At 37.8% G+C, this 72089-nt stretch overlaps 1 protein-coding gene and 1 non-coding gene across 2 annotated transcripts; one reads left to right on the forward strand and one right to left on the reverse strand.

Annotated features, from left to right (window-relative positions):
• Nucleotides 1–13450: 13450 nt before the first annotated feature.
• On the reverse strand, nt 13451–14014 carry LOC141618882 (uncharacterized). The gene is made up of 2 exons (XM_074435945.1): nt 13600–14014; nt 13451–13491 (listed from the first exon to the last, which is right to left on the reverse strand). Exons 1-2 carry the CDS (start codon nt 14012–14014, stop codon nt 13451–13453), a joined length of 456 nt encoding a protein of 151 aa, XP_074292046.1.
• Nucleotides 14015–23738: 9724 nt separating this feature from the next.
• LOC141624679 (small nucleolar RNA R71) lies at nt 23739–23845 on the forward strand. Its single transcript, XR_012534485.1, has one exon. It is a non-coding gene; the product is annotated as a small nucleolar RNA R71 (small nucleolar RNA).
• The last annotated feature ends 48244 nt before the right edge of the window (nt 23846–72089 follow it).

The raw sequence follows: 72089 nt of genomic DNA on the forward strand, positions 1-72089 counted from the left end.
GGATGATGGATACCTCAACTTCGGTTGGGATGGTGGATACTTCAACTTCGGTTGGAATGATGTAAAGTGAGCACGTTGTTAAGGGAGGTGCGCTAAGAAAACAGATGGGCACGTTGTCAGGGGGTTGTGCAAAGTTTTTGTTGTTAGTATTTATTCCTACTCAACCTCGCGGTTGACTGTGTATTCGTGAACATCTGCGGTGAACCGTTTTATGGGGAGCAGATTTGACAGGTACCAAAGATTAGCTGACTTGGGAGCATTGGGATGAGAGCCAAACTTGGAACCGTAGATGAAGTCTAGATCACATATATAGTTATATCACTTATTTATTTTCCGCTGCGAGTTGTATTTATTTTTATATGAAGTTTTAGTTGATTACAATTGTAAAACTTAGGTAATCATTAAAGTTTTTATTTAAAGTACTTTGGTGAGGTTGACTTTGTTATCTACTACCTCGAGAAACCGAGATGGTAACAGTCCTATTTATTTGGGAATGTCTAGCAAAAGGCTCCCGAATAAATGGGGGTGTTACAAGTAGTCTTAGGATGGGTGACCTCCTGGGAAGGTTTCCGGGATGCGCATTAGTGAGGACAAAATGCGCTGTAAAGGACCCGTGTTGATCTGTGGGCCATGTACACAACCTGGTGAGCTATCATAAGTAACCGCTTCCGACCCGGTTAGGGCCGGGGTGTTACAAGCGGTATCAGAGCAACCCTGCGACCGTGTGGTGATCGGAGGCAGTTGTTATACGCTCATAGAGGCAGTGGTTATACGCTCCATTATGATCACACACCTAGCGGGGGAGGATTCTGGGTTAGCGGTTATGCTCCCAGGCGCAACGAGGACGTTGCGTTCTTCAAGTGGGGGTGAATGTAACTGTAGATACCCAGTATCTGCTGAGACTCCAACAAACACCCGATGATTATCGGACTACAACATGATTTGGAATCGCGGCGTTTGATCGACAGTTTGTGTACAACTTTACGTCGGAAAACTTAAAACGATTTCGAAAATAAAACATTTCAAAACATTTCAAAAATACCTGGAGTGTTTAATGCACGACGACGGGGTCGCAATGACACTAACTAGAGTTAAAACCGACACCGGACCAAAAACCGACTCGAAAATTCAAATCCCGACTCCAACAACGAGTCAAACCGAGTCAACCACCAAAACCAAAACTTTCCAAACCTTCTACCTTAAGTTTTCCCGGATTCATGTTGGTCAAGTACCAAACATGTGACTACAAAACCTAGGATAGAACAAATCATGAATGCGTTTGTTGTGAAAGTGACAACACAACTCGAAGAACCGCGACGTGGCTCGCGCCTCTTTGAGCAGCCCAGGTGGCCACGTCGCTCAAAACTCACACAACCACTCATTCTCCTATAAATACCCCTCAAATGCCACCCATTTGAGACTTACGCGAGTGACCGCCCCCTCTTTTCTCCCTTAAAATTCTTGACTCGACTTCTTAAGTCACAATCCGACGCGTATTTACGACCTACCGATCGTAAACACGAGCCTTACACATTGTTTGGTACCGTCATCGTGCATTAAATCACTTGACCGACCATTTCGACCACTACACCATCACTAAACTTTTAAAACACTCTTTTTTACTTACCAAAACGGTTTTAAACCGAGTTTTTTCCGATCAAACGAGTTGTTACACTTACGTCGGTCACTCGCCATAACCAAACATGTAAGTATGAGGGTGTAAAGATCCTCTTTTATTATGTTTTCATTTGTTTCATGACTCTAACATGCTAAAACATGCATAACATGAACCAAAACATGGAATAAACGAGCCAAAACTGATTTTTGGTCTGAGGCAGAAGCCCCTTAGGTCGCCAACTAGCCCGCGCCTAAATGGGGTTTTCAGACCAGAGATCAATTGTGTTTATTCTCGCCATTTCCCTTAATCCATTTTTCATATTTGTAATCGGTTTTCACCATTTCAAATATTTTTGAACCATTGTTATTTTATTTCACTTGTTTTGACCATAAAGCATTTTTCACCCTTGGTTCCTCATACCATGACGGTTAAATCCGTGTTTCGGTGATAATATTTGGTTAATGACATTTAAAAGGTATTTTAAAGCCTTTTATTTCATTTCTTTACATTTTCAAACAAACATATTAGTCACCAACACAAAGTCATCCTTGGTTCTACATACCATGCCGGATTTTTAACGCAGTGCGATGATGAGTATCGACTAATAACATTCAAATGGACTTAAAACAATTATTCCATAATCATTTTCAAAACTATTCATGTCAAGTTTGTCAAATCGAACCCGACACCGAATATTATCAAAATAATGATGATTATTCGAGTCGAGTTCTTCAAATCAACAAATGCGGTCTAAACGACCCTTTCAAATCAAACGGGGTTCAAATACCCATTTTCAACACGTTTTATAACGTTTTCTAAAAGGTCAGAACACGGCACATAAACCGTGGGCTAACCCACGCCTAAACAGGCTCCCCATTTCTCATTTTCAAAACCAGAGGGAGGCCCCTTGTATCGCCTGCTGGCTCGCGCCTCATATGGCCGTCAGGTACAGGGCCTTTTCCCTTCCAGCATTAGTCTAGGACGATCCCGACTCCGGTTAACTCGGATATAGGACAGATCAGATGACTTTTCAAAACCACACTTGCAAAATGCCTTACTAAGACAAATGGATCATGTTATGCACCCTAAACCTAATACGGTAAATGGATGTTTAATTTCCGTCTTGCATGCAAATCAATCATTAATCCAACTCGACATCTTATACTTGATACTTGGATTAAATAAACTGACTTAGAAAGCTCTCACATGTTAGGTTTAAATCATTAGATGCGCATTCATGCATTTAAACCGTTTTATCAACTTTTGCATTCAACCAACCAAGATCGATCAGTAGAGGCCGCTAAACGCGGGCGGGATTGGGTGTCTGATTAAAGGGCTTCCCAATACGTACCTTCACCTCTTACTCAGAAACTTTGGATAGTGGACGACCTTATCAGGGCGTACGAGAGTCATTCTAGAGATAGGATGCTAAATAGGGACGATTTCCTTATCTTTAGTACCTATGTCAAACGTTGCTTTGTGCTTCGATTTGACCGAGGTATAAAGTGGATTTTGAATGGCTTCCAGGCATCCCACAAATTCTTGGTGGCGACTCCGAACATCTCTAATCGTTTCAGACCCTTACCGAGACGAAACCGACCGATCTAAAAACGATCCGGTCGAAGGCATTTTTACGCCGCCGAGCGTGGCTTTCAAAAGACCGCTGCCATTGTCCACAGATCGGCTGGGCATACGCAGGTGGGCCATGTACATAGTAACACCCCACGGTAATTGAAGAGGTATAGTGATAGGCTTAAATGACTAGTGCTTAAAGGGATTGGAAGTACTACTCATATCAACAAAGTGCACTTTCTTTTATGGTCATCCATGCGAAAGAACTCCAAAGTTTAGAGTGCTTGACTGGAAATAGTCTTAGGATGGGTGACCTCCTGGGAAGGTTTCCGGGATGTGCATGAGTGAGGACAAAATGCGCTGTAAAGGACCCGTGTTGATCTGTGGGCCATGTACATAGCTTGGTGAGCTATCATAAGTAACCGCTCCCGACCCGGTTTGGGCCGAGGTGTTACAGGTTATGAGAAAGTTGTCTCACATTGGGAAAATATGGAGTTTGTGATATATTTATAAGAGGTTCTACCCACTACTCTAGTAATAAGGCCTTGTGCTTTTAGGTTTAAGTGAGAACAAATAATGGGCCCAAAGGTACATATCCCATCTTATTGGGGTTGTGTTACGACGGTGGTGGGTCGGGTTGTTATATGAATCCTGAGTGGGAGCAGGTTTTGGATGCTGTCCCCTGTGTTCGAAGTCGGTAGGGGGATGCCTCTAACCCATTAAGTAAGGCATTCTGAGATCTTCTCTTTGGAGATCGGAGGTCGGTCGTTGTTGTCACACCTCCATTTATTTAAGAGCTTTAAGCAAGACATTCCTAAATAAATAAAGGTGTTAGCATCTCAGTTGCCTGAGGTAGTAAGTATAAAAGACAAATAATTACCAAAGTACTTTAAGACGATATAAATTTAAGTGCCTCAAAAGATTTTATTACAAAATTCCAACGAGATAAATAAATAATACAAATTACTTTTAAAACAACTGCAGCGGAAAATTAAACTATATAGTGTCTGAATAATTTAAGGTGATCTCTAGACTCAAGTGATGATCAACGTCCCAAGCTCCCCTTCAAGTATCCGGCACTTCATACAAGCTAACCTGAAATCAATGTGCTTCCCAATATTTGGTTCATCACAGATGTTCAGGAATACACAGTCAACCACGAGGTCGAGTAGGATAATTAAACAACAATAATAATACGATAACCTGTAATAAGATATAATCAAGAAACACAAGACAAAGACTGTCTCATACACACGGCCAAACCGTGTGCCACAGCACGCCAACTCCGAACCATAACACAACTGACACAATATGTGTACTGCTCAGGTCCATGCCAAACCCTAAACGCCACCGTGCCTGGCTGACCAAAACCGCGTAGGACCACGACTCTTCCACATCCCCGTGCCTGGCCGACTAAATAATCTCAATAGCAATGCCAAACCTCTTTCACAATAACAACCAACAACAGAGAACTAACCAACAATAATAATATGATTATAAGATACTCAAGACAATAATTAGAACAATATGCCCAAGACGATAAATTTATCATGTGACAAAGCAACAAACAACTTATCTCATGCCAACAATACATTAACAATCCAACCTAAAGATAATTCACCAATTACCAATTAGTCATAGTTGAGTAGTTAACCTACCTTTAGCAATTCTTCACAAATCAACAAGTAAATTAAAAAGCTTCTTACAAACCTTGAAACTTGCAGAAATGCAGGAGTTGAGAAGTCCCGTGTTCGACCACCAGCTGGGGCGATGATCACTTGGCCACTGCAGCCCCCGAAGGGGGTGGATTACATGGTCCATGTGGTGGTGCGGGAATGCATGGGCCCAGGGGGATTCAACCCCCTCGTCATCAAAAAAAAAAAAAAAAGCTTCTTCCACAAATCCACCACCTAATCAATCAATTAAATTACATATGATTATAAACTAATCTTTATTAATGAATTTAAGATGTAAGCTACCCAAAATAATCCCGCAAAAACCGTCACAACGCATCCCCATAACACGGTTGACCTGACGGTGGTCAAACCCGTCGGTCAACGCCTCCCCACGGCCACGATCAATCAAGGGTCAAGGGTACGGGTCAAGGTCAAACGTAAATAATTGATGTGAGGCGATAAAACAACTTACCACAATTAATTTGCGCGAGTTGAAAAGTCCGTCTTAAGGTTATCTCATAAAAGCTCTTCCTCACAATTATATATATTGAGTTTTTGAAGTGGAATAATTATGATGGTGAGGCATAGGTTATGTATTTATATAAATTGGTAGGTGAAGGTGGAAGTTTCTAGGAAGTTGCCTTTATTAATAAACTAATGAAAATATCTTAGTAACATAGATAACACCCAAACCACATATCACCCCCCCTCACTCGGTCCAAGCCGTGACCATACACCGTCCAACACGGACCTTGCACCCGGTTCATATTTTTGTTTTCTTTTTCTTTTTACGACAACAACTATTATTTATTCATATCTTATAAATTATAAATTATAAATCATTAATTAAAAATGCGAGGTATTACAGTCTTCCCTCCTTAAAAAGAACTAGGTTTAAACCCGTGAAAATTCACGGGTTTGCTATAAAAAAACTCTCAATTAACAGTTACATGTAATTATGTAAAACATACAAATAACTAAAAAACATAATTCATTTCTTTGTGATGAAGATAAGTCAGGTTTAAATATGTTTGTAACCGATATAAAATTTGATATTTTGTAAATGTATCATTATTTTAACTTATTTGATTAATTTTTAGTAATTATATTCTATTTGAACGTTAGGAGTAATCATTGCATATAATAGCACCAATTTTATTTTTGATCAAATACTTTATAATAAATATTTTATAAGAAAAATTAAGTATTTATATATTATTATATATTCAAGATTGATAAAATTAGTTATATAGATGTATTGAGCCATACTCTATTAACACCTTTAATACATTTATATGTTCATTTAAAATGAATGATTTCCATTTTCCACTAATTACTCGTAGTTGATAAGTTCAGCCAACTTTATTCTGTATATGCTTTTGGAAATTATTACACCCGTGTAATTTGGAAAAAAAGTACTTGAAAAATGATTTTCAAAAAAGCTCCTATAAAATTTATATTTGGATTACTATTATAGTTGTTCATAAGTTAACAATAAAATCAACTAAAATATTTTTAAAGAAGATAGGGAATACATCATATTTTATTTTAAATTCATTTTTATTATAGGAAGCTTTAAATTTGTTGCCATATTTGTGTTTTGAACTTAGTTGTTTCATTAATTGACATGTCATCTTGAAATCAAATTTTGTGATGCCATGTCAGCGGCTTTGGCTTTTGCATTAGATAAATATATGACTATAAATCATTAATTAAAAATGCGAGGTATTACAGTCTTCTCTCCTTAAAAAGAATTTCCTCCCGAAGTTCACCACACCTCACTACCCAAACTAAACAATCAAATGATAAACAACACTTACTTTAATAAAATTACTATTAATTAAGACCAAAATTAAACGCGGTGTTATATCCTACCCCCGTAAAAGAAAAGGTTACGTCCTCGTAACCAACATACCTAAGCAAATAAATGAGGATACTTCTCTTTTATCTCAGCTTTAGCTTCCCAAGTAGCTTCCTCTACATTATGATTAGACCATAGAACTTTCACCAATGCAATCTCACTATTTCTAGTCTTCCTCACCTTTTGGTCCAAAATCTCCTTAGCCACCTCCACATAAGACAAATTGTAACACCCCGTAATTTCGGACTGTTATTATATTGCGGAAGTAATTTATTAATCAAGTTGAATTTAATATTAATGTATTTGAAGTAAAAATAATTCAATGAAGTATAATTCTATTATATTTTGAAGTAAAGTATTTATTTTGATAGTTTCGAAATGTTTAAAAATAGTTTAAACCATGTAAAAACCTTTTATTTCGAAATAAGGGTATATCGGGGAAAATGGCAATTCTTGCGAAAATTGGGCAAACGATTTTGGAAATGGGTCATATGAGTACTCAATCTTCTTGTAAGCTCGTGTTTAAGCACTTTGGCATTGTCGGAATTTGCATTTGACAAACGGTTCTAATTATCGTCGTAACGAGCCAAAACCGACTAATGAAATTTCGCCAAATTCCCGCTCCTTTCCCCCTTTCCACGGCACACCTCCTCTTCCTCCTTCCTATTTCTTCCTAGGACTTCCTTTGTTCTTCTTTTGTTCCTTTTGACCGAAATCCACAAAAAAAAAACAAATAATCTTACAATCGTAATTTCATCATAACTTCTTCGTTTCTAGTCCGATTTTCGCAAAATTTATATTTTTGGAATCCTCTCTTCAAGATCTACATCCTAGTATGTTTTAATTCCAGTTTTCATTATGTCGATTTAAGATGATTTTGGGCATAATTTCGGTTTTAGTGATTATTGTTGTGTTTTTGTTGTTTTTAATAGGTGAAGATTATGAGGATGATATAGGAGACTCTTATATAGTAGAGGATGATGGGTAGCTACTATTTTTAGGGTTTTCTCAAGGGTTATTTGCCTTTTTCTAGCTTAAGGTAACATATTTCGAGTTACTCGACGAATTAATGTCACATTCTTTGCTTTTTGTATGATTTTGTGATTGTTATTTGAGTGATTTATTTCACATGAAAATATGGGTTAAATTCATGTCTTTTGCATGTTTAAGTTCACATATTAGTATGGAAATGAAATGGGAATGTTTAATTGATGCTTAAAACGGTGTTAAAATGAACAAAAACGGAGGTATTGGGGGTGGCGGCCAAAGCGGGCCCGAGCCCGTGCGCAGCCCACGGCACCACAGGTTGGCCCGGGTCGGCCCGTTGCGTGTTTTCGCGATTTTGCATGCGTTGTTCGTCGTTTCGGGTTTATTAATGTTATATTTAGTATAAGTAACATATGGGTAATCTTTTGAAATAAATTATGTTAGTAGTAAATATAGTGTTGATGGTAAAATTATGTTTATATTGGTAGTTTGCACATGTTAGGATAGTTTATGATATGAAATTGTAACGAATTGGCTTAAAATGAATTTTATAGCGATAATTGCAATGTTTGGATGATTATGCCGAAAACTGAGCCCTTAGTCCCTTTGACTGAATCGATGTCAGTCAATTGTGTGATTGGTCAGCCGCGATTTAACCCGTACCTGTCGCAGGGCTGGGGTTGCGGGTAAAAATTCGGTTGGATGACATTTTTGTGTGAAATGGATAATTGGCCTTATTCTTGTTTTAGGCCATTCATTATGTTTTTATCTCACATGTGTTGTTGGTTGATTTGAATGGTTTCTTATATTGTAAAAACGGACCTAGATTCCCTGAAACCTTTAAAATTGTTAATATTGCTGGAAATGGAACTAGTATTGAATACTTCTTGCAGGTTGGTTTCTCATTCTTACAGTTTGGGTAATTGAATATATAAAGGTTATGAGTACCATTAATATTGAGGATTTTGTTATTGGCCAGTTGCTTATACGTAGGGTATTGTTGTGTTTGTCATAGATAGGTCTTTATAATCTTTGACGAGTGTATGTTCACTGCTCAATAGCCTTTGTGTTCCTGACTTGGTGGGTTTATATCCAAGTTGGGGCATGACCTCGTTACTTATTTTGAGAGTAAGGGGTCAGCTTAAGTACTAGCCAACCCTTTGGTGGACTCCTTAGGGTACTCACTTTGTTTTTAAAAAAATTGTGGGTCTTGGGTGCGGTGGTGTGTATCCGCATGTCTAGGTCTGCGCAGATTTAGGACTAGGGTTGTGTTGTGTCTTGGCCATGTTTTGATAGAACCTCTGAGCCAAGATACCGGTTCGATTACCTTCCCTACCTCGTGGTATAGACTCGAGTTACAGAGTGACTATTGACGGTGCTAAGAACTTATGCCTGTCTTTGATATATTGCCCTTTCTTGTATGGTGATTTTATGAATTGTAATAGGTGAGATGCAAGCCGGTTACAATTGATAAAGTTTGGATTACTGCTTGTTATATGTTTCACATGATAGTTAATTTGGTCAGTTTAGTGTTCATATGTTGAATATTCGATAATTAGTTTATTTATGATGTTTACATGTTATATTACATGTTACATTAAATATGACATTTCGTGGCTGGGAGGACTCGAAGTTACTCCCCACTGAATTGTGGCTTTCGTGTTTGTATAAAATGCGATTGACAGGTTGATGATGATTAGATGGGGTACACGGACGAGCTAGTGAGCAAAAGAACCTTGGACTTAGTTTGGTTATATTTTGTAGTAAACCTTTAAACATTTGGTTGTGTTTATATTTTGAAGGGACATATGTCTCCCTCTCTGACTTTGGTTTGTATCACGTTATTCTCGTGACTTTAGCTATGTTATGTAAATTAGTTTGTTAGTATTTGCAGGTTTTGGCACTCTTCATTTGGAAATGTTTGTGAATGGTTTAGAAAAGTTTTTAAAATTACAGGTTTTATCTAGTTGAACCAATTACAAACATATCCTGTCAGTTTTTCTGTAGAATTTACGTGTTTATTTAACGCTAAAAATGAGGGTGTCACAGTTGGTATCAGAGCTTGTTGCTCCCGACGCACGTTTGTGCACCCCAATATAAATAACTTGACCTTAAAATAATAAACTTGAGAGATGGGTAAGATGGGTAGACTTAGGACCTTATGTTGTAGTCTCTTTGTGTTTGCTCTTTGTTAGGTACTAACCTGTTTGTTGATTGTCATTTAATATTTGTTGCGTTCTTGGATCAATAACCGTGAACTTACCAACGTGAAGATCAAGACATGGTGCATATTGCCAGAAATTGAAGATTTGTTCAACTTTGAAGAATGTTTCTACTTCCTCGAAGATGTTTCTCATTCTTTGTGTACCTTGCCCTGTTCTTTACTTCTTATTGCTTATTCCTTCTTCTAAATCCTCTTTTCTTTCTCCTTGTGAGTCACTCTTGTATTTCCTAACTTGTCCTTTGTTCCTTGCTTATCCTTACTTAACGCCTTTTTTATAGTACTCTTTCTTTTGAGGAATGTTGACCTTGGTTGGAAAGTTCGACTTTTGAGGAGATTGTTTATGTCTAACCCTTAACCCTGGCTTTGAGAAGTCGTGATGTTAGAAAGACTTAGGTAAGGTGATGAGACATACTTAAGGATTTTTATACCTAGTTCCTTGACAAAGTGAGTATAATCGATTGGTGAATTCTTTGTGTTAGGAATGAGTTGCCTATGTGATTAAAGTTATAGAACTTGGCTTTGTTGTTTATGTCTGGGATACTAGTGCTTAGTACTTGACTAGGAATGGATGAAATTGAATGGTGGATTTGGGGATGTGGGATTGACTAAGTAAGTCGAGTTGTGATTGGCTTCCATAATCACTTTGGACATGAGTGTTTGATAATGTATATGTTACCGTGTGAGAAATGTTAAATGTGGGATTATTAGTTGGTTTTAGTGAGTGATATTGATTACTACTTGAGGTATGGTATGAGAGTGAGGGTAAGCTACATTATTGGGAAGTTTTAGCACTTGTTTTAATAACTATAAAGGGTAAAGGTATGGTTGACACCCATTGTTAGGTTAAAGAACATAGTTTCAATTTATGGTTTTAGGAACTTTGAGGTGATAAAGGGTTGTTACAATTAAGACCTTGTTACTTGGGAATTTGATGGTAAATAAGTTTTAGGATGTCAAATTTGAAAGTATACTCCTTGGGATGTTGATGACCATAATGGATTGGTGATGTGATTTGGTATTAGTTGGCTCTTGAGAGTTCTTGAGTTGAGGGAGACTTAGTATTGAGAAAAATCTGTTAACCCTATAGTTTTATAGACCTTGAGGTCGCATTGAGTACTTGAGATGATGGGATGATGTTGTAGCTGAGTGTAGTTCCGCTTTTGGGAATCCTTAATAAGTAAAAGGATAGAGAAACTTGAGATCCTATTGATTTTTCAGATTTTGGGGTTGGTATGTTACTACCTTGTTTTGAAATGAGAACCTTGTGGAATATTTGAGGAACCTTCTCTTGGAGTTTAGAGCTTGGTATTGGGATTTTTGATTGAAGGTTTACTTTTTATGAGGAATCCATAGTTGACACTAGTTGGATACGAATATAGCTTTGTTGGAAGCCCTGACCTTAGGTTTGTGAAAGTTGTTTCTGGATGTTTGAGGATTTGGAGCGATGAGATCACACTTATGGTGGAGTACCTTGTTTCAGGGAATAGATTAGGATGAGGTAACATAAGCGATTGAGGAAACCCTTGGGAGTGATGTGGTTATGAGTTTTGTTGTTAGGAAGTTTTCGGAACCATTTTGAGTGATGTTGTTGTTTGAGATAGGAGTGTCTGGCGTTTCCTTGTTGTCTAATTTCCCTTCTTCCTTGATCATGAGCGTTACCGCTCATACCTCTTTTCCTTACTTCATCATACTCCTCTCATAAGTTTGATGTTGGTAACCTATGAAACTCCATCTTTGACACCCTTTTAGGTTCGACTTCAATTCTTACCCCATGAAATTCATCATAGCTCTTTTGTTTAGTTAAGCTTGAATCCTTTTAACATACTTTGTTTATATGCTATCTAAGTTACTTTCCTTTTTGTACAACTTCTAAATTTTCAAGCTACCAGTTTCGATTCATTCTTAAACGTTTATGTCACTTCTGCAAACCTAACCTATTTTTGAAGACTTGAAAAAGAAAATTTGATTTAGTTCCCTATTCCTTCCTTGAATATAAACTCATTTATCGTAATTTTAATTACTAAACCCGAGATTTCGTCAAGTTTTGTCCAATTTCTATTAACCTTGATCTATTTACGATTTCTTTGTCAAAGTTTAAGATTACATTTTCAGAAATTTGATTCCCTTTCGAGTTTAAAAGTGAAACCTTCATTTCTATTTCGGCTTTTACAAAAGAAAATTTGAAGTAGATTACCTTTTCTTTTGATTTTAACGTTGATTGGATGTTAGAACTCGTTATTAGAAACGTTTAATAACTTGTTCTACGCTTGTCGGCGAATGATTTTTGTTTTAAATTTGTCTCTGACTTGGAAAGTTAGCGTTCTTGTGTGCACGACAAGAGCAATTCCGTTCCATGAATGAGACTTATATTTTTGAAAACTCTTCATTAATGTTTTTGAAGGTATTTTGATTTTTGAATTATATAAATGATTTGCCTTTTGACCTTATCTTTGATTTGGAATGTGATGTTCTTGAATACGTAACGAGAACACTTCCGTTCCTATGATGAGAGTTTGGTTATGTCGCAAAATTTTAGTTGAAGCTCTTGAAAGAATTTTGATTCTTACGATAAGTGACCTTTTAAATGTTTTAGTTACCGATTTCAATTCCAGATTTAGAGCCTAACTTGGCGGTTGAAGAAAGGCCAATCCGGATTATCGAAAAAGCCAACAAGCAACTTAGGAGCAAAGTTGTGCCCCTAGTTCGTGTTCTTTGGCGTTGTGGAAATGTCGAAGAAGAAACTTGGGAACCTGAAGCTTCTATGTTAGCTAAATATCCCGAACTTTTCTCGTGAGGTTATTCCTTTTTCTTACTCTTTTTCCGCGTTACTAGGCCGTATTTAATCATAATTAGTAAATATATTATTCTTATTATAGAATTTTGAACTAAAATTTTTAAAATGCTTTTATGATTTTTAATGATTTTAACATTAATGAGTGTTAAATCTCGTTATTGGAGACGTCCCAATAATGGGTTTTCTCATTTATTGGTGTAGAAATATTTTTATATTTTGATATGAAATGTGGATGTTCTTGTCTGATCAACAAGAGTATCACCGTTTCATTGAAAAGATACCTAAATTTTTCTTATGATTATATTATTAAGATGTTGTTTACTATAATCTCTCCTTCTAAGTTTCGAGGACGAAACTTTTTAAAAGGAGGGGTGATTGTAACACCCCGTAATTTCGGACCGTTATTATATTGCGGAAGTAATTTATTAATCAAGTTGAATTTAATATTAATGTATTTGAAGTAATAATAATTCAATGAAGTATAATTCTATTATATTTTGAAGTAAAGTATTTATTTTGATAGTTTCGAAATGTTTAAAAATAGTTTAAACCACGTAAAAACCTTTTATTTCGAAATAAGGGTATATCGGGGAAAATGGCAATTCTTGTGAAAATTGGGCAAACGATTTTGGAAATGGGTCATATGAGTACTCAATCTTCTTGTAAGCTCGTGTTTAAGAACTTTGGCATTGTCGGAATTTGCATTTGACAAACGGTTCTAATTATCGTCGTAACGAGCCACCTCAACTGTCTCAGCTGCTAAGACATAAGTAGGATCACTCACATACTTCCTCAGCTGTGAAACATGAAAAACATTATGAACTTTTGCTAAGGCTCGTGGTAGTGCAAGACGGTATGCCAATTCACCAACTCTATCTAAAATCTCATATGGCCCAATGTACTTCTGACTCAGCTTTCCTCTCTTGCCAAAACGCATCACTCCCTTCATTGGTGACACTTTCAACAATACTTTGTCCCTCACAGCAAACTCAATCTCACTTCTCTTCAAATCTCCATAACTCTTATATCGATCTTGTGCAACTCTCATCTTCTGTCTAATTACATGTACCTGCTCAACCATCTGCTGGATCAAATCCGGCCTTAGTGTCATGGCATCAGTGACATTGTCCCAACAAACTGGACTCCTACACCTCCTTCCATACAAAGTTTCAAAAGGTGCCATACCAATGCTAGCATGATAACTGTTATTATAAGAAAACTCTATCAAGTCTAACCTTTCTTCCCATAAACCTCCAAACTCCAAGACACAGGCTCTCAACATATCCTTTAAGGTCTGAATAGTCCTCTCAGTCTGTCCGTCTGTAGCTGGATGGAATGCAGTGCTCATCTTCAAAGTTGTACCCATACACTCTTGCAACTCTTACTAAAACTTAGAAATAAACCTTGAGTCACGATTAGAAACAATATCTTTTGGAATCCCATGTAACTTCACAATATTTTTCACATAAGCTTTAGCCAACTCAGCCTTACTCCAAGTATCTTTCATAGGAATAAAGTGTGCTGTCTAAAGACTGTACCTTACCCTGTCTAAAGTGTGCTGTCTAAAGACAAATTCTCATCCACCTTAACTATCTTAGTCAGACGATCTACTATCACCCAAATCATATTATTGCCCTTCTGAGTACGAGGCAAACCAACAATAAAATCCATAGAAATGCTCTCCCACTTTAACTTATGCACATCTAAAGACTGTACCTTACCCCGTGGTCTCTTATGCTCACCTTTCACCCTTTGCCAAATTAGACATCTAGAAACAAATGCAGCAACCTCCCTCTTCATCTCAGGCCACCAGAACGTTTTCTTCAAATCTTTATATAATTTATCTTCTCCAGGATGCACCGAATACGGTGTAGAATGTGCTTCAGTCAAAATCTTTCTTTTCAGTTCCTCATCATCAGGTACACACCATCTCCTATCGAACCTGAAACCACTATCTACTCCTACGGCAAAGCGTGATGTCACGCCCTCCACCACGGCCGTGCGCCACTTCTCTACTCTCGGGTCCCCTTTCTGCTTTTCTCTAATCTCAGCATACAACTCTAGCTCAACAGTCAAATCCCCAATTGACTCCCCTTTTCTTATCACACAAATTCCCATTTTCTCCAACTCATCTTGCAACTTCACCCGTGACATAGCTAAACACAAAGCATGAACAAACTTCCTACTTAAAGCATGAACAAACTTCCTACTTAAAGCATCTGCCACCACATTAGCCTTCCCTTCATGGTAAACTATCTCCATATCATAATCTCCAATCAACTTTATCCATCTCCTCTGCCTCATATTAAGCTCTTTCTGAGTATACATATATTTAAGACTCTTATGATAAGAAAATTGTGGACGCGGGCCCACGGGGGCGAAAAGCGAGCAAGCTTTTCTTGTGCATTTGTGGAGTCGCCACCAATTTATTGTGGAAAATTGGAAACCGTTCGAATATCTCGTGCCATGTCAAGACACAAAGTAGTGACATGAACACCAAGAACTCGTTACCCTTAGCATTCTATGTCTAGAATGACTCTCGTGGATGCCAATGAACACGGATGTTCACAGAGATCTGGAGTAAGGGGTGAGGGTACGTATTAGGAAGCTCTTTTGATCGAACACCTAATCCCGCCCGCCTCGATAGCGGCCTCTACTAATGATTAGGGAAATTGCCTATACTCGATATGTTGTCGATTATATGCATGCTATGCAACATTCATTAGATTAATCCTAGCATGTGAATTAATGCTAAGTCGGTTATCACGTAATTTAACACGCAATTGAGTCGAAGTAGGAATTTAAGATCGATTACATGTGAGAGCATACAAGCAATACGATAAAAGAAATACAATAAAAATAAAATAAAGAAAATTACAATAATTAAATTGGATTAATTGATTTATGTCGAAAATACATCTAAAACGGATAATTTTAGAAAAGAAAGAATAAATAAATAAACAAACAGAAATTAGGTGATAATACGATTAATAGTAAATTAAATACGTAAACTAATAAACTAGGTCAAAGCAACAACGGAAGTTCAGAGACAGAACTCAACCAGGAAAAGCGCGCAGAGTGCGTCCTTTGGAAGAAGCGCAATGAGGCCGCGTCATTCTCGAGCTCGATTTCGCCGTGAAGCGGAATTGCAAAGCGTTAATATTCATTGGTGATTTTAATGCTTGATTATATTATTTGACTCGGATGGAAGTGGTTTAACAGATTATTTACATGTGATTGAGGTCATAAAAACGATAAAACATGGATAAAAACTAATTAGAACGAATTATTTACAAGATTAAAAGAGATTAATAATTTACAAATTAAACAAACTAAACAAATTAATTAGTTTAAACAGGTTATTAATGACGAACTAATGATGGCAACGATAAATAACGAATGAAAATATGTCAAAGATGAGTTCCAAAGACTCAATATGGATGAATCGAACCTCTAAAAACCCGAATTGATTTGAATGACGAAAGCCTGCAAATATGGATTATAAGGGATTTAAGTCGGGATGTTAATGATGATAAGTTATTAATGAATTACATGTTAAAATTATCATATTAGAATTATTGTGTTGAAATAAACATGAACAATTGAAAGACAAAACAAAACAAACAGACGAACAAAAGACGAAGGAAGGAGAAAGGAAACAGGAACTGCGGCAGCCTCAGGAAGAGGCGCAGCAGGTGCCGCGTCCCTTTGAAGAGGCGCAGCAGTTGCTGCGTCCTTTCTCGACGTTTGTCTCCTGATAATCCGTAAAAAGGGTTTGAAATAAGGTTTTATAAATCGGTTTTAAACATATTTTCGACATAAATCTTACAATAATGATTACAAAAATAAAGAACAATAATTAAAAGAAGGATTTACACCCTCAGACTTACATGTTTGACGAAACGAGATTGACTAAGTTAACGTTTAGTGATGCTCGACTCGAATGTACGACGAAAGTGCCCTCTAGGAAGAAATTAAACAGATTGATTAAGTTGATTGATTGTGGAGTTGGTCAAATTGGTCGGTCATGTAAAACGAGGCTGGTACTCAGAAGGATCCGAGCTTACGTGATCGAAAGTTCAAGCACGTAGACGCCAAAAAGTAAGAACGTGGTCTAAAATGCAAAGGGAGAAGAGAAGGGCGGACACTCGCGTGAGAAATATGTGAGACCGAAGGTCTCTATTTATACTAATCACACGATGGAAATTAGGGTTTTCGGAGAAACTTTGGAAGTGAATCTCGAAAAGATACGAAAAATACGCAGAAAAGGACTGAGAAAGAGGCGCAACAAGTACTGCGTCTCTTGGAAGAGGCGCATCACCTGCTGCGTCTTTTCCTCAGTGGTTTCCTCCCGCGGAAGAAAGATTTCCGTGTTTCTATTATGGAATAGCGGATTAATCTTATTTCCTTAATATTTTATATGATAATTTCGGGATATATTTTACCAAAGATTAAGAGATTGGAAAAAATATGGAATAGAAATATCTGGAACATTACAGAACATTCTGACTCGGCATTTTAAACGGTTATTAGAAAATGAAGACGGTTTTTTACCCGGACTCCAAATGTACTCTAATTACTGCCAAAACGACCGTATCGGCGCGTAGATGACGTCTATGAGGTAGACACAAGTGTTTGAGCGATCACTTGACGATAAACTTACGAACTGTCACAAATAGTTCCGCGTACCAAACATGCGGCCTAATCATCACCGGGTGGTTTGCGGGAGGTGCAGAAATGAGGTATCTACAAATATACCTTGAAAGTAGCTTCATACAAATAATGCCTCCACAATTTAAGAGCAAACACGACCGCCCCTAGCTCCAGATCATGCGTCGGATAATTTTCTTCATATGGTTTCAACTGTCTCGAAGCATAAGCTATCACTTTTCCTCTCTGCATTAACACACATCGTAACCCATTTTTCGAAGCATCAATATATATCTCAAAATTCTCACTCCCTTTAGGTAAAGCCAAGATAAGAGCTGTGGTCAAGCGCTCCTTCAAAGTTAGAAAAGCTGTCTCACAACTCTCATCCCACTTAAACCTGTTCTCAGTCAAAGGCTTAGCTATCTTAAAGAAATCTTTCACAAATCTCCTGTAATAACCAGCCAACCCCAGAAAACTCCTCACATCCGCCACGTTTTTCGGCCTCTCCCAGTTAGACACCGCCTCAATCTTACCTAGATCAACTGACACTCCCTCCTTTGACATCACATGTCCCAAAAAGGCTACCTTATCGAACCAAAACTCACATTTACTCAATATAGCATATAAATCATTCTCCCTCAAGATCTGCAACACAATTCTCAAATGCTTCTCATGCTCCTCTTTATTCTTAGAGTACACCAATATATCATCAATAAAGACAACCACAAATCGATCTAGGTAGGGACTAAATGATAGGCTTATCGCGTACCTATGCAAAGATAAAATTCCCTAAACACAAATTAATGTAGTAATAGGGGTCGAACCACAAGGAAACGGGAATTACTTCGTGAATTGCTATGGGTAGATTCTTATCAAGGTCGATTTCGATTTGGGTTGGTTTAGTTGTTTGATGATTAAAACAATAATGATGTAAGCTATATAATAAAAGAGAGTCTAAGGGGTTCGGGTCACGCATGCAAAGGTAAACATATAATCATGATAAACTTGGTACTAATAACATTGTCAATTGCTTAGGCTTAAAGATACCCATCTTACGATATTAGCATCAACCATAGACCGGGTCCTAGAGAAACTCTCGTCCATGACTAGGTCGTCCTACTATATATGCTTAGTCTAATTCAATTCCGTGCCTCTCGACTTATAGAACGAATAAACAAACTTAATCAAATGAATAGGGCCCTAAACAAAGATTAAACATTGTGGCACAAGCATGTGATAGAAGCAATATGATAAATATTATTATTAATCTATTTTATCATGTTTATATATTAAATTTATGCATGGCTCCCCTAGCCCTTAGACCAAGAGAATTAGCTACTCATACTAAAATGTAAATTGCAAACTAAATTATAAGAAATGCTAAACATGGTTGTATGATTTATATGGATTTGATAATATAACATGTAAAAGGAATAATGCTAATGTAAAATGAAGTACTTAATTGTAAACTATGTGGTAACTAAATTAGTAATGTAAATTGCAAACTAGAAATAGGAATACCTTAATAGAGAATAACTTGTATAGAAGAACAAATTGTAACCAAGTGCTTGAATGTATAAAATAACCAAATGTTTAAGAACCAAATGTTTAACAATATTGAAAACAAAATATGAAAACTAATGAGAGAATTATAAAGCTTGAGGCTATTCTAAGATGGAAATGGGACGTAAAATTGGATGATCAAAGCTTCGGAATACCTCTCCTATTTATAGGAGAGGAAAGCAAAACGTAAGCATTGAAGATGACTATGGCCCCGATCGGGGTTGCATGGCCCCGATCGGGGTCGTGTGTTTCTCGGTCAATTCCCTTAATTCTCATCTTAATTGCAAAGGGTATCCAATGTTGGTGATTAATTGTGCGATTAATCACCCGGTTAAGACCTTAATTCTTGGCATCCTAGGTAGCTTGGAATCCTATCTTTTCCACCTTGACTTGGACTTTGAAGTTGGGCTTGACTTTGATTGTTGGCAATATTTGCAATTCTCACTTCAATCCAACAAATCTTCATGCAAACACCCATCCAAACACTCTCATGCTAGTCCAATGTTAGGCCTTGTTTAGCTTAGTGAACTTGGTGAATAAAATGGTAGGAAAAAGCCTCTAAATGCTTAGATTCCTACAAAACCGTAACAAACACAACAATACACCTAGAACACAAGATTAGCTCAAATATATACTAATTAAAGTATGACGAACAATAGAAACCGAGCTAAAATGAGGGGTACAAGTATATAAAATATGCACTTATCAAACTCCCCCAAGCTAAACCCTTGCTTGTCCTCAAGCAAGAAACCAAATCCCATCAAATGCAATATCCTAAACAAGCTAAGCATAATGATTTAGAAACCCGAAACAACATGGGCAAGGAATAAAGCAAAGCATGGTATGACGGCGTAGCATAGGAAACTTTGAATGAACCTTTGAGCTCTTGCATGATCTTTTGACTTATGGACTCTCACGGGGCACTCAAAACTCTTTTTATGTGAAAGGACAATTTTGTGCAAAACACTCAACTATCCTCGACCTATAATAATGTGCCCGCAATCTAATATGGTAAACAATCAAAACTAGCAAGCCAAAACACTCAAATGTAAGCATGATAGAGAAGCCAAATGAGTAGGAAGAAGGCAAATAAACATGGGTAAGAAGGGGGAACAAACGAATTATGGTAATGTGGAGCTAAGTCAAGCTAGCAACTACCAAATTGTAAAGGTGCTCAATCCCAATTCCAACCCAATTTTGCAATTCAAACCATGAGAAAATCCTCCAAAATATAGGGATAATGCTTGAGAATTTCTCACATCTTTTCTTCTTCTCTTTTTTTTCAATGCATACTTCTTTTTTTTCATTTTCATGCTTTTTCTCATTTCTTCATTTTTTTCCATCTTCATTTTTTCATTTTTCTTTCATTTTCCAATTTCATCACTTCAACTTTTTCATTTCTCTTCTTTTTTTTCTTGAGCATTAAGACCAAGCTCACATGATATTCAAACTTTGAAACAAATCCCAATTGAGCACCCAAACAAAACCAAACAAAGCTACTAGCTCAACAAGGGTAGGCAAGTTATAATGTAGATAGGGAAAATGTTTATGAAAGGGGTCAAAAAGGCAATTATATTCATGTGAATGGCTCCAAAATGCTATAACAAATGAATGCATGCTTACCAAGAGATGACATGAAGACCATACTTGTGCGTTTTGATGTAACACACATCATAAGGAGATATGTACACTCACCTAAGAGAGACCGGATATGGATGCATCGGTCGAAAAGAGGCTCTTCCTTACCATTTTGTAGCTTGCCACAAGTCAAGATCAAGCCTATTCGGTTCATTCTCCATCTCCCACCTACTATGTCAAGACATCCCCATGTAGCTAATATCCCAACATGAAAGAATAAATCATTAGCAACAAGCCATTATTAGGACAAGCAAAGAGGAAAGTAGGCTACAAGCAAGCACAAAGCAAAAATTTCTCTCAAAAATTTTCAAATTTTCTACACTATATGCAAACTATGCTATATGAAAATGCAATATCTTCCCCCAAGCTAAACATCACATTGTCCTCAATGTGCCAACTATCAAATCACCCAATCAAACCCTAAAAATGGCTCAAAGCACAAAACAGGAAGGACTAGAGGTTATGTTTAATGGGATGCAAGATCTAAACTAAAATGCAAAGCAATTAAAACTTACTCGACTTGCTAATCTCCCCCAAGCTAGCATGAATTCGGGGGGATGTAAATGTTTCTTTGTGACTTTAGTAAAGGAATGTGAAGAAACGAGAGAGAAAGGAGGAAATGAGTACCGTCGGATATGTGTGAATGATAGAAAGAAATCTACCCTTTTTTTTACCCGTATAGAACAAAGGCCAAGAAGTCACAGAACCATGACCCCGATCGGGGCCACCCAACCCCGATCGGGGTTGACCTCCTCTTTGGGTTTTGACTCTTTTCCGCATTTGTTTTAACTCCTTCTCATTTTTTCGAAAACCACGTCCCCGAACGGGGTTCTGGCATGGGGCTGCGTGCCATATTCACTTCTAATTCTTCTTCCTTCATTTTCACCTAAAAATCACAAAAAGAAACATCATCAAGTCGAACATTTTATTACTAATCTACAAAAACAATAAATTGCAGAAAATTAAAAACAAAAATAAATAAAAACAATAAAAAGCTTGGGTTGCCTCTCAAGAAGCGCTGGTTTAACGTCCCGCACGACGTAAGAAGCTATTTCAGTCAAGTGTTGTCATTGAGCTTGCCACCAACCAAGCTCCATTTCATAGTTATCTTTGCATTTCTCAACCATTTGAAATTCTTCAAATAAAATTTCCCTTTCTTCTTTTTGACACTCTTAGCAATAGTGCCCTTAGCATCGTCACCTACAAAACAAACAACACCCATATCGTCCTCCAACGGATCCATTAGTGAGGACCCAAGCATAGTAGAGGCAAGAGAAGAGTCCACAGTGCTAAATAAATAACAAGACTCTTGTAACATTGGGCTTCTAATGGTGTTGTTTTTGCTAAAGGAAACCCGGTCATCACCCACTTCCAATGTCAACCTCCCATTTTTCACATCAATTAACGCACCCGCGGTGCGTAAAAATGGCCTACCCAATATAATTGGGGTTTGTGAATCCTCGGCCATGTCAAGTATGAGGAAGTCAACGGGTATGAAAAACTTGCCAACTTTGACGGGAACATCTTCTAAGACACCTAAAGGTCGCTTTAAAGAACGGTCCGCCATTTGCAATGTTGTACTTGTGCATTTTAAAGCACCCATATTAAGTTTTTCATAAAGAGAGTAAGGCATGACACTCACACTAGCACCTAGGTCGCAAAGGGCCTTATCAATGGTATATTTGCCTATAGTGCAAGGAATAGAATAGCTACCGGGGTCCTTAAGTTTCGGGGGAGACTTGTTTTGTAAGAGTGCACTACACTCTTCGGTGAAAGCAATGGTCTCAACCTCATTGAAGGATCGCTTCTTTGAGAGGATTTCCTTCATAAACTTTGCGTAGGAGGGGACTTGGGTAATCAATTCCATAAACGGGATGGTGACTTGCAAATTCTTACAAACTTCCAAAAATTTAGCAAACTTACCTTCCTCCTTGTGCTTTGCTAGAAGATGGGGAAATGGTACTTGAACAACTTCTTTGGGAGGAGCATCCTCCACATCTTTCACTATCTCTTTCTCATTCTCCTTAGGAGCATCCACTTCCTTTGAAACGGCATCACTCTCCTTAGCATTAGGAGAGATTTCTTCAACAACCACCTCATCACTTTCCTTTGGCATAGGAGACCCAACATCTTTGGCATCAAGCTTGCTCTTCCTCTTTAGCATCAACAATCGATGAGGAAATGGCACACGATCTTTAACAATAGGCTCTTCACTAGCCTTCTTCTTATCATCTCCCCCAAGCTTAGCCTTTTTAACAACCACCTCATCATCCAAAGTCATGGATGGCCCATCATAGCTTGAACCACTTCTCAAGGAAATAGAATTAACGGTTTCATGTGGTTGCTCACCTTGGGGAGGTAGTTGACCATTCTTTCTTTGAGAGCTAGAAGCGGCTAGTTGAGCCACTTGTTGTTCCAACATCTTGACCGCGACACTATGAGCTTGATCATTTTTTTGAATTTGAGCCAATAATTCCCTTTGCATTTGGATTATCATGCCCTCGAGTTTACCACCTCCTTGGTTGTTTTGTTGGCCATTTTGTGGTGGATTTTGTTGGAAATTGTTTTGTGGGGGCCTTTGTTGATTTTGATAACCCGGTGGAGGGATATAATTTTGTTGTTGAGGGACATAGGCATTTTGTTGTGGTGGGGGTTGAGGGTTAAGCACATTGTTGCTATTGTAAGACAAGTTCGGGTGAAATTTTGTATTTGGGTTATAAGTGTTGGAAAATGTACCCGGTGGATATAAACTTTGTCTTAAAGCTTGAAAAGCATTTACCTCTTCAACGGGGGCTCGGCAATGAGCGGCATAATGACCCGCACCTCCACAACCGTCACAAACAATGATTTGGCTTGTTGAAGATACAACATTGAGTTGTTGGATGGAATCTTTAGCATCTCTTTCCGCCAATTGTTGTTGAAGCAAGGCAATTTGAGCTAGCAAAACAGAGTTATTGGAGGATTCTTCTTTACCTTTAGGTGGCACAACTCGGGAATTGACATATTGGGCATCATGGACCGCCATAGATTCGATCGTGGCATGAGCAAGGTCGGTGTCAATTTGATCAAACCGCCCATTGTTGGCGGAATCAAGAATCCTTCGGGACTCGGCACAACATCCATTGTAGAATGTTATTGCAAGAAACCAATCATCTAGCCCATGATGTGGGCATTGTCTTTGAAGCTCTTTGTACCTCTCCCAAGCCTCATATAAGCTCTCAAGAGCTTGTTGACGGAATCCGGTGATTTGGCTCCTCAAAGTTTGAGTTTTCTCCGGTGGAAAAAACTTTTGATAAAAGGCAAGAGCCAATGTCTCCCAATTGGTGATTCCCATGGCGGTGCGGTCAAGGCTATTGATCCAAAGCTTGGCCTTGTCCTTCAAAGAGAAAGGGAAAAGTATTTCCCTTATTTGGGCTTGGGTGACGCCCGTTTGACGGATCATGGAGCAATAGTCACAAAAATTTTGCACATGCAAATTGGGATCCTCCAAAGGACTTCCTCCAAATTGCTTTCTCTCCACAAGGCTAATAAAAGCCGGTTTGATCTCAAATTCCGGCGCGGTGATTTGAGTGGTGGTGATTCCGGCCGGAAGCATGACCGCGGTGGGCTTTGAATGATCGGAAAGTTTCACCATCTTTTTGGTAGTAAATGGTGGAGGTGGTGGAGATGATGAACTTGAAAGCTCCTCCTCTTCAAGGGCCTCTAGATCGTCTAAGTAAGACTTTCTAGCACTTTCAACTTGTATAGGAGAAGTGGCTTCTTTCACTTCCTTCCAAAACCGTCGTCTTCTCCTAAAGGTTTTCTCGGGCTCGGAATCCGGTGAAAGCAATTCTCCACTACGAGAGGACCTGGGCATAAGACAACAATTTCTAGGAAAATGATAAGTAACGGTCTCAAGGAACAAGTGTTCCTCAAGACAAAATAAAACAAGATAAAAATCGACAATTCAAAAAGCAATAAAACCGTTTCCCCGGCAACGGCGCCAAAATTTGATAGGCTTATCGCGTACCTATGCAAAGATAAAATTCCCTAAACACAAATTAATGTAGTAATAGGGGTCGAACCACAAGGAAACGGGAATTACTTCGTGAATTGCTATGGGTAGATTCTTATCAAGGTCGATTTCGATTTGGGTTGGTTTAGTTGTTTGATGATTAAAACAATAATGATGTAAGTTATATAATAAAAGAGAGTCTAAGGGGTTCGGGTCACGCATGCAAAGGTAAACATATAATCATGATAAACTTGGTACTAATAACATTGTCAATTGCTTAGGCTTAAAGATACCCATCTTACGATATTAGCATCAACCATAGACCGGGTCCTAGAGAAACTCTCGTCCATGACTAGGTCGTCCTACTATACATGCTTAGTCTAATTCAATTCCGTGCCTCTCGACTTATAGAACGAATAAACAAACTTAATCAAATGAATAGGGCCCTAAACAAAGATTAAACATTGTGGCACAAGCATGTGATAGAAGCAATATGATAAATATTATTATTAATCTATTTTATCATGTTTATATATTAAATTTATGCATGGCTCCCCTAGCCCTTAGACCAAGAGAATTAGCTACTCATACTAAAATGTAAATTGCAAACTAAATTATAAGAAATGCTAAACATGGTTGTATGATTTATATGGATTTGATAATATAACATGTAAAAGGAATAATGCTAATGTAAAATGAAGTACTTAATTGTAAACTATGTGGTAACTAAATTAGTAATGTAAATTGCAAACTAGAAATAGGAATACCTTAATAGAGAATAACTTGTATAGAAGAACAAATTGTAACCAAGTGCTTGAATGTATAAAATAACCAAATGTTTAAGAACCAAATGTTTAACAATATTGAAAACAAAATATGAAAACTAATGAGAGAATTATAAAGCTTGAGGCTATTCTAAGATGGAAATGGGACGTAAAATTGGATGATCAAAGCTTCGGAATACCTCTCCTATTTATAGGACAGGAAAGCAAAACGTAAGCATTGAAGATGACTATGGCCCCGATAGGGGTTGCATGGCCCCGATCGGGGTTGTGTGTTTCTCGGTCAATTCCCTTAATTCTCATCTTAATTGCAAAGGGTATCCAATGTTGGTGATTAATTGTGCGATTAATCACTCGGTTAAGACCTTAATTCTTGGCATCCTAGGTAGCTTGGAATCCTATCTTTTCCACCTTGACTTGGACTTTGAAGTTGGGCTTGACTTTGATTGTTGGCAATATTTGCAATTCTCACTTCAATCCAACAAATCTTCATGCAAACACCCATCCAAACACTCTCATGCTAGTCCAATGTTAGGCCTTGTTTAGCTTAGTGAACTTGGTGAATAAAATGGTAGGAAAAAGCCTCTAAATGCTTAGATTCCTACAAAACCGTAACAAACACAACAATACACCTAGAACACAAGATTAGCTTAAATATATACTAATTAAAGTATGACGAACAATAGAAACCGAGCTAAAATGAGGGGTACAAGTATATAAAATATGCACTTATCACTAAACACTCTATTCATCAAATCCATAAATACTGCGGGTGCATTAGTCAAACCAAAAGGCATAACCACAAATTCATAATGTCCATACCTCGTCCTAAAGGCAGTCTTAGGAATATCCTCCTCTTTAACTCTCAACTGATGGTAACCCGACCTTAAGTTGATCTTAGAGAAACTCCAGCTTCACTCAGCTGATCAAATAAATCATCAATTCGAGGCAAAGGGTACCTATTCTTAATCGTCACATTAATCAACTCCATGTAATCTATACACAATCTCATGCTCCTATCCTTATTATTAACAAATAAAACCGGTGCGTCCCAGGGTGACACACTCGGTCTCACATAACCCTTATCTAGCAACTCCTCCAACTGCTTCTTCAACTCCTCCAACTTCTTAGGCCCCATTCTGTAAGGTACTTTAGAAATAGGTCCTGTCCCAGGTTTCAACTCAATGCTAAAATCTACATCTCTCTTTGGTGGCAAACCTTGAATCTCATCTGGAAACACATCCTGAAACTCACTCATCACTAGAATCTCTCCTGCGCCCTTCACTTTCTCACGCAGGTCCCTCACGTGATATAGGATCAACTCTCCTCCCTTCCCCAAACACGACTTCAGGGTAATTGTTGATATAAGCCTCACCTTTGGTTTCACCACAAATCCTCTATAAGACACTCTTATTCCCTTTGGTCCCTTCAAGGATACTTTCTTTTGATGACAATCAATAAAGGCTCTATTTTTACTCAACCAATCCATCCCCAAGATAATCTCAAAACCACCCAAAGGAAATTCTATTAAGCCCATGGAAAATAAAACCTCTCCGATAAGAATATTTATATTTTTATATACTTTAGTACAAAGATATCGACTCCCCAGAAGGTATTGTTAATTCATCTTTTATTATTATTGGTTCAACTAATCCCAACACTTTAACATGGTCACTTGATATAAATGTATGGGTTGCTCCCGAATCAAATAAAACATAAGATGGCTTATAATTGGTTAGAAAAGTACCTGAAACCACGTGTGCATCTCCCTCAGCTGCCTCTTTTCATATCATGAACAATTTTCCACTACTTTTCGCGCCGCCCTGCACCGTGGATGATGACGCCGTGCCCTGCTTCATGGTGCTATTCTGGTTCCCTCCATTTCTATTGCCTTGATTGTTGTTGAAGCGATTCTGAAAGTTATTGTTATTGTTGTAGCTCCTTTGATTATTCCAATACCCATTAAAACGGTTGCTTCCATAGCTAGGTGCTGGTGTCTTGAACCCATTAGAATTTCCACCACCAAATCCTCCACTCATACTATTCCTCCTCGTAGTAGTCCTACACTCAACAATCTTATGACCAAATCTACCACATCCATAGCACTGTGGCTTGTTCAAACCGCTCGCCCCACTCGTCACTACACTGCGGCCGAACCCGCCTCCACTCACGGCCCAACCGACAGAGAAACAACGGTACTGATTGTAATTCTATTTCTTGCTTCCTCCAGCTCCTTCACTAGTAGTCTCTGCCTTCCTCTTTTCTCCCTTGTCTTTCTTTTCCTCCTTCACCATGCCAGCAATTCTCTCAGCATGTCCCGCTCTTTGATACACTTTCTCTACAGTACTTGGCTCTCCAGCTGAAAGTCTCTTTTTGTTACGCGTAGTTAAACCCTTCTCAAACCTCAAAGCCAATACCTCCTCCCCATAGTTTAAGTCCGACACATACTCAGCTAGCTCCATGAATCTGTTATGATAGTCTTCTATTGTCATCTCTTCCGTCATCTTAAATGCATCAAACTCTGACCTCATCCTACTCCGAACATGCTCGGGTACAAATGTTCCCCTCATGGTATCCTTAAAGCCCTTCCATGAGACAAATGGTTCATCACTCTCTTTCCATGCCTCCCTGATTACTGCCTAGTTGCGATTACACCACAAACCAGCCTTTCCCTTCAAGTAGTGAGCAGCTTGATCTACTTGCATCTCCTTAGGGTAGTCTAACAGTTCAAAGAGGTTGTCAAACTCCCTGCACCAATCTCCTAGTAAGGACGGTTCACCAAGTCCATCGTACTTCATCGGATTATGACGAGCAATGGCAGCCCTCATCTTAGCAGGATCCATCGTTGCAGTCTTTGATTTCAAAGCATCAGTTAAAGCCTCATTGGTTGCAATAAGCCTATCAATCTCTTCCTGTGACATAACTGTGGATATAACTCTCTTTGGTGCCATTTTTGGTTTCTAATAAGAATAAAGAAGAAACATAAGTTTCCGTTTTAAGATAAGTTTTTGGCATAAGGTATAAGATAAAATTCCTGCATACAAAAGAATGTGTGATTGGTCGAGCTGGTCTTACCCGACCAACCACCGTGACATGCGACACCCGCGGCCCTCTCACGACCTTCCTCTTCTTTTGTCCAAATTAAGTACTCTTTATACATGTTTAGTCTTTAATTCATGCAATTCATAATTCCATGATTATAGGTTCAGGGCAACACATACCGCATATCTCTAGACATTAAATTTTCTAAACATGTAGTTCACGTATATACAACCAATTTATATAAAGATGTGTGGACAAGGCCCTCGGGAACTGCGTCCGCGGGATCCACACCTGGCATAATCGACTCGAGGTTCTTTCGAATCGAATTAAGACAAATTAGAGTCGCCACCAAGTTTTTTGGGAACTTGGAACCGTTCAAGTCAACTTTACACCTTTCATCGAAAAGCATAAAGCCCATCGACTACGAGTGATTAAAGATAAAGACTTGTACCCTATATCACTCGATTTGAATGACTCTCGTAATCCAATGGTATTTAGACGGATCCACAAACCATAGATCTTGAGTAAGGGGTGAGGGTACGTGTTGGGAAGCCCATAAGGACACCCAACCCCGCCCGTCAATAACGGCCTCTACTAAGTCAAGTGTCGGATTTCAAACAAGGTCATAGCTACTACGATGTATGATATACAAACGTTGTTTTAACCCTATCATGTGACAACAATTTCTATGTCGTTTTAGATGCAACTAAACTAACTTTGTCAAAGTTGTAATTTAGCATGTGGGTTGATTGATCTAACAACATGTAAAGCAAACAAACAAGGCTTAGGGGGAATGGGGGAGCCGTTGGGATCTACCTATTACAAACCAGGCATTTCATGCCGACACAACAACAAATTAAAGATACAACTCGATCTAAATACAAATGCTACATACAAAACAATACACGACGACACACACGGCCGTTTGGCCTAGAAAACCGTGCACATGAGGGTGGCCCACGGCTCACATGACCCACGGTCCTTGGGGCACTCCTCGTAATGCGTGCTCGCGCTTAATCTCATCGAATTAGACATAAGGCTACGCACCAAAGCATGCATTAGCATAAACCGGGCCACGTTGCTTTAAACAACATGCGGTTTACTACGCTCCTACAAGCATTGGGGAACAACCGTCTAACCAAACGAGACTAAGGTTTTTGAAAAGGTTTTGACTCAATAAAAGAAAGCTAACTTGAAACAAATACAACTCGATAACAAACGATAAATTACAAGCTAACAAACGACAAAGAACAAAAGGTAAGAAACAAGCGAGACAAAGAAAGGCGTGGCCAACCCCACGGCCTAAAGCCACGGCCCAAACCAACGGCCAAGATAAGGTCAACCTAGTTCCTAAGTTAAGTTCATTGGTTAGATCGAATGTTTGCGAAAAGGGATAGGAAACAAGTTAGAAAACGAGTTAGAAACAAAGTTGATTGATTGTCGCGCAAACTATGTTATTCTACACGGCCTAAAGGTCCAATTAGGTCAGATGTCATAAGATTAACGCTTACTCGTCGAGTGTTAATAGGAAGGTGCTAATCACGCACTCCTATGCTAGCGAGAAATCAAGTGATAAGAAAGATGCGTTCAATTATTTACAGAATTGTTAGTCGATTTTAAAAGCTATGTCGATGCACCCTAATGTGTCTAATTAGGTTATTAAATTAAATTAAAGTTATCTAAATATGTCATAGGTTAACAATCAGAGGTTAAACTAACATACAACGGGTCCTAGGGTATGTCGATTTGGCCGAAACAAAAGGGGGTCGAAAACGAAGAACAAAGTTAGATAATTGTTTTATTTATGCCCTACTTTGAACACGAGGATATGTAAATGAGACGGGGGTGTACGACCGACAGATGTAGCGGTTTCTTTTCCCATCTCAAGTCAACGCGGGTGTTCATAGTGGTACTTTAACTCATACTCGGACTAACTAGTTTTATAGTTAATTTAAAACAATCGATAAACAAGCGAAAAAACAAACAAAAAAAGACAATAAAAAAAGCATAAAAAACGAAATAAAAAGAGAAAAGAGAAGGGGATTTGATGCACCCTCAACCTACATGTATCGTTGACACCGTCTTGGGTCGTAATCGATGGTAGATTTTATCTCGAGAGGCCGTCGTCGACGAAGAACAAAGCAAACACGGGTTTTGGAAAGTTTCTGGACAGCGATTTTAAAACAGTGATATCTCCCTCGTTTCACGACGAAAATTCGATTCGAAAGATGTTTTGAAAACTAGAAAGAGAGGAGAACAAGGATCTTAAAGCAACCCCGGCTCGTTTTGGGTTATTGGGCACGAAAAACGAGCACAAACAGAACTGGACAGACAAGAAGAAACCGCGAAAACAGTGTTATTTCACTCTGTTTTTCGAGGATTTCGTGTACTCTCAAGGGCAATTTGGCTCGTAATTCTTTGTCTAATGTGTATATGGATGTTATGTGATTAATTAGGAACAAGAAACTCGAATTTTTATGGAGTTTTGATGGAGGAACGAATGGGTTTTCGAAGAGGACACACAAACAGTTTCAGTTTGTGTGTCGGTTTTGTTTAGGGTTTTTGAAGGATGTTTAGGGTTTGTTTCTGAGGTTTAAAGTTTGTATGTGATGCTTGGATGTATGGAGAACTTAGAGGAATGAATGTATGGTGAAGGGGTGGTATTTATAAGGAGTTAAAGTAGGTTTAAAGAGAGGGAGAGGCAATCGGGCTTGCTCACGCATAGCTGCTGTCCAGCAGCTTTTGTGAGGGTTTGAGGGGGGTTTTCTTGGTGATTAAGCTAGGATAATATGGGTAGGATACTAGGGTATGGGTTAGGGTTAATGGGTACGGGTCTTGGTAGTGTTTGGAGCGGGTTTTGGGCTCGAGATTGAGCTGCCAAAACAGGGGCTGCTCGGTTTAGTGCGGGCTGTTTGGGGCCTGTTTTGGACGAGAATTTGGGCCGTGGTTAGGGGGTTCGAACAAGGGTGGATGGGTAGAGGCTTGGGTTGGTTAGTGTACTCGAGATTCGTGCCAATTCGTAAAGGAAACGGGCTCAAAAACCGAGCTAAAACCGAGCTCAAAAACATGCTTAAAACGAGTTTTCTTCGCTTTTAAAATCGATTTTTCAAATCAATTAACAAATTAAAATAAATGACTTTTCAAATCAAATATACTCATAAAATGATTTTTCAAATCAAATATTTATTTTATTTTCAATAAAATAAACTTAAGAAAATAAATTCAAAATAAAGCTTTAATTTAAATATCATTTAAATTAATAAAATGAATTTACTTAAAAAACACGTTAATTTAAATATCATTTAAAATAATAAAATACTTCATCGACGACGCCCATTCTACCTCGTAAAACGAGCTCCAAATAATGACAATGACAACTAAAGAATACATGTGTCCTATCATCATCGGGTGTTTGTCGGGTTCTCTATAAATTCCAATATCGACGGATACGGGTATCTCTGAGCCCCACTTTGGCGAGGCTTGGACAAGGCGAAAGTCAAAGTATACCCCAGTCCCTTTCGACCGAGGATTTCGCGGGTCGTTTATAGTCCATTAGACTTGCGTATATAAGCTCTTGACCATAAGAAGAGATCATACGAAACTTCGTCGGGGATTAACTCTTCCTTCATTGCGTCGAGTTATCATCGTTGGTCGTCGACCCATAAAACTGCATATATGGTGGATTGAGCCTTATCCTTAGGCGCCTACGTATCCGTTTCAGACGGAATCAAACCCGCGTCGTAGTTCGCCACCCTTCGACACATGCCCAAAGTTTATCATCCTTTGGCGTATGTCCAAAATTCATCATCTTCGACATTTGCCCAAAATTTATCATCTGCTGGCGCTTGTCAAAATGGGACGGGACTTTCTGAGGAGGTTGCCGTCGCTTTCATCATTGCTTTGACTACGGAATTCTTCCATTTCATACTCTTGTATTGAATTGAATTCTTGGTGGATGTCATCCATTACATCTTGATAGTGGTCTCTCGAAGCCAACGGCAGCCCCGATTTTGCAATGGCTCTAAAGTCGAAGACTTTAGAGCCCCGATTGAAGCTTGTCTGCTACATTTGAAACACAAAAACGTACTAGCAATAATCATCACATAAGCACATTTGGATCATCGATCCTAAAATTAGATCATTTGAAAGATTGGGTCATCGACCCGAAAATTGAATTTGAAAATTTTGAATAATTGGGTCATCGACCCGAATTTTGAATTTGACATCACTTGGAATGTTGGGTCATCGACCCGAAATTTGAGTTTGAAAGACTGGGTCATCGACCCGAAATTTGAACATGTTGAAAATTTTGAATAATTGGGCTATCGACCCAAATTTTGAATTTGAAATGAATCACTTGGATGTTGGGTCGTCGACCCAAAATTTGATTTTGAACTTTGAGATTTGAACCTTGACTTGAAATGTACCACTACTTGGATCATCTATCCCATAATTCGTAAAAAGTTTTTGAAATTTCGGAATTCTGAAATCTTTGGCATTTTGAAATCGAACCTTGACGGGTGAGCAGGAAATACGACTCAGACACTCTGTATGACCCGTAAACAAACGTGGGCGTAGCCCGCTACCGTAAAACAAAAAAGGAAAATAAAACCGTAAGTGTGCACGAGTTTTAATTCAATTATTGACTTGTTGGGGGTAGAAATGTAAATTGGCCATTCTGGCGCCAAAAGATGGCAAATGGGAATCACAAGGCCATCGGACTTGGGACGAAGATTTCGTATGGCATGGGCGTGCTCCCGAGGGCACATGGGAATCAAGATCACTTGGCATTGACAAGGTGGATTAAACTCACGGAGCAACAACGTTAGCCTCGCCTAGACATTAAATACAGACGGATTTTATGAGAACAGTTGGACATCACACATCACTCTTGTTGGGAACATTCTGTCACTCTTCTCCTCGCCTCCTTTCTTTTCAGCGAGTATTCATCATTTCTTGCCACCGCCTTCTTTCTTTTCAGCGGGCTTTTACTATTTTTCTTCCACGCCTTCTTTCTTTTCAGCGGGTTTTTCATATTTTTTGTTCCCAACACAAACCCACATCTATGTGACTCAGCATCTTTGCCTAAACCATTAGATAAAGCTCTCATCGAGACTTGATACTATTCATCCGAACCTATATCCTTATCCTAGCCTACATCGAGTGCTAAGACCGACTCAAACAAAGGTGGCTTCATTTGGACTTGGTTAAGACCCGTAAGAAACCGAAAAGATGACAACTTGGTTGATGGGTGGATTGAATCCCTTATTCTGAAGGACTGCCTACGTATTCGCGTGGAGCGAAATCAAATCCGACGTAGTTCGATCATGGTGCATAAACATGGCATATTGATTGTGTGTACACACTCGAAGGTTTCACCTAAGGTATCATATTGTATCCCATTCTAGCCTGTAAGGTACCGTTAAATCCCGTGTCTAGGGTTAGGTGTAAAAGGCTTGGATCTTTTGGGATGTGGAGCTTGGTAATAAAAAGTTGGAATGGTTAACCATCATTACGAAAATTTGTTTTGTGGTGCTAAGGCCAAGGGCTATGGCTGTTGATGTGGTTGGAATGGGTGTCTCGGGTTTGATGAACCACGAGTGCAAATGGGTTGAAAAATGATGTGGGTTCAAATTTCCATGTCCGGACCCTAAAAAATGTAACAAAGACAAGCGGAATGATTCTCAAAATTTCCGACTATACCCTTGTAACTGTCTCAGGAAGGACTTAGGGGTAAAGAGGTTACTACTTAAGCTTTTGGGCTTCGCCCATTGAACTTCAACTATAGGTACTTGACTTGACTTCGGCTTCCAGTAACTTCGACATTCAACCAAAAGCATTCTGCAATGACTTCAACATCTTTTTTCTTTTTCCCTTTTTCTTTCATCTTTTTTCATTTTTCTTTTTTTCTCTTTTTTTTTTTTCATTTTTCCAATTTTTCTCATTTTTTCCTTCTTTTTAATCTTTTTTCTCTCTTTGAAAATGATCTTCAATTCATTCTCTTAGTCATAAATGAATACACCTTGAAAACTGGGCTTCGCCAACTAATTTGGGTAGGAACTAACAATTCCTTGTTAGAACGGGTTGATATCTTCTCTCTTCGAGATGGGATGATTTTGTGGGAAAAAGCTTGCCTTCCATCATCGATAGGGGAAGCAAGGAGCTAGTCCGGGTTCGTCATAGAATCATCTAAAAGCTTGTCACAAACATTGGTTCAGATGGAGGTTTTCTACCGCCAGACATGGAATAGGTAAAGGAAACAGAAACGGGATCCTATTTCTACCCCAGGGATTCCTTTGAGTGTGTTGTGCATTTTATCATGTTTCGGAATGATTGAGGATTGGAAACAAGACATATTTGGAAACGAAACTGCAACTTTTTATTGGAATGAGAAATGCTTGAGACTCGAAGAAACGACTCTAGGACACACCCTAGGTCATCGCGGAACAAACGACTCAACTTCGGGAAAAGAAAGTCCTAGACTCGACTCGACTAAGATAAGAAAACAGATCCCGACTCATAATTTCAAATCTGGTCGTGAGCTTTCTCTTGTTCGATTGTCAACTTAGATGCTCGGCTCTTGTCCTTGATCCCTTTGATGGTCCGCCTTCATCCCAAGGTAGTCCTCGAGGATCTACGCCAGTGATGAAGGTTGGTGAATCGAATTGTCTTTTATTAACTTCGTTAATGAGAGGAGAACATTCTAGAGCAAGACTCCCGACTTGAATTTCATTCTTCGGGTTTGGCAAGAATTCAAAGCAATCCACAAATATTTTCCCGATAAACACCCCTTTCAAGTGACATGGCCGGATAAGATGGGACTAATCGACATTGTCTTCGACAGAAACAAAGTTGGAGTGATCGCCAAATGGATTGGTGATGTTATTTGGTTTAACATTTGGGATCGGGAGTGTTCCATTCTCAATCATGTCTTGAATTTCGTGTTTTAGTCGATAACACCTTTCAGTATCGTGTCCCTTCCCTTGATGGAAAGCACAGTAGGCATTTGGTTTGTACCATTTGCCTTGTTGTTCAGCGGGAGGGTCCGAAGTTGGACCAATAGGCTTCAGCTTTCCTTGGGCTATGAGCCTTTGGAGAGCGTATGTATAAGTGCATCCGATATCGGTGAATGCCCTAGGTGTTTGGCGTTGCGACTTCTTCGATTGCCCTTCTAAGAGATTGATGGCTTCATCAATATGGGTCGTTTTTGGGGCCTTGCCCTTAGACGGTGAGGCCCCTTGGTACCCTTTCGGCACCGGCCTCACCGCCCTTATGACATCATCTTCTACCTTTATCCCGATTCTTATCAATTCTTTGAAAGAGCCAAAATTCTGGTATTTCAGAGCATTGCGGTAAATAGGTCGTAGATTCTTTACGAACTTATCTACCATTTCAACTTCATCAGGCTTCTTGGCTAATTTCACGCTTTCAGCGCGCCATCTTGCAAGGAATCCGGTAAAGCCTTCTTTGTCTTTCTGTGTCATCACCTCCAATGTTCTTATGTTGGTTTGAATCTCGACATTATCAACATAGTGCTTGCAGAACTCCTTTGTGATATCTTGAAAGTAGGGAAGTTCTTAAGGTCCAGTTGTAGAACCACGCCTTCGGGTGTTCATCCGGAGATTGAGCGAAAATTTCCGAGAGCATGTCGGCGGTACTCCCTTGGTGCTAAGTACCCCTTATAGGCCTTAACATGGTGGACTGGATCTTGTGCCCTTAAACTTTGGGATATCAGTGAGTACCATGTTTGTGGGCAACTTATCCGAATCTGGGGCATAGGCCCTAGCATTTTCGTAGTGGATGTTCTTCCTTGGGAGAGCTTGAGACGGTCTTCAATGAATTTGAACCGTTTCTCCGGATCGATCGAGAGGTGGGGTAGATGAAGAGGAATCTTCACCCAGCTTAGATTCGATTGCATCCATTCGGGTCATCATGAGGTTCACGGCCTCAGTGAGCTTGTTAACAGCATCTTCCATTGCTTGACGTCGGGTTTTGGGCGGCCTTTCTACAAGAAAACCCGTCTCGAGTCAATATTTAAAGTAAGAGCCCCCTGCACACTTAAGGACACGACCCTAACTTGACTGGAACAAAGACTCGACTTGAGATTGACTAACCAAAGGTTCAACTCACGGTTTGATTTAGACATCGGTTCATTTTAGACTCGACAAAACGACATGACTCAAACTGTCATAACTCGATTCTAAATTGGACTTGGTGTGACTAAACCCGTGATTGGGCTAACATAGCCCATGGGTTCGAGTGAAACGTCCATATGGCCTAGCTTGGACGTTTTTTGTGGACTATTCTAGACCAAAAGGTCGACCAACATGACTCAAAGCCCAAGAGGTGAGTTTGGGTGACCCAACAAGGTCGTGTTCTAGACTCTTGAAACAAACCCGGCCTAACACGGCCATGACCCGGACACGACTCGACGCATTTCATGCTTGGTTGAGGTTCGAGAAACATTTTGGATTGATTTTGAAAAACGAATGATCGATTTGAAAAAAAGAGATTTGAAATGGGCAAAACATGCCGGCTATAAAAGCTTGTTTTGGGCGAAATTCTAGTCCTATTTGGGCAGCATTCCGCGTTTTGAAAATCATGCTAGGTTTGAAAGTAAGTTGTTCAAAAGTTCGGTTTTGAAAAGGACTTGGAATTTTCGAAAAAAAAGACTCGGGAAAACACATTGCACATTGTCATTCTCATGTTATAAGGATGTATGCTCTTAGACATCTCTAAGTCTCGGCAAGTCTTCTATAAGAAGGTCTATGCCCTCCATCCTTTTGCGGTCTAATAGAGCGAGGTGTCTTAAGGTAAAGTACCTAGAAGATCGTCCCCACCCTCAAGAACCACGCGAGGCGAAGTGGAAGCGAGCAATGTGCAGCTTCTGGCATAGTGGGACGTCGCCCCCCACGCATCACGAAGAAACGCTCGGGACGGCCGGGCAAGTCATTAAGGGTTTATGCATGAATCGTAGTACTATGAGTAATGTTTTACTTTCCAACACTTTCTTTTCAAGTTTCACCTCGGAGGAAAAGACCCTAGAAACACAGTGTAACTAGTCCTCTTTTCCCCAGCGGAGTCGCCAAAGCGTGGACAAGGCCCTCGGGAGGCTGCGTCCGCGGGATCCACACTGGCATAATCGACTCGAGGTTCTTTCGAATCGAATTAAGACAAATTAGAGTCGCCACCAAGTTTTTTGGGAACTTGGAACCGTTCAAGTCAACTTTACACCTTTCATCGAAAAGCATAAAGCCCATCGACTACGAGTGATTAAAGATAAAGACTTGTACCCTATATCACTCGATTTGAATGACTCTCGTAATCCAATGGTATTTAGACGGATCCACAAACCATAGATCTTGAGTAAGGGGTGAGGGTACGTGTTGGGAAGCCCATAAGGACACCCAACCCCGCCCGTCAATAACGGCCTCTACTAAGTCAAGTGTCGGATTTCAAACAAGGTCATAGCTACTACGATGTATGATATGCAAACGTTGTTTTAACCCTATCATGTGACAACAATTTCTATGTCGTTTTAGATGCAACTAAACTAACTTTGTCAAAGTTGTAATTTAGCATATGGGTTGATTGATCTAACAACATGTAAAGCAAACAAACAAGGCTTAGGGGGAATGGGGGAGCCGTTGGGATCTACCTATTACAAACCAGGCATTTCATGCCGACACAACAACAAATTAAAGATACAACTCGATCTAAATACAAATGCTACATACAAAACAATACACGACGACACACACGGCCGTTTGGCCTAGAAAACCGTGCACATGAGGGTGGCCCACGGCTCACATGACCCACGGTCCTTGGGGCACTCCTCGTAATGCGTGCTCGCGCTTAATCTCATCGAATTAGACATAAGGCTACGCACCAAAGCATGCATTAGCATAAACCGGGCCACGTTGCTTTAAACAACATGCGGTTTACTACGCTCCTACAAGCATTGGGGAACAACCGTCTAACCAAACGAGACTAAGGTTTTTGAAAAGGTTTTGACTCAATAAAAGAAAGCTAACTTGAAACAAATACAACTCGATAACAAACGATAAATTACAAGCTAACAAACGACAAAGAACAAAAGGTAAGAAACAAGCGAGACAAAGAAAGGCGTGGCCAACCCCACGGCCTAAAGCCACGGCCCAAACCAACGGCCAAGATAAGGTCAACCTAGTTCCTAAGTTAAGTTCATTGGTTAGATCGAATGTTTGCGAAAAGGGATAGGAAACAAGTTAGAAAACGAGTTAGAAACAAAGTTGATTGATTGTCGCGCAAACTATGTTATTCTACACGGCCTAAAGGTCCAATTAGGTCAGATGTCATAAGATTAACGCTTACTCGTCGAGTGTTAATAGGAAGGTGCTAATCACGCACTCCTATGCTAGCGAGAAATCAAGTGATAAGAAAGATGCGTTCAATTATTTACAGAATTGTTAGTCGATTTTAAAAGCTATGTCGATGCACCCTAATGTGTCTAATTAGGTTATTAAATTAAATTAAAGTTATCTAAATATGTCATAGGTTAACAATCAGAGGTTAAACTAACATACAACGGGTCCTAGGGTATGTCGATTTGGCCGAAACAAAAGGGGGTCGAAAACGAAGAACAAAGTTAGATAATTGTTTTATTTATGCCCTACTTTGAACACGAGGATATGTAAATGAGACGGGGGGTACGACCGACAGATGTAGCGGTTTCTTTTCCCATCTCAAGTCAACGCGGGTGTTCATAGTGGTACTTTAACTCATACTCGGACTAACTAGTTTTATAGTTAATTTAAAACAATCGATAAACAAGCGAAAAAACAAACAAAAAAAGACAATAAAAAAAAGGCATAAAAAAAACGAAATAAAAAGAGAAAAGAGAAGGGGATTTGATGCACCCTCAACCTACATGTATCGTTGACACCGTCTTGGGTCGTAATCGATGGTAGATTTTATCTCGAGAGGCCGTCGTCGACGAAGAACAAAGCAAACACGGGTTTTGGAAAGTTTCTGGACAGCGATTTTAAAACAGTGATATCTCCCTCGTTTCACGACGAAAATTCGATTCGAAAGATGTTTTGAAAACTAGAAAGAGAGGAGAACAAGGATCTTAAAGCAACCCCGGCTCGTTTTGGGTTATTGGGCACGAAAAACGAGCACAAACAGAACTGGACAGACAAGAAGAAACCGCGAAAACAGAGTGTTATTTCACTCTGTTTTTCGAGGGATTTCGTGTACTCTCAAGGGCAATTTGGCTCGTAATTCTTTGTCTAATGTGTATATGGATGTTATGTGGTTAATTAGGAACAAGAAACTCGAATTTTTATGGAGTTTTGATGGAGGAACGAATGGGTTTTCGAAGAGGACACACAAACAGTTTCAGTTTGTGTGTCGGTTTTGTTTAGGGTTTTTGAAGGATGTTTAGGGTTTTTTTCTGAGGTTTAAAGCTTGTATGTGATGCTTGGATGTATGGAGAACTTAGAGGAATGAATGTATGGTGAAGGGGTGGTATTTATAAGGAGTTAAAGTAGGTTTAAAGAGAGGGAGAGGCAATCGGGCTTGCTCACGCATAGCTGCTGTCCAGCAGCTTTTGTGAGGGTTTGAGGGGGGTTTTCTTGGTGATTAAGCTAGGATAATATGGGTAGGATACTAGGGTATGGGTTAGGGTTAATGGGTACGGGTCTTGGTAGTGTTTGGAGCGGGTTTTGGGCTCGAGATTGAGCTGCCAAAACAGGGGGCTGCTCGGTTTAGTGCGGGCTGTTTGGGGCCTGTTTTGGACGAGAATTTGGGCCGTGGTTAGGGGGTTCGAACAAGGGTGGATGGGTAGAGGCTTGGGTTGGTTAGTGTACTCGAGATTCGTGCCAATTCGTAAAGGAAACGGGCTCAAAAACCGAGCTAAAACCGAGCTCAAAAACATGCTTAAAACGAGTTTTCTTCGCTTTTAAAATCGATTTTTCAAATCAATTAACAAATTAAAATAAATGACTTTTCAAATCAAATATACTCATAAAATGATTTTTCAAATCAAATATTTATTTTATTTTCAATAAAATAAACTTAAGAAAATAAATTCAAAATAAAGCTTTAATTTAAATATCATTTAAATTAATAAAATGAATTTACTTAAAAAACACGTTAATTTAAATATCATTTAAAATAATAAAATACTTCATCGACGACGCCCATTCTACCTCGTAAAACGAGCTCCAAATAATGACAATGACAACTAAAGAATACATGTGTCCTATCATCATCGGGTGTTTGTCGGGTTCTCTATAAATTCCAATATCGACGGATACGGGTATCTACAAGATGCATTAATTCATGATTCATATTTCTCCAATTTGTGCCATTCATGATATGCCAAGGAAATTTTCATGCGTAATTATGCCACGAATTAAAACAAGCTCAAAACAATTTCAATCCTCTGTGACTGCCGTCTCATAGGCCACACACGCCTATCACTTTTCATCTGTCTCAAAATTTCTTACCTTTTTGTTCTCATCCTGCAAATAAAGTTAGTACCTTTCGCAACTTCAGGACACAATTAGACCCTTAAGGTAAAGCATCCACGCTACCTACCCTTCTCTCTCTTTACCTTCCTCGAGGCGACCGACTCAAAACTGAAAAGGGCCAAATCAAGGATGTCTCCCTAACCTAAGAAAAGGGCTCCTAAACAGTTTCTACCCCGGGTTCATTTTATTAGACTCATGCTAAGCTCATTAAATTTATTTGTTTAGCCCTTAGGAACGTTCGCTCTGATACCACTTTGTAACACCCCCATTTATTTAAGAGCCTTAGCAAGACATTCCCAAATAAATAAAGGTGTTACCATCTCAGTTTCCCGAGGTAGTAAGTATAAAAGACAAATAATTACCAAAGTACATTAAGACGATATAAATTTAAGTGCCTCAAAAGGCTTTATTACAAAATTCCAACGAGATAAATAAATAATACAAATTACTTTTAAAACAACTGCTACGGAAAATTAAACTATATAGTGTCTGAATAATTTAAGGTGATCTTTAGACTCAAGTGATGATCAACGTCCCAAGCTCCCCTTCAAGCATCCAGCACTTCACGCAAGCTAACACGAAATCAATCTGCTCCCCAATATTTGGTTCATCACAGGTATTCACGAATACACAGTCAACCACGAAGTTGAGTAGGATAACTAAACAACAATAATAATACGATAACCTGCAATAAGATATAATCAAGAAACACAAGCCAAAGACCGTCTCATACACATGGCCAAACCGTGTGCCACAACACGCCAACACCGAACCACAACACAACTGACACAATATGTGTACTGCTCAGGTCCACGACCAAACCCTATACGCCACCGTACCTGGCCGACCAAAACCGCGCAGGACAATGACTCTTCCACATCCCAGTGCCTGGCCGACCAAATAATCTTAATTGAAATGCCAAACCTCTTTCACAATAACAACCAACAATAATAATAATATGATTATAAGATAGTCAAGACAATAATTAGAACAATATGCCCAAGACGATAAATTTATCATGTGACAAAGCAACCAATAACTTATCTCATGCCAACAATATATTAACAATCCATCTTAAAGATAATTCACCAATTACCAATTAGTCATAGTTGAGTAGTAAACCTACCTTTTAGCAATTCTTTACAAATCAACAAGTAAATTAAAAAGCTTCTTCCACAAATCCACCACCTAATCAATCAATTAAATTACATATTATTATAAACTAATCTTTATTAATGAATTTAAGATGTAAACTACCCAGAATAATATCGCAAAAACCGTCACAACGTATCCCCACAACACGGTTGACTCGACGGTGGTCAAACCCGTCGGTCAACGCCTCCCCACGACCACGGCCAGTCAACGGGTAAGGGTACGGGTCAAGGTCAAACGTAAATAATTGATATGAGGCGATAAAACAACTTACCACAATTAATTTGCGCGAGATGAAAAGTCCGTTTTAAGGTTGTCTCACAAAAGCTCTTCCTCACAATTATATGTATTGAGTTTTTGAAGTGGAATAATTATGATGGTGAGGCATAGGTTATGTATTTATATAAATTGATAGGTGAAGGTGGAAGAATCTAGGAAGTTGCCTTTATTAATAAACTAATGAAAATATCGTAGTAACATAGATAACACCCAAACCACATATAACCTCTCCCCCTCACTCGGTCCAAGCCGTGACCATACACGGTCCAACACGGTCCACCCGTGGACCTTGCACGCGGTTCATATTTTTGTTTTCTTTTTCTTTTTACGACAACAACTATTATTTATTCACATCTTATAAATTATAAATTATAAATCATTAATTAAAAATGCAGGGTATTACAGTTGTGCAGGCCGAGGCTATGCAGATCATTTCCGAGACTGCTAAGGATGAGGACTTCGATGTAGCAGAGCCGAGATTCGCCGAGATGAAGCTATCCCTGTCCAAGGTGGTCGGAGCGCCTGTGTCACTGGAGTCGTAGTGTAGGAGTTTTCGTCTTTTTATTTATAACAGACTACTTCCTGTACTTAGAAGTTAAGTAGCTTCTTCTGTAATCTTTGTATCTTCATTCCTTTTGCTCATGAGACATGAATAGAGATTTTTACCCTTTTCTGAATGCTTCATGTTTATAAAAGTATTTGTCTTACTTCTTCTTGGGGAACACTCTCTGGGGCTCCCTGAGGTATAATTATACCCTCTTGTTTTTGTTGATGTCGATCAACGTCGGCAGTGATATGGTGGTCACTCGGTCTGTTGGCGATTCGTGCCCATGTCTGTCGGGTAGTTCTTCACCTTCCACTGTTGGCATACTGAGCCGATCTTCGTCTCCTCGTGAGTTATCCCCTACGGTCTTCGTCTCTTCATCTCCTTGTCCAGCCGTAGTTCGTCCGGTAGGATCTTTCAGAGGGAGGTGCATCAGTTATAGTATATGCTTCGCCGCCTAAGGGTCAGTTTGCCCCTAGGACATCCAACAGTGACCGCGATCATAACTTCTTTTAACTGATGTAGCATGGTTGTGAAGCTGGTTTGGAAGTATAGGGCAAAGTTAAAGGGGCGTCTAAAACCTCGGGTCGGCCAAGACTCGTTGGGCCGATTCTCCCCCTCTGTTCCGGGGAGAGGGCCGCTCTCCAGAATCGGCGTTCTCTCGGACGTAAGGCTGTCTGATAAGGCTAAAGTCTTATCACCTATATCAAAGTAATCCTAACTCAATACTAACAAATAGCTAGTGACAAGTAGGGTATCGGATCCAGAAGGAGGCGGTAATTATCTAGTTTGCTAATGTATTAATCTGTCTTAAAGTAACAATTTCTTGAAGAGTTGTTTGTTGGTTTCTAAAAACTAATTGCAGTGAAAATAGAGGATGTGAACAATAATATTAAAAGGTCTAGGGGTTGGGTTAACTAGGTTAATTATCCGGGAATGTAATTTAATCAATTATAAGGTCAATCGAATTACCTAAGGTCACAAGATCAGTCGTTCAATTATGCCCTTTAGATTTAGAATAACATGCAATCGCTATAATTAAACTATATCTATCTGATTATCGCAGCCTATATTAATCCTAACCCGGTCGGAGAAAGTCTTATTTCGCTAGACTAATTAACAATTCAGGCCTAAATCAATTAGTTAGAACAAGAACAATAATCAAACGATAGTTCATGCGATATTACTAACAATTAAGTAATTAATCCCCTTCTAATTAACCTAGATCTCCTTTACCCTAGATAAAGTAATTAGCTACTCATATTAATGGAATTAGCAACAGCAACATAAATAAAAGACATGCTTAAAAGCATAAGATGAACAAAGAAGCAATTGAATAACTAGAACTTGAAAGATTAATAATTGAGGAATAATTAACAAAGTACCGTAGTAATTATGAAGAACAAGCTTGTAGATCTTTAAATAATGAAAGTAGCCGACCAACTTAGAGTTAAGTTCTAATGATAATTTTTTTTGGTGAAATGTAAAAAATCTATTAAAATAAGGTGGCAAATACATCATCAAACTTTTAGCTGACTATCAAGCTTAGCTATATAACTTACTTAACCAACAACAAAAACAAGCCTCAACCTAACTTATCAAGCCACTGTTTATCCCTCTGTGAGATTTTGCCTCTGGTTTGCTGCTGTATTCTTGTTCTGATATCAAATTGGATCATGCTAACACATTTAGCAGGGGTTAGAAGCTTATGATCATGTCTGCTGGTGTTTCTCTGCATCCAAATGTGGTAGATGGCAGCATTGATAATGCTGTTCAGAACCCCAAGCTTGAGTCTGGTATATCTTCTATGCAGTCTCCATGTTTTCACATTATCCACTGGTATTTAAACATCAGTCCATTGCTGCAGTAACTGTATATCACTCCTGCCATATTGACACGTAAAGAACAGATGTTGTAGGTTCTCTTCCCCTTGCTCACAGATGCAGCACCTACTATCTGAGCTAATCCCTAGTCTGTATAAATTCTCCTTAGTATTAAACCCCTGATGCCGATATAACCAGGCAATGACCCCATGTTTAGGTAGGGTCCATTTGAGTTCTAATGATAATTAAAGCGTAGCCTAATAACCTAACACGAGCCTTCTATTTATATTAAAAGATAACGCGTTTTAGGTAATATCTGGAAAAACATTCAGCAGACTGGATAATCGATCGAGTATAGGACATTCGATCGAGTACACAACCACTCGATCGAGTACATGCTGACTTGATCGAGTATCCACTCTTCTCAGCTTTTTCTCATGTGGATTTCTTCATTTCTCTTCTTCTAATCTTCTAGGTTTTCGTGCCATTCTCCTTGTATTCCGTCATGCCAAACCCTCAGTGCTCCATTTCATCTTTTCCTCCATAAATGCATTATTTATGCATAAAACACCAAACAGCAGCAGTATCGACATTCTAATATAATTGGCATATAAATGACGCAATTAGCACGAAAACCGTATCAAAAACAACATAAAGGGAGTCATAAAAATATATATAAGTATGATTCATCAAACTTCCCCAAACCAACTCTTGCTTGTCCCTAAGCAAAGCAAACACACCATACAAATGTCAATCATACAAATGGTGAATGAATAATTCAAAGCTAATTTTGATGCACATACAAATCCCAAGCTGAAGAGTCTATCAATAGCCGAAATACTCAAGGGGGGGGTGAATTGAGGATTTTAAAACTTTTTCGATTGTAAGTAATTAATTATTTAAGTTTATTGATTAAAATTTAACTAATCAACTAATCAACGAATTAAAGCAAAGTGTAAGTAAAACGAAATAAACGAAAGAGAAGAGAGACACACGATTTTTGAAGTAGTCCAGTTTCACAAATCGAAACCTACGTCAACTATTCTCGATTAATAAATTTAGTACCTTTCTACGGATTACAAATTTACTAACCCAACTCGTACAACTAACCCTAGTTATAACTCAAGTGAGTATCGCTAAATACTCGAGTGACTAACTTACGTTAATAAGAAAGCACTAATGATTCTACTAAAAGTTCACGTTAATGAACGAGTAAGAAATCAATTAAGCACTATTATCTTATAACGATAACGAAAGAACGAATGCACAAGTATAAGACATACGACCTTTTTCGAAAATAAACAAAATGGTTTTCTTGCTTTAAAACACGATTTTTGCTTTTGAAAATAAAATCAAAATTATGCTCAAAGGTCTTCTTTTGAATGTTGCAAAGTGTAGAGTATTTATAGTAAAAGAGGAAGCATGGCACTCGGTTTCATCGAAACCCTAGAGGCCGAAATCATAGGATATGTAAACAAATCATATCTTATTATTTCTATCCTTAAAATCTTAGGAGATAATAAATAATAACTAAAAGATAATTTTATCAATTATTCTCTTAATATCTTTTCCTTAAATTTTACGATATGATAAGATTTTCTATAACAAAAAGATTCTTATCATATATAACCATATCATGCTAAATATAAAAGGTATGTTAAGATAATTCTAGAAAATAAAATTTTAACAATAATCAAATTATATTATTAAGTTTACACGAGAACCACACGGCTCATAAGCCTTGTTTTTCGTGAAAACCCTAGCATGACACTAGGTTAAATTTAGGGTTTAAGAGTGGATAGTATTAGAAACCCTAATTAGTAATATGACTCAACTCATAAGTTGATTTAACATAATTACTAATTATAAGCTTGAAATAAAACCACGCTCAATATGAATATAAGCTTCCTTGTAAAATAAATACTTTTTGCTAAACAATTAACAGAACCAAAAACATTTTTCAAAAACAATTTGAAAACATTTTAGTCGTGTATTGTATAAACTTGACATCTCAATGTTATAGTAGAAGAGCTATAACATTGAGCTCTTGTATAAGCAATGTTATAACTGTGAGGCTATAACTTTACTAATCTATGAAGTGCATTCTTACGTTACCATTACGAGATAATCACCTACACTATTCTAATCTTCTTAGGTGATCATCGAATGTAGGCTTCTTCGTTATTCAAGCTTGGTCAATCTTTAACTGAGCTTCATCTTCTCATGAATACTTGAATAATTCTTCAATATCTTGCAATATCTTGATCCGTGATTGAGGGCTTGATCATAATATAATCTTGCATACTTTCATCACAATTCTTTAAGCTTTGCAAATAATTAGTCTAATCTGAAGGGACTAAATAAACAATTATGCGCAATGAGTATATAGAATGTAAAGCACTCTTGACATCATCAAAAAATAAACATATATTTCTATATGGTTCAACAAATTCCCCCTTTTTGATGATGACAAGTCTCCTAAAATTGTGACTAAGTATATAGTTCCCCCTCAATATAATACCGTTATCTTTATAGATAAAGATTAACGCAAGATCAAAAAAATTATGTTCAAGACCAAAGGCTTTAAGGACTTTAAGAGACAATAGGTCTTGACAAGGAGCAAGCTTAGGCAAACACTAAATCATGGTCATTTCTTCCCCCTCTTGACATCATCGAAAAGATGAGAACAGACATAAAAAGACTAGAATGATATCAACCGAGGCAAGAAATATATATTAATCAAAGCATATATTATAGCATAAGAACGATTTCAATATAAGCAAGCCCTACATATAAAGTGTGTAATACAAACCAAGTTGAGTACAGATTTTGTAGGAGAGAAGGAAATTAGTCACTCACCTAATTGCGACCTAAAGAAGCATGCATGCAATCTAACATGATAGATACCTCTAGCTACCGTACATATACACTCCAACCAAGCGAAGTCCAAAACACATGCCAAGGACTTACATATGAATGTGAGAAGAGGTAATTGGGTAAGAAGGGGCAAAATAATTTGGATATGTGGAGGTAAAAGCCAAGCTAGCACCGATCACAACCAAAGATAATCATATTCCACTTTCCAACCCAACATTAAAGATGATGCACCATGCCAAGTACGGCACACACTCACATACATCAACAAGTACGTCTCCTTAAGTAATATGGAAATGAATAAGAATAGGAGTAATAAGAGATTTCTGCTTTTCCATCTTTTATAATATCATTTTTCTCCCTTTTTTCTATATTTTTTTTTTATTTTTTTCAGTGCACCTTTTTCTTCCTTCCTTCCAATATTCATCACAACACCAACAAAATTGAATACACGATTTTTGAAGTAGTCCAGTTTCACAAATCGAAACCTACGTCAACTATTCTTGATTAATAAATTTAGTACCTTTCTACGGATTACAAATTTACTAACCCAACTCGTACAACTAACCCTAGTTATAACTCAAGTGAGTATCGCTAAATACTCGAGTGACTAACTTACGTTAATAAGAAAGCACTAATGATTCTACTAAAAGTTCACGTTAATGAACGAGTAAGAAATCAATTAAGCACTATTATCTTATAATGATAACGAAAGAACGAATGCACAAGTATAAGACATACGACCTTTTTCGAAAATAAACAAAACGGTTTTCTTGCTTTAAAACACGATTTATGCTTTTGAAAATAAAATCAAAATTATGCTCAAAGGTCTTCTTTGAATGTTGCAAAGTGTAGAGTATTTATAGTAAAAGAGGAAGCATGGCACTCGGTTTCATCGAAACCCTAGAGGCCGAAATCATAGGATATGTAAACAAATCATATCTTATTATTTCTATCCTTAAAATCTTAGGAGATAATAAAGAATAACTAAAAGATAATTTTATCAATTATTCTCTTAATATCTTTTAATTAAATTTTACGATATGATAAGATTTTCTATAACAAAAAGATTCTTATCATATATAACCATATCATGCTAAATATAAAAGATATGTTAAGATAATTCTAGAGAATAAAATTTTAACAATAATCAAATTATATTATTAAGTTTACACGAGAACCACACGGCTCATAAGCCTTGTTTTTCGTGAAAACCCTAGCATGACACTAGGTTAAATTTAGGGTTTAAGCGTGGATAGTATTAGAAACCCTAATTAGTAATATGACTCAACTCATAAGTTGATTTAACATAATTACTAATTATAAGCTTGAAATAAAACCACGCTCAATATGAATATAAGCTTCCTTGTAAAATAAATACTTTTTGCTAAACAATTAACAGAACCAAAAACATTTTTCAAAAACAATTTGAAAACATTTTAGTCGTGTATTGTATAAACTTGACATCTCAATGTTATAGTAGAAGAGCTATAACATTGAGCTCTTGTATAAGCAATGTTATAACTGTGAGGCTATAACTTTACTAATCTATGAAGTGCATTCTTACGTTACCATTACGAGATAATAACCTACACTATTCTAATCTTCTTAGGTGATCTTCGAATGTAGGCTTCTTCGTTATTCAAGCTTGGTCAATCTTTAACAGAGCTTCATCTTCTCATGAATACTTGAATAATTCTTCAATATCATGCAATATCTTGATCCATGATTGAGGGCTTGATCATAATATAATCTTGCATACTTTCATCACAATTTTTTAAGCTTTGCAAATAATAAGTCTAATCTGAAGGGACTAAATAAACAATTATGCGCAATGAGTATATAGAATGTAAAACACTCTTGACATCATCAAAAAATAAACATATATTTCTATATCGTTCAACAAATTCCCCCTTTTTGATGATGGCAAGTCTCCTAAAATTGTGACTAAGTATATAGTTCCCCCTCAATATAATACCGTCATCTTTATAGATAAAGATTAACGCAAGATCAAAAAAATTATGTTCAAGACCAAAGGCTTTAAGGACTTTAAGAGACAATAGGTTTTGACAAGGAGCAAGCTTAGGCAAACACTAAATCATGGTCATTTCTTCCCCCTCTTGACATCATCGAAAAGATGAGAACAGACATAAAACGACTAGAATGATATCAACAGAGGCAAGAAATATATATTAATCAAAGCATATATTATAGCATAAGAACGATTTCAACATAAGCAAGCCCTACATATAAAGTTTGTAATACAAACCAAGTTGAGTACAGATTTTGTAGGAGAGAAGGAAATTAGTCACTCACCTAACTGCGACCTAAAGAAGCATGCATGCAATCTAACATGATAGATACCTCTAGCTACCGTACATATACACTCCAACCTAGCGAAGTCCAAAACACATGACAAGGACTTACATATGAATGTGAGAAGAGGTAATTGGGTAAGAAGGGGCAAAATAATTTGGATATGTGGAGGTAAAAGCCAAGCTAGCACCGATCACAACCAAAGATAATCATATTCCACTTTCCAACCCAACATTAAAGATGATGCACCATGCCAAGTATGGCACACACTCACATACATCAACAAGTACGTCTCCTTAAGTAATATGGAAATGAATAAGAATAAGAGTAATAAGAGATTTCTGCTTTTCCATCTTTTATAATATCATTTTTCTCCCTTTTTTCTATATTTTTTTTTATTTTTTTCAGTCCACCTTTTTCTTCCTTCCTTCCAATATTCATCACAACACCAACAAAATTGACCATAACAAGACTTCCATATATACCAACAAGACTAGCTTGACAAGGGTAGGCCATATGGAATGTAGTTGAATAAATAGGTCAAAACAAGACAAATTTGGCTTATGTGAGGTTAGTAGGTAAAACGTAAAGGAAGGGTCGCCTCTCCACATGTGTCACCACTACAAACCGAGTGTATACAGGCAATAAGAGACAAATTTCATGCTTATGCAATTTGATGTTACATGCCATGTAAGGAGTACTACTCACATCCTAAATGAAACCAATCATGAATGTCATTGGTTTATGAAGCTCTAAAACTTAGAATGTATAAGTAATGAAAGATATGGTTTGTATACAACACAAAATATAACAGACTAGCAAACGAAATATTCTCATAACATAATAAAATACTATATAAGATTGTACTTGCAGCGGAAAATACGGACACAGACATACAATCTCGTCTTAACTAGTCAGTCATACAGTTAGGAAATAATTATGATAGTTTAGGTGCCACTGATTAAACCAATTTCCAACCGTAAAGTCTCAAAACGTCCTCTAGCTAAAGGCTTTGTCAAAATGTCTGGCCATTGCTTTTTAGTACTACAAAATTCGAGTTTTATATTCCCTTTTTCAACATGGTCACGTATAAAATGGTGTCTAATTTCAATGTGTTTGGTACACGAGTGCTGCGCGGGGTTTTTGGAAATAATAATAGCACTCGTATTGTCGCATAAAATAGGAATACAACCTACGTTAACACAATAATAACATAACTATTGCTTAAGCCATAATAATTAAGTACATACCAGTCCTGCTGCAATATATTCGGCTTCTGCTGTTGAAAGGGCAACTGAATTCTGCTTCTTTGAATCCCAAGTAATAATGCAAGGTCCAACAAATGTGGCAACACCTGACGTACTTTTCCTGTCTAAGGAGCATCCTGCGTAATCGGCGTCTAAATATCCGACAAGATCGAAATGGCATTCCATAGGATACCATAGATAAAGTTTGGACGTCCCAATAAGATATCGTAAGATTCTTTTTACGGTCGTCATATGCGATTCTTTGGGAGATGATTGATATCTCGCACAAACGCATACACTAAACATGATATCCGGTCTACTTGCAATTAAATATAGCACTGACCCAATCATTCCTCGGTAAGTTATTTCATCAACTAACTTACCGTCTTCATCTAAAGTCAATTTCTTGTCTACAACCATTGGAGTAGACATAGCATGGGAATTTTCCATTCTGAACTTTCTGATTAACTCCTTTATATATTTCTGTTGATGAATCTTGATGCCTTCCTCAGTTTGTTGAATTTGTAGACCTAGAAAGAATTTCAATTCTCCCATCATACTCATCTCAAATTCGGAAGCCATCAACTCCGAAAAATACTTGCACAGATTGCGGTTGGTTGATCCAAAAATAATAACGCCAACGTAGATTTGAACAACCGGAAGGTCAGAATCTTCGAATTTTAGGAATAGGGTTTTATGCACAGATCCTCTCTTAAATCCACTGTCAAGTAGGAATTTCAATAATCTGTCATACCAGGCCCTTGGTGCTTGCTTCAATCCATACAAGTCCTTGTCTAATTTAAGACATGGTCTTCAAATTTCAATAATCTGTCATACCAGGTTATTCTACGAAGACTTCTTCTTGTAGATACCCATTTAGAAACATTGTCTTGACATCCATTTGAAAGAGCTTCATTCCTTTATGAGCTGCGAATGCTATCAGAAGTATAATAGCTTCAAGACGAGCCACAGGTGCAAATGTATCGTCATAATCTATTCCTTCTTGTTGATTATAACCTCTTACCACCAATCTTGCCTTATTTCGAACTATGACCCCGACATCATCTAGTTTATTTCTAAACACCCATCTGGTTCCAATTACAGATCGTTCCTTGGGTCTAGGAACTAAGTGCCAAACTTTGTTCCGTTCGAATTGTTGAAGCTCTTCTTGCATAGCTATAATCCAATCTGATTCTGCAAGGGCTTCCTTAATATTCGTTGGTTCGATTGTTGATAGAAACGAATAGAAGGAGCAGAAATATTCAAGGATCATCGCGTTTGAACACCCTTTTTAATATTACCAAGTATACTTTCCATAGGGTGTGAACTCTTATATTTCCATTTTGTTGGAGTACTTGGTTCTTCATTATTTGAACTTGATCCAACTTTATTTAGCTCAGAATTTACGGACGTTCCCCCTGAATCCAATCCTGGTGTTGTAGTAGAGTCGGGTATAACTTCGGACTCATTACCTTGATTTGGATTCAATGTTATAGTAACATCATCTAAAACATTGGGTTGAGAATCCTTATCTTGAGACAAAGTTATAGTATCATCAACTATAACGTTAGTTTTCTTCTTTTTGTCATTTGAAGAATGATCAAGCTCATCATTTGTTCTTTCAATCTCATTATCCTCAGTTTCCAATTCTGGAGGATCATTTCTGGAAAGACGAAAATCAGGTTCATCCATGTCTTCTTCCTCATCCTGTAAGGGCTTATCAAACACATTATCTTCATCAAATAACATGAATACATTTTTCAATACAAAGTGTTCTTTTATTTAAGACCTTATAAGTTTTGCTATAGTCCGAATAACCTATGAAAATGGCCTCATCACTTCTAGGGTCGAACTTACTTAACCTACTCTTACCATTGTTATGAACAAAACACTTACTTCCAAAGCAATGAAGACGAGAGATATTAGTTATATGACCTCTTAGAAGTTCATAAGGGGTTTTCTTTAGGATAGGTCTTATCATGGCACGATTACGAATATAACATGAAGTACTAATAGCTTCAGCCCAAAAATTACGAGGTAGACCACTACACAAAAGCATTGTATGAGCCATATCTTCTAGTGTTCTATTCATACGTTCAACCACACCATTTTGTTGAGGAGTTCGTGGTGCAGCAAAGTTGTGTCCGACATCATTAACTCTACAATATTCTATAAAGGCTTGATTATCAAATTCGGTGCCATGATCCGTACGAATAGAAACAAGGTTAGTCTTATATTTATTTTGAACTAGTTTAATAAGACAACCAAATTCATCAAAAGTCTCATCTTTTGAGTGAATAAAGATAGGCCATACATACCTTGAGTAGTCATCTATGAGGACAAAGACATACCTGGATCCTCCTCTACTCCTTACCTTCATGAGACCACACAAGTCCATGTGTATCAACTCCAAGGCTTGATTCGTGCTTACCACTCTTTTAGGTTTGAACGATGATCTCACATATTTGCATCGAGCACAAGTGTCACACATCTTCTCTTGATCGAACATGATTTTAGGTAGTCCTTCAACCAAGTCCCATCTCTTGAGTTTATTCAAAATAGGTGAACTAATGTGACCAAAGCGTTTGTGCCACAAACAAGGATCATCAAGTGTAACTTTTATACACGAAAAAGAGTTAGTAGGCACAACATTTAAATCTACCATATACACATTTCTTTTTCTATTGCCTTCAAGAATAATACTACTAGTACCTTCAATTATAATGCGACAAACATCTGTATGAAAAACAACCTTATTACCTTTGTCACATAGTTGAGATATGCTAAAGTAGATTATGCTTGAGACCATCCACTAGATAAACATCATTGATTGCGTGTGATTTAGAAATTATAATTTTGCCCACACCAATCACCTTACCTTTATTGTTGTCCCCAAATGTCACCTTTCCTCCATTGAAAGGTTTGAGTGAAAGAAACAAATTCTCATCTCCAGTCATGTGTCTTGAGCATTCACTGTCAAGATACCATTGATTATTTTCTTTCACCATTACCCGCAAAAGGATTAGATACAGTTTTTAGGTACCCAAGCTACTTCGGTCCTTTACGGTTAGTTACTCTATATACCATATCCTTTCGTACCCAAACTTGTCTAACAATTGTACTTCTAAACTTTGGGTAGTTTTGTCTAGGAGGAGTTCTAGGTCTAGGGGATTCCTTGGGTCTCACATATCTGGTCTCCTTGTGTTTAGGTCTACTTTGTTTAGGTTGACAAGGAGTTTGTGAAGTGCTAGGCTTTTTGGTGTAATCAAAAGCCATGTCGTAGAACCAACGAAATTTATTATTCCTCTCTTCGTTAGGTTCATCTATGGGGGATTCATCATCCTCGACTATTGTGTCAACCATCTTAACAAATTCGGTATTTTTTCGTATATCATGTACACGTTTGACACAATTGTCTTGGATGTGACCCGTATGACCACAATAATTGCAAATTAGATATTCAGGAAGATCATCATATTTTATTTTTCTGAAATCATTATCAGAAGGAGTTGATTTGCATTTAGAGTGATCTCTTCGGCTATAGCACTCATGTCCTAAACCCATCTTCATATTATTGTGAGATTGTTCGGATAGGAAGTTTAGGACTTTTGTGCTACTTTCCCATTTGTCGTGGACTTTCCTTACGTGTAGGAGTAAGTCCTTTAGGGTTTTAATTTCCTCAAGACATTTCGTGTGATCTACGTCATTATCCTTCTTGAAATTATCACGAAAGTCTTGGAACCTTTTGTTAAGAATAAATACAACATCTGAATGTTGTTTCTTAACATTCATCATGTCAGTTTTAGATTCCTTCAATTGCTTTGTGAGAGAAGCTATTTCTTTCTTTTGATCTAAAATCACGGCTTCATTAGATGTGACTTTAGACTCTAAAATTTTTTTTGGCTTTTCTAAGTTCTAAAGTTATAGCTTCATTAGCTATAACTTTGGCTTGAAGGTGCTTGATATTAAGCTTTAGGTCTGAGGTTATAGCTTTATTAGCTATAACTTTAGACTCTAGTTCCTTCTTCTCAGCATTAGCAGTATCTAATGTTGTAGCTTTATCAGTTGTAACTTTAGATTTCAACGTCTTAGCTTTTGCCTTTAGAATATGATTCACCTCAGCAATATCAAGAATCCGTTCTTTTAGATCCTTTAGTTCCATATCCTGTTCATGACATTTGTCAAGGGATTGCTCAAAGAATTCGATTAGGGCATTTCTAGATAGTTTCTTAAAGCGCTTTTTGAGTTCAAGATAACTAACCTCATCATCGTCATCTTCATCTGATTCTCCTAGAAAGCAGTAATTTGAGTGAGAATCCGAGCTATCATCGTCGTTGTCAGAGATTAGGTCAAGACTGACGCTGCTGAGACAAAGATTTGCTACTTCGTCATCTTAAGATTCTTCATCATCTTCTGAGTCAAGATCTGCCCAACACGAAGCCATCATTACTTGCTTGAACTCCTTCTTTGTCTTCTCACGTTTTGTCTTGTCTTTAATTTTCTCCCATGTGGGACAATCCTTGATCATATGATCAAATTCTCCACACTTGAAGCAACCTCTGTTGGCAAATTGATGATTTAGACTCTATTGCTTTTTTATTGAAAGACTTGTTGTTATTAGCAGAATATTTTGCTTGCTTGTTTCGAAAGATTCTATTTTTAAAATGACGAGCAAACAATACGGTCTCATCCTCTATGTCAAAGCTAACATCCTCGCTTTTCAAGGCCATGTTTTTACCTCTACTTGGTTGTGCTTCATCAGCATTTAGAGTGAGTTCATGGGCCATGAGGGCACCAATGAGTTCTTGATAGGATAGGTTCGCAAGATCTCTCGATTCCTACATTGCAGTGACCTTTGCGCGCCACTTTTTAGTTAGGCTCCTAAGAACCTTTCTTGCAATGTACTCGGTATCGGATTTTCTTCCTAGGTTTTTCAATTCATTTATGATGCTTGAAAAACGTGCGGACATACTATCCAAGGAATCATTTGGCTCCATACTGAATAGCTCATATTTCTATATTAACAGATCTATGCGGTGCTTCCTAACAATGGAAGTACCTTCATAAGCTAGTTCAAGGCCGTCCCATATTTCTTTGGCCATTGAGCAAGAAGAGAAGCGATCAAATTCTGTAGTAGTCATGCCATTCTGCAATAGGCTTATTGCTTCATAATTCTTTTCGGCCTTCTTGTAGTCAGCCTCGATATAATCCTCTTCCTTTTTCTTGTAGGTAGTGCCTTCAGTGGATGCAACCAAAATTTTATGCGGTCCATTTTGGATAATCCTCCAGCACTCCCAATCATGACCGTTCACATAGTGAGTCATCATGTTCTTCCATAAACCATAATTCTTCCCATCAAAGATGGGACACTTGAGGTATTTGGAATCCATTTATCACGTGATAGGCAGCGAAATGTAAAACAATGAGATAAATAAAGATAGACAGATCAGCCTCTTTGCGGTTAGGCAATCAAGAGCACGAGGCTCTGATACCAATTAAAGAGTCTATCAATAGCCGAAATACTCAAGAGGGGGTGGGAGGGGGGAGGGGGGAGGGAGGGGGGGGGGGTGAATTGATGATTTAAAAACTTAGCCAACTTTTTCAATTGTAAGTAATTAATTATTTAAATTTTATTGATTAAACTTTAACTAATCAACTAATCAACAAATTAAAGCAAAGTGTAAGTAAAACGAAATAAACGAAAGAGAAGAGAGACACACGATTTTTGAAGTGGTTCAGTTTCACAAATCGAAACCTATTTCCACTATTCTCGATTAATAAATTTAGTACCTTTCTACGGATTACAAATTTACTAACCCAACTCGTACAACTAACCCTAGTTGCAACTCAAGTGAGTATTGCTAAATACTCGAGTGACTAACTTACGCTAATAAGAAAGCACTAGTGATTCTACTAAAAGTTCACGTTAATGAACGAGTAAGAAATCAATTAAGCACTATTATCTTATAACGATAACGAAAGAACGAATGCACAAGTATAAGACACACGACCTTTTTCAAAAATAAACAAAACGGTTTTCTTGCTTTAAAACACGATTTTTGCTTTTGAAAATAAAATCAAAATTATGCTCAAAGGTCTTCTTTTGAATGTTGCAAAGTGTAGAGTATTTATAGTAAAAGACGAAGGATGGCACTCGGTTTCATCAAAACCCTAGAGGCCGAAATAATAGGATATGTAAACAAATCATATCTTATTATTTCTATCCTTAAAAGCTTAGGAGATAATAAAGAATAACTAAAAGATAATTTTATCAATTATTCTCTTAATATCTTTTCCTTAAATTTTAAGATATGATAAGATTTTCCATAACAAAAAGATTCTTATCATATATAACCATATCATGCTAAATATAAAAGATAGGTTAAGATAATTCTAGAGAATAAAATCTTAGCAATAATCAAATTATATTATTAAGCTTACACGAGAACCACACAGCTCATAAGCCTTGTTTTTCGTGAAAACCCTAGCATGACACTAGGTTAAATTTAGGGTTTAAGAGTGGATAGTATTAGAAACCCTAATTAGTAATATGACTCAACTCATAAGTTGACTTAACATAATTACTAATTATAAGCTTGAAATAAAATCACTCTCAATATGAATATAGGTTTCCTTGTAAAATAAATACTTTTTGCTAAAACAATTAAAAGAACCAAAAACATTTTTCAAAAATAATTTGAAAACATTTTAGTCGTGTATTGTATAAACTTGACATCTCAATGTTATAGTAGAAGAGCTATAACATTGAGCTCTTATATAAGCAATGTTATAATTGTGAGGCTATAACTTTACTAATCTCTGAAGTGGATTCTTACGTTACCATTACGAGATAATCACATACACTATTCTAATCTTCTTAGGAGATCTTCGAATATAGGCTTCTTCGTTATTCAAGCTTGATCAATCTTTAACTGAGCTTCATCTTCTCATGAATGCTTGAATAATTCTTCAATATCTTGCAATATCTTGATCCGTGATTGAGGGCTTGATCATAATATGATCTTGCATACTTTCATCACAATTCTTTAAACTTTGCAAATAATAAGTCTAATCTGAAGGACTAAACAAACAATTACGTGCAACGAGTATATAGAATGTAAAGCACTCTTGACATCATCAAAACATAAACATATATTTCTATATATTTCAACACAAGCTATCCATATCTATAACAAAGTAGTGATCAAAATTGTACCAACAAAACGAATTCAAAGGCACGGGTAATAGAGAAACGCAGCTCAAGTCTCAAGATGTAACATGATACCGTAATATAGTCAATAACCAAATACCTTTCAATCTTGCAAAACAAATTAGTCGGATACTCACGGAATTCACTCATGCACTCATAAAGGGTGAGTTATATATAAGATATAAAGAATTAAGAAGCACTCATTCGACTTATGAAATATGCATGCAATCTAATGTGATAAAAATTTCTCCAACTTAATACGCATTCACAACATAGAAATGAATTGTGCTATGGATATGTGAGGCTAAGACGGTATTCGTATCTACACTTGCTAACCAAAACCAAATCTACAACATTAAGCATAAATTAACACCCACTAGCGAAATCATCTTAACTTTGACAACATATGAGAGACAAAAGAACTACTCTCCAACAACGCATTAAACTCTACTACTATCTTTTTGTTCCCTTAATACAAACAAATGAAGCATATTTTTTTCCTTCTTATTTCTCTCTCTCTCTCTCTCTCTCTCTCTCTCTCTCTCTCTCTCTCTCTCTCTCTCTCTCTCTCTCTCTCTCTCTCTCTCTCTCTCTCTCTCTCTCTCTCTGTTTTTTTTAAATTCTTTTTTTTTTCTTGCTTCATATTTTCCTTCTTTTTTTCAACAAAAGAGGTACAACACAATTGCTAATAAAATTTTTACTACACCCACTAGACAATATTAGTCCCATCCCAACCATAGTAGCAAAATAAACATGATAAACAAGCAACTGCGACTGTCCCGAAAAGGTAGGCAAATTCTAGAATTGTATTAGATGGGATATAAAACGGTTACAAGGGTTCAAATGGGCTAAACAAAATTTAATGTAAGGTTTATTTGAATGGTAAGAGCCATCTTTTCTCATGTACTTTATCATATGAACGCGTAAAGTATTAAGAAACTAATGTCACACTTATGCAGTTTGATATTACATATTCCACAAGGAGAACCACACTCAAGCCTAATTGACAATGAGACCAGTTTATTGATGTTCCTGGCCTTGGAAGCTCTATAGACCTCAGAAATTTAAGTGGTTTACCAACATAATTTTGTCAAATCTAATTAGCATAAGGCATGTCATTACGGTCAAGACTTGAGTTATAAGCAAAACAATGTACATGGACAACTATATTGGGATTCAAATGCAAAAACAATGCAAGTTATCATCATTGCTAAATAATTCACCAAGACTCGACCTGAAACAAAGGAAAAACATATTTTTGGATTTTGAAAATTTTTAATTTTTATGGATTTTTTGTTTTAAATGCACACAACAATAATTAAAGCACACAACTGAAATTAAATCACACAACAATAATAAATACTCCCCCAAACGTAAATGTCAAAGTGTCCTCATTGGGACTCTAACAACATAGCAATCACAAGAAATCATCAGCAGGAACCTATAGGACACTACTAACAAAGGAAAGGGAAGACTAGCAACCTAAAGATAGTACAATAAAAAGAAAGTACAAAGAAAGATAATACCTGCTGTAAAGTAGAAGCTCCCCCAAACCAGCTGCAAAGTGGGGGAAGTAGTGACCAACTGTCACTACTGCTCATCTCCATCATCATCATCATTGCCATCACCTGGATGGCCTCATCATACTCATCAACCTCTCTCAGCAAAATGCCCATCCCTGGGTTAACAACACGGCCAGCACGGCCTCCACGTCGACCACGGCTTCTAGTACGGCCACCACGAACTCCACTAGCTGTCCTGGAAGAAGAAGCACTAAACTGACCACCATAACCTGAGGTCCCAACACCAAACTGACCTCCCTAAGAAGTAGAAGCTCCAAACTGATCCCCAAAGCCAACATAAGGCATATCAGGCCGGATAGGAGTTTAGAAAGGTCGACCAAGAGTACCAAAGTCATGGCTAAACTGGGCAAACTCCGCTGAAGAAACACCATAAAGATGAAAAGCCTGACTATCATCCCCAGGAGTGGTGTAGTAGCTAGTCGAAGTGCCAGTGTATGGACGCCCCTTAGACAGACTAGTGGCCTCCAGCTGCTCCCACAAACGTCTATTAGTTAAGGCAGTATTTATCCCCTCATGAAAGTGGTAACCATAAAGCATAGAGGATGTAAAACAAGGAGAAACAGGCCGCAGCTGAAAAGATCCGGGAACATGAGTGGGTGCAGCGCGATGGGGTCTACGGAACTCTATAGTGGTAGTAGTGCTAGTAGAAGTCAAAGCAACTAGCAAATTGTCAAGAATCAAGTAAGTGCAAGGAAAAGGACGAATAGGAAAATCATTCTCCTCAAGAGCTTCAACAAGTGGTAAACGATCATTTGGTAACTTCATCCACAAATCATCTTTCACCCTCCAATAATGATCAGTGCCACCAATAATAGTTATGTAGCGGATACCATACCTCAAGTAATCATCATACACTAGTGGTTCATAATCAGTCATTGGTTCATAAGAAGCCTGACCATCTGAAGAGTCTATCAATCCGAAATACTCAGGGTGGGGGTGGGGGTGGGGGTGGGGGGGGGGGGGGGGGGATTGAATTGAGTATAAAAACTTTAGCCCACTTTTTCGAATGTCCGTATGAGCGTGAATTTATAATTAATTACTTAATGTTTATTGATTAAACTTTAACTAATTAACTAAACAAAGTTAAAACGTAAAGAAACAAACAAAGAAAATGAGTGACACACGTGATTTCGAAGTGGTTCAGTTTCACAAGTTGAAACCTACGTCCACTATTCACGATTAATAATTTTAATACCTTTCTACGGATTACAAATTACTAACCCATTCGTACAACTAACTCTAGTTGTAACTCAAATGAGTATCGTTAAATACTCGATATGTTTAACTTACGTTAATAAGAAAGCACTAGATTGTTCTTCTAATTTGTTCACACAATTGAACGAGTAAGAAACAATGTAAAATACTATTATCCAATAACGTAATCTATGAAAATAAATAACAATATGAAGCACGACTTTTCGTAGGAATTTTCGAATTGCAAAAACAAATTAATTTTACTCGATTTGTTTGCAAAAGGATGTTTAAGATTGCGAAAAGTTGATTTAAAACAATGAAGTACCTGTGTATATGTAATAGAGAAAAGAGCTAGGGTTTTACAAAACCCTAAAGGTGTCGTGCTGCCCTTATAGATTGTTTCACAAGAAACAAATCTTATCTTCTCCTAAATTTAATCAATTAATATCTCTTGATAAGTAAATAAGGTAAATCTATAAATTGTTAAGATAGGAAAGTATCTTACACCAACTTACTTTAGATTTAACCTAATAGATTACTTGTGTAAGGGGATAATACGAAGTGGACAACGACTCATAAGCCTACTGTCTCAATTCGAAACCTTAGAGGAAATATTAATACGTAAATTAGGATTTGGACCTAGATAGAATTGAAAACCCTAGATAGCATGATAACTCATAAGTTGTTTTACTAATCAATAGGATATTCATAAATCTATTTGATCTTATCAGACCCGTATCTCCTTTCTAATATAAATACACATATTTCGAAAAATATATTCAAAGACTTGAACTTCGAAAATCGATTTTAAAACCCTAAAGTTGTGACTTCATATTGCAGCCTAAAGTTATAGGTCAAATGACTATAACATTAAGCTTGGTAAGTAAAGTTATAGGTGATATAACTATAACTTTTATCTTCCCAACATTACTTTCATAAATGACTATAACATTAAGTTATAGGTCAAATGCCTATAACATTAAGCTTGGTAAGTAAAGTTATAGGTGATATAGCTATAACTAGATAATCTTCCTGGAGATCTTCAGTATAAGGATCATCTCTTCATCTTGATCATAAGCTCTTCATCTTGAGGTTCTTAAAGACTTAATCATGCTTTTTGCTTGAGTAATCATTGTAGTCAACAATGCTTTAAAGAATCTTCAATGTTATAGCTTAAGCAGCTATAACATTACCTTAACGATGCTTCACAAATCTTCAATGTTATAGCCATGAGTGCTATAACATCGCGTGCTTGTATTGTAACCCTTATTAAATTTAACCAAAATTAAACAAACGATTACGAACAACAGATATATATTATAAGATATACTTGTCATTATCAAAACACAACATATAATTATATGGTCCAACAAATTCCCCCTTTTTGATGATGACAAGTCTCTTACGATTTGTGACTAAGTACAAGTTCCTCCTTAACATAATACTACAAACATTATAGTCAGTCGAACACAAGAACAAGCTACTTATATTCAAAGTTATAGCATCTAAGGACCTTAAGATATTAAAGGTTCTGACAAGGAGCAAGCTTAGGCAAATACTTAAGTCACGGTCATTTCTTCCCCCTCTTGACATCATCGAAAAGACAAGAACAAGACATAAAACAACTAGAATAATATAGACCAAGGAAAGAAATAAACATGCAAACACATATTATAAAACGAGAAATAGTTCTACGATAAGCATGCATAACATAATATGTCCTAATACAAAACAAAAGTATGAAAGCCTATGAGCCGAATAAAAGTATAAGCCAAAATGGGCCGAATGGACATAAAAGTTTAAAGGAGCAAAATGAAATGGGGGCATGGGATAGGATTAGGACGGGTTCAAGGAATGTTGTGATTCACAACATTGGGGTTCACATAATCGGGATGAGTCCTAAACTGGGGGGAATCAAGACGATCAAAGCAAGATCGCACATGATTTGCTTGTGCCGTGAGGCATGTCTCAAAATTTAGCACCTTTAGCGACAAAACTTTTGTCGCCTCAAAAATAAGACCCATCTCCTCACGCATAGCTTTCCCTTCCCGCCATATAGCTCCGCCTTGACTTGCCAAATTTGCCAATAAATGAGATTTACAGATGCACTCATGAGCCGTCCTATCCGCATCCTTAGCCATTATATTAACACGTCCTTCTAGCCCACGCATGTAGGCAAGGACCTCGGCATTCCCCACATCATTAGAAACCGGAGCCACGACCTTCTCCTTTGCCATACCCGCCACTTACTCCGCAATCAACTTATTTTGAGCATCCATTTTTTCACAAATACTCGTCAGAAACGAGTCCAATTTTTGTTCCACGGCTACCAACACATCCGAAGACTTCTCCACCGCACTTCCTTTTGACAGAAAAATTAACTCGGGCCTAACCGCGACTACTTTCATCAACTTAAGATGCGTGTCACACATCTCATCCTTAACCAACACCTCATAACTACTTGGACTAACAACTCCCTTATGTTCCAACAAACGAGAAATCTACATACCTTAAGGCAATCCAAAGTAGTGTAGAATTTGTCCTCAGTTACGAAAATGCTTGTTTGAATGATGCAATGAAAGATGAGCAATAGAAGACTAACCTTTTCATCCTCAAGTCATTTAAACACGAACACCATCTCATAGCTTGATAACTTGTCTCGGCCTCCTCTCCTTGGAACCATCGTGTTCCATAAGAAATTAAGAAAGAATTTCAACTTGGGCGAAAACGAGCCCGCTAACATATTGCTTGAACCCGTAGCACCATCATCAAAGGAACACTTAATTTGAAGCTTTTTTTCCTCGGTCACATCTCCCCACTCCGCACTCGGGTTGATTTCCACCCCATCATCAGGGACGGAAAACAGAGTGCGAAAGTGTAGATACCTCATTTCTGCACCTCCTGCAAACCACGCGGTGATGATTGGGCCGCATGTTTGGTATACGGAACGATTTGTGACAGTTTGTAAGTTTATCGTCAAGTGATCGCTCAAACACTTTTGTCTACCTCTTAATTGTCATCTACGTACCGATACGGTCGTTTTGGCAGTAATTAGAGTACATTTGGAGTCGGGGTCAAAAAACTGTCTTCCTTTTCTAATAACCGAGTCAGAATGTTCTTAAATGTTCCGGATATGTCTATTCCATATTTTCCAATCTTTTGATCTTCGGTAAAATATCTCCTGTAATATTGACACAAAATATTAAGGAAACGAGATTAATCCGCTATTCCATAATAGAAACGCGGAAATCTTTCTTCCGCAGGAGGAAACCACTGAGGAAAGGACGCAGCAAGTGCTGCGCCTCTTTCAAGGGACGCAGTGCCTGCTGCGCCTCTTCCTCAGTCCTTTTTTGCGTATTTTCCGTATCTTTTCGAGATTCACTTCCAAAGTTTCTCCGAAAACCCTATTTCCTCTGTGTGATTAGTATAAATAGAGACCTTCGGTCTCTCATATTTCTTACGCGAGTGTCCGCCCTTCTCTTCTCCCTTTGCATTCTAGACCACGTTCTTACTTTTTGGCGTCTACGTGCTTGAACTTTCGACCACGTAAGCTCGGATCCTTCTGAGTACCAGCCTCGTTTTGCATGACCGACCAATTTGACCAACTCCACATCAATCAACTTTAATCAATCTTGTTCGTTTTCCTCCTAGAGGGCACGTTCGTCTACATTCGAGTCGAGCATCACTAAACGTTAACTTAGTTCATCTCGTTTCGTCAAACATGTAAGTCTGAGGGTGTAAATCCTTCCTTTGTTTATTGTTCTTTATTATTGTAATTAATATTGTAAGATTTATGTCGAAAATATGCTTAAAACCTATTTGTAAAACCTTGTTTTAAAAACCCTTTTTACGGATTATCAGAAGACAACCGTCGAGAAAGGACGCAAGAATCGCCGCGCCTCTCGAAGGGACGCAGCACTCTTTGCGCCTCTTCGTGAGGCCGCGCATGATTCTCGCTTCCTTTCGTCTTCTGTTCGTCCTATTGTTTTATTTCGTCTTCAATTGTTCATTGTTTCATTAACATAATAATTTGAGTATGATAATTTTAACATGTAAATAGATCGTTAATAACTTATCATCATTAAAATCCCGACTTAAATCCCTTATAATTCATATTTGCGGGTTTTCATCATAAAATCAATTCGGGTTTTAGAGATTCGATTTACCCATATTGAATCTCTGGAATTCATCTTTGATATATTTGTATCTGTTATTTACCGTCACCATCATTAAAAATCTGTTTAGTCTAATTAATTTGATTAGTTTGTCTAATTTGTATTTAATCTAATTAATCTTGTAAATATTCGTTTTAATTAGTTTCATTCATGTTTTATCGTTTTTGTGACCTCATTCACATGTAAATAATATGTTAATCACTTTCATCCGAGTCAATTATTCATAATCGACCATTAAATTCACCAATGAACATTAACGAGATGCGGTTCCGGCTTCACAGCCAGAACTCAACCCAGGAACAGACGCAGTGACTGCTGCGCCTCTTCCAAGGGAGGCAGCTCTGCTGCGCCTGTTCCCGGTTGATTTCTGTCCTTGAACTCCCCTGTGGACATGGGCCACGGGGGCGCTTGGGAAACAAGCGTTTACATTTGTTGGAGTCGCCACCAATTTTTATGGAAAATTGGAACCGTTCGAATACCTCGTGTCATGTCAAGACACAAAGTAGAGACATGAACACTAAGCAATCGTTACCCTTAGCATTCTATGTCTAGAATGACTCTCGTGGATGCCAATGAACACGGGTGCTCACGGAGATCTGGAGTAAGGGGTGATGGTACGTATTAGGAAGCTCTTTTGATCGAACACCTAATCTCGCCCGCCTCGATAGCGGCCTCTACTAATGATTAGGGAAATTATCTATACTTGATATATCGTCGATTATATGCATGCAATGCAACATCCAAGTTTTAATCCTAACATGTGAAGATTAACTAAGTCGGTGAACAATTAATTTAACATGCAATTGGGTCGAAGTAGGATTTAATGCTCAATTACATGTGAAAACATACAAATGGCAGAGGTACAATGAGGGAAATTACAATAATGAAAATTACAATAATTACATCGGGTTAGGCGATTTATGTCGAGAATACCTTTAAAACGGATAAATTTGAGAAAAAGAATAAATCAACGAACAAGTCAGAAGGTGATAATACGGATAATAGTCAATTATACGTAAGCTAATTAAACTAGATCAGGCAACAACGGAGTTCAGAGACAGAACTCAACCTGGAACAGGCGCAGCAGGACTGCGCCCTTTGGAAGAGGCGCAGAAGTTGTTGCGTCTGTTCCAAGGGTGAGTTCTGGCTGTGAAGCCGGAACTGCAAATCGTTAATGTTCGTGGGTTAATTTAATGATTGATTAATAATATTTACTCGGATGAAAGTGATTATCAAGTTAATTACATATGATTGATGGTCATGAAACAATAAAACATGAATAAGACGGAAATAAGACGGATTAATTACATGGTTAATGATATTAATTAGTGAATTAAACTAAACTAATTAGGTTACATATGATGAATTAATGATGAACATGCGATACATATGACAAAAGACAGATTAAAATATATCAAAGACGAATTCCAGAAACTCAATATGAACAAATCGAACTTCTACAACCCGGATTGAGTTTAATGACGAAAACCCGCAAATATGAGATTATAAGGGATTTAAGTCAGATTTAATGACGAATTAAACGTGTTAATGATGATGAATAACATACATGTGAAATATTAGACTATTATAACGAAGAATTAACAATCAAACGAATAAACAAATAAGAATTTGACGAATTGGAGAGGACGAAGGAAGAAGAAAGAAAGGTGAAGCTGCGGCAACCTCATGAAGAGGCGCGCAGCGATGCTGCGCTCCTTCGAAGAGGCGCAGCAGTTGCTGCGTCCTTTCTCGACGGTTAGTCTTCTGGAAATCCGTAAAAAAGAGGTTTTAAAGCATGGTTTAGAAATCGGTTTTAACGAGGTATTTTCGACATAAACCTTACAATTGTGATACAATAAGTAAAATACAATAAATAAAAGAGAGAGTTACACCCTCAGACTTACATGTTGACGAAACGAGAAGGACTAAGATATCGATTAGTGATGCTCGACGCGAATGCAAAGAAAGTGCCCTCGTAAGAGGAAAACAATTAAGTTAATTAAGTTGATTGATGTGTAGTTGGTCAAATTGGTCGGTCATGCAAACGAGGCTGGTACTCAGAAGGATCCGAGCTTACGTGGTCGAATGTTCAAGCACGTAGACGCCAAAAAGTAAGAACAAAGGTCTAGAATGCAAAGGGAGAAGAGAAGGGCGGACACTCGCGTGAGAAATATGAGGAGCGAAGGCTTCTATTTATACTAATCACGTGACGGAAATATGGAAAGGGGAGAAAGATCCGGAAATAACCGACTTAGGTTAAACGCGGAAACTTGGACAAAAAGAAAACCTTGAGGAAGAGGCGCAGCAGGTGCTGCGTCCCTTGGAAGAGGCGCAGCACTTGCTGCGTCCTTTCCTCGCCGGAGTTTCCTCCTCCCGCAAGAAAGCGCGTTTGACAGCCTGTCGTATTTTAGCCATAACTTTCTCTACAAGACTCGGAATAAGGTGATTTCGGTGGCGTTGGAAAGCTAAGAAAGAGATCTAGAACTTTCTATGAAATAGACCTGACCCAAAAAAGTCGTTATCACCTCGTAAAACGGGCCTAAAGGTTGGGTTATCATTTTAACTAAATGAAATGCACATTTTATAATGTAAACTTTTAGTTTAGCCTAATGAAGTGACATGGGACTCAAAATGAGATATAATCTCAAAAATTTATGACATCCTAACCTTAGGTAGACAAGCACATTGCTTTGACTCGGGATTTGACGGTTTTAGGAAATGAAGACGGTTTTTTGACCCGGACTCCAAATGTACTCTAATTACTGTCAAAACGACCGTATCGGCGCGTAGATGACAACTAAGAGGTAGACATTAATGTTTGAGCAATCACTTGACGATAAACTTACGAACTGTCACAAAACGTTCCGCGTACCAAACATGCGGCCCAATCATCACCGGGTAGTTTGCGGGAGGTGCAGAAACGAGGTGTCTACACTCCCGTTTCTTCTTTGACCTAGTTTTAATTACGTGTTTTAATTTACTATTACTCGTATTATCACCAATAATCTGTTTGTTTATTTATTTATTTATTCTTTCTTTTCTAAAACCATCCGTTTTAAATGTATTTTCGACATAAATCATTAATCCAATGTAATTATTGTAATTTTCTTTATTGTATTTTTATTTTATTTCTTTTATTGCATTGCTTGTATGCTCTCACATGCAATTAACCTAAATTTCTACCTCGACGTTAATTGTATGTTAAATTACTTGTTCATCAACTTAGTTAATTCTCACATGCTAGGATTAATTTATTGGATGTTGCATTGCATGCATGTAATCGAAAATATATCGAGTATAGACAACTTCCCTAATCATTAGTAGAGGCCGCTATCGAGGCGGGCGGGATTAGGTGTTCGATCAAAAGAGCTTCCTAATACGTACCCTCACTCCTTACTCCAGATCTCTATGAACATCCGTGTTCATTGGCATCCACGAGAGTCATTCTAGACATAGAATGCTAAGGGTAACGAGTTCTTGGTGTTCATATCACTACTTTGTGTCTTGACATGACACGAGGTATTCAAACGGTTTCCAATTTTCCACAATAAATTGGTGGCGACTCCACAAATGCAAACAAACAAAGAGGAAAAGCTTGCTTCGCTTTTCGCCCCCGTGGGCCCGCGTCCACAGTTTGGCGACTCCGCTGGGTAATACACTTACGTGTAGCCAAAAGGGTGAAACTTGAACAAGGTTAGGGAATAGTTTGTACAAGACAATTGTCGGTTTTCATAACTCGGTCTTCCTAGATCGTTTCAATCGGCCATCCTAGGCACCACCCAACCCATTCGACCAATCGTCCCGTCTAAACGGTCCTAATTCTTATTTGGGCCTAAGGATGGATAGCGATTGATGTCATCCATACCATGGTACTTACTCTTGTTTGTATCAAGGACTTTCACTACTTGAGGAAATGGATTAGGAATCGGCCTTACTCTTGTTTGGTACGAGCCTCTCCACAGACCTCGGGTTTGATTGTTCGGTATGGCAACCCATCCGTTAAAACCAAAACCCTTCTAAATGCACTCAGCATCCCGTTATAATGCTTGTATAATGTTTGTACCATATGTGATCACCATTTCTAAACAAAACCATGACGATATTTGTAAAATCAAAATCTCTTTTAAAATGTAAAAAATTTTGAAACATAGGCCTAATATTAGCGCAAAACCAGTCGAAACTCTGTCCAATTGTCGAGTCAAAATTCGGGACTCAAAACCCATTTCAAAACCTCACTTCGAGTCCACTTCTACAACAACACTAAAGTTGACTAGGACCAACATTTTCAAACTTTGTCATTCCCTCAAAACTCACTTGACACAAGTGGCACGCTCCCACTTCACGAGTCAAAACATTTCTTTTTTCGAGTAAGTGTGCTAGAATGGTCGATCGTGTTTTGATTCGTCGTCGATCTCTTATCCAGTTTCCAAGATGCCTGAAACAAGCGACGTGAACTTTAACCAACTCCAGAATGGTAATGATCAAATCCTAGCCGCACTAGCTCGTCTCCAAGTCACTCAAGACCAAGTGTATGATCGCCTTGACACAATCGAATGCCGAATATATGCCGTGGAAACGAGGATGCCTCCTCGAGAAAGTGAAGTGTCTGATGAATTTGTGAATAACTTCGGGGACGAAAACCCTCCCATAGGTATGACTACAGCTAAGAAACGACTCCAGTACTTGGAGGAACAATTGATGTATCTCAAAGGGGATGACATTTATAAGGAAAATAATCGCAAATATGAAGCCGTAAGTTCCAAGTTGCCAACCAACTTCAACATGACGGATATCCCTAAATTCAAGGGGCATGAAAACCCTTTGAACCACATCCGTGCTTTTAAGGATTACATGTCTATCAAAGGCATTAAACCCGAGATGTTCTTAAAGATCTTTCCTTCATCTCTTGACACCATCCCAAAACAATGATTCTATTCTCTAGAGCACAAGAAAATTGCTACCTCGGACGATGCCGCAATTGAGTTTGCCAAACAATACGCGGATAATGCTGAAATCCAAGTCAACATGCGCACTTTAGACGTTCTTACCCAAAATGACAAAGAAGGTTTCACCGACTTCCTAAGTAGGTGGAGGAAGACTAGTACTCAACTTGTTGAACGTCCAGATGAAGCTACCCTCGTGGAGAAATTCGTGGACAACCTAAAACCCATCTATGCAAGTCATTTGAGATACCAAAACATTAAGACCTTCAAAGACTTAACCATACTAGGAACAAGGATCGAAGATGACATCCGTAAAGGGCTCTTGACCAAAACGGTAGGTCGTGGATATCAAGGCTCAACAAGTCGTTCTTACGGCTCTACTAGCAAAACTGATGAAATTAACCTTCTCGAGCCATCTAAGAAGAGTACCCCACCGAGGAAATTCACAAATCTTGGGGACATATATTCCAATGCTCTAAAAAGGTTGATGAAACTGGGTAAACATCAACCCATAGGCCCTACACCCGAACCAGAAAAGAAATCCAAGTTCTGGGATGAGAATTCGTACTGTGAATACCATATAGGTAAGGGACATGATACAGAGAAATGCTACAAACTGAAAAATGTACTTCAAGACATGATTGAAGACGGTCGCCTACCAATACCGCCTGGAGGTAAGCCCAACAACACTCATAATCTGTTGGAAATCTATATCTCATTATAGAACATATTCATATATGTTTCAATTAATTTAGTCATAAAATTAATTTACAAATCTTATGCATGAAAACTTAAATTAAAAGAGAAGAAATCATTGTCCTTACTACATGATTTCGGTTTTATGGGCACCAACAAAATCTCCTTCTTCTTAGTTCTTGAGCTTTCCATATATAAGGATGATCCTCCAAAAATCCCAAAGTAGAGATTCTCCTCTTGATTGCACCCAAGACTATCCCTTATCCCCACTAAATAATATTAGCTAGATATTAGTTTAGTAGTTTACCTTAAAATTGATTACTAATACTCATATATTACATTAATAATTTAAGTAATCTTTTATGAACAATTTGGATAAAAAATCTCATGTTTTGACGAAGATAAAAAGAGAGAAAAAGAATAATGCATGAACTTGCATGTGATAATGTGTGAATGAAAATAAGAGAACTCATATTCTCTTGAAGAGGAGGAGGAGCACGGTTGGAGTGCCACAAATGCCAAGGATGGCATCTTGCTTTATGCTTTTTGGTCTACACAAGAAATAGGTGTGTAAGGCTATCATGCTATAGGTATGATTAGCTCTATTTTATCACATAAAATAAAACAACCATAATGCATTATATCTCCCTCCATTTCGGTCCACTTCTATAAAATGGACTACCATTTTATTTTGTCAATTTGTCATTTGTCACACAATATGTCACATGTAGTATGATACATGTTATTAATTAATTTAATGCATATTTATCACATAAATATCATTTTATGAATTAATTAAATTACATCCAATAATTTGACTAGTGATACTGGATCACATAAAAAAAATGGGTCATGTAATTATAATTCACAATATCTTGTAATTATAAATAACCATTCATTCCTATCTCTATTGTTTCTCAAACAATAAATAATTTTAGTAAAAAAGCATTTTATTACTAAAATAAATCTTATTTAATCCCATTACAATAAGATATTTATTCTCTCTCACAAATCGAATTGTTCAATTTTAAGGAATTGATCAACTTGCATCGTCATACAATTAATCAACTTTATAGATAAGGGCATCATCCTTTAGGTGTGACCTTAAGGGATCAACTGACCACCACCGTCCCACGA

This window comes from Silene latifolia, chromosome X (assembly GCF_048544455.1).
Source record: "Silene latifolia isolate original U9 population chromosome X, ASM4854445v1, whole genome shotgun sequence".
NCBI classification, from domain to species: Eukaryota; Viridiplantae; Streptophyta; class Magnoliopsida; order Caryophyllales; family Caryophyllaceae; genus Silene; species Silene latifolia.

What these genes read in the sequence shown, in the direction of transcription:
- LOC141618882 (XM_074435945.1), bottom strand. Translation starts at nt 14,014, where the DNA reads ATGTTGAGAGCCTGTGTCTTGGAGTTTGGAGGTTTATGGGAAGAAAGG. An exon ending in TGAGATTTTAGATAGAGTTG is followed by an intron (nt 13,492 to 13,599) that starts GTGAATTGGCAT and finishes CTTATGTCTTAG; the next exon opens with CAGCTGAGACAGTTGAGGTG.